This window comes from Tasmannia lanceolata, unplaced genomic scaffold, assembly GCF_043159265.1.
Source record: "Tasmannia lanceolata isolate RefF3 unplaced genomic scaffold, GAP_Taslan_0.1 ptg000016l, whole genome shotgun sequence".
Lineage (NCBI taxonomy): Eukaryota > Viridiplantae > Streptophyta > Magnoliopsida > Canellales > Winteraceae > Tasmannia > Tasmannia lanceolata.
In genome coordinates this window covers 7860744-7932832 of record NW_027518693.1, presented here as the reverse complement: position 1 = coordinate 7932832, position 72089 = coordinate 7860744, and the positions used below count along the sequence as shown (strand labels likewise).

At 38.7% G+C, this 72089-nt stretch overlaps 4 protein-coding genes and 2 pseudogenes across 7 annotated transcripts; 5 read left to right on the top strand and 1 right to left on the bottom strand.

The window, feature by feature from the left end:
• Positions 1–12187: 12187 nt before the first annotated feature.
• On the top strand, positions 12188–33195 carry LOC143848205 (acetyl-CoA carboxylase 1-like). 3 transcript variants are annotated; one of them, XM_077357090.1, is made up of 32 exons: positions 12188–12210; positions 14070–14445; positions 14565–14771; positions 14878–15039; positions 15757–15849; positions 16074–16169; positions 16330–16503; positions 16585–16678; positions 16776–16963; positions 17055–17105; positions 18633–18672; positions 18809–18933; positions 19073–19189; positions 19327–19401; positions 19504–19560; positions 19662–19766; positions 20530–20616; positions 22751–22942; positions 23514–23702; positions 24305–24415; positions 24553–24642; positions 24806–24982; positions 25395–25472; positions 25635–25757; positions 27672–27941; positions 28168–28523; positions 28654–28891; positions 28994–29343; positions 29437–29650; positions 30163–30342; positions 30459–32612; positions 32736–33195. In XM_077357090.1, the coding sequence occupies exons 2-32, from the start codon at positions 14071–14073 to the stop codon at positions 32790–32792; spliced, it is 6825 nt and encodes a 2274-aa protein (XP_077213205.1). In that variant the 5' UTR covers positions 12188–12210; position 14070; the 3' UTR covers positions 32793–33195. The 3 variants fall into 3 exon arrangements, with proteins under 3 accessions (XP_077213205.1, XP_077213204.1, XP_077213206.1); XM_077357089.1 differs by lacking the exon at positions 12188–12210 and adding an exon at positions 12246–12414; XM_077357091.1 differs by lacking the exon at positions 12188–12210 and having other exon boundaries at positions 14218–14398.
• Positions 33196–36403: 3208 nt separating this feature from the next.
• LOC143848953 (chaperone protein dnaJ 20, chloroplastic-like) lies at positions 36404–36778 on the top strand. Its single transcript, XM_077357997.1, has one exon. The coding sequence runs from the start codon at positions 36404–36406 to the stop codon at positions 36776–36778; it is 375 nt and encodes a 124-aa protein (XP_077214112.1).
• Positions 36779–47412: 10634 nt separating this feature from the next.
• On the top strand, positions 47413–47796 carry LOC143848952 (chaperone protein dnaJ 20, chloroplastic pseudogene; annotated as a pseudogene).
• A 1033-nt stretch (positions 47797–48829) lies between these two features.
• Positions 48830–59212, bottom strand: LOC143848117 (tRNA modification GTPase). Of its 2 annotated transcripts, XM_077356944.1 has the most exons (12): positions 59004–59212; positions 58866–58922; positions 58730–58786; positions 58363–58649; positions 57536–57674; positions 55528–55653; positions 53859–54058; positions 53554–53613; positions 52073–52211; positions 51765–51883; positions 49672–49896; positions 48830–49303 (listed from the first exon to the last, which is right to left on the bottom strand). In XM_077356944.1, the coding sequence occupies exons 1-12, from the start codon at positions 59161–59163 to the stop codon at positions 49109–49111; spliced, it is 1764 nt and encodes a 587-aa protein (XP_077213059.1). In that variant the 5' UTR covers positions 59164–59212; the 3' UTR covers positions 48830–49108. The 2 variants fall into 2 exon arrangements, with proteins under 2 accessions (XP_077213059.1, XP_077213060.1); XM_077356945.1 differs by lacking the exon at positions 58730–58786.
• A 3223-nt stretch (positions 59213–62435) lies between these two features.
• Positions 62436–63956, top strand: LOC143848813 (malonyl-coenzyme:anthocyanin 5-O-glucoside-6'''-O-malonyltransferase-like). Its single transcript, XM_077357878.1, has one exon. The coding sequence runs from the start codon at positions 62566–62568 to the stop codon at positions 63793–63795; it is 1230 nt and encodes a 409-aa protein (XP_077213993.1). The 5' UTR covers positions 62436–62565; the 3' UTR covers positions 63796–63956.
• Positions 63957–69428: 5472 nt separating this feature from the next.
• LOC143848831 (phenolic glucoside malonyltransferase 2-like) lies at positions 69429–70639 on the top strand (annotated as a pseudogene).
• Positions 70640–72089: the final 1450 nt, after the last annotated feature.

Below are 72089 nucleotides of genomic sequence, written 5' to 3'. Positions count from 1 at the left end.
ACTGAATGATTTAGAAGGCAAAGATGGGAGATATCATTTATTACAAAGAGTTGTACGCACCTATTGAAGGCGAGGGAGCCAAACCAAAAGATATGAATGATAAGGATTGGAAGATGAGTAGGAAAGACATTAAGCAGATTAGGCAATGGCTAGATGATGTTGATTTTCAACATGTATCTAATGAGACCTTCTCACAAGCACTTTGGAAAAAACTAGAAGAGTTACATAAGAGAGAGACCCGTGATAATGAAAAATCAAGAGAAAGATCGAAACCAAGAAATGACATAAAATGTTGTCATTGTGGTAAAAAGGGCCACATGCAAAGCGAATGTCGCAAATTCAAGAAAGAGATTAATGGAGAAAAGGGTGAAGACAAATGGACTGAGAGAGAAACCACCTTGGTTGCTGTTGAGAATGATGTAAGTATTCTAGCTTCATCTAATGCAAGCTACCACAGAACTACATGTGGTGGCATCAATTGGTTGGTAGACACTGGTGCATCTTGCCATCTTACACCTCATAGAGAATACTTCACTTCATTCCAGGCAGGTGATTTTGGTATTGTGAAGATGGGAAACAAAGCTGTTTCCAAGATTGTGGGGAAAGGTGATATACGCATCGAGACTAATATGGGGCACAAGATGGTGCTCAAGGATGTGAGCTACGTTCCTGAATTATGGCGTAGCTTGATTTCAGTAGGAATGTTAGATGATGCAGGCTTTAAGAATTACTTTGGTAATGGGACATGGGAGCTCACCATAGGGTCTCTTGTTGTTGCAAGAGAAACAAAATGTTGCACTCTCTACGAGACTCGAGTGCAAGTTCTCAAGGATGAGTTGAATGCAAGCGTTGAAGACACTTCATCGAATTTGTGGCCTAAGCGATTTTACCACATGCATGAAAAATGCATGGGCATCTTGGCAAAAATGAAACTCCTCGCAAGCCTCAAAGGTATGCATCTAAGTCCATGTGATCATTGCTTATTTGAAAAACATCATAGAGTTACTTTCTTTAAAAGAGCTACTAAGAAGGATACAGACGTTATAGATTTGGTATATTCTGATGTTTGTAGTATGAATGTGAAATCTCCTGGTGGTGCTTCCTATTTTCTCATATTTATTTTTATTATTTTTGAAAGGTGACGATTTATTCAAGAATCAAGGAAAAACATACATAGGGGAGAGCGGTCCCCGGCATACATGTCTCCATGATAAATCCCGGAACATACATCCTAGATCATGCAATTACAACGTTAGTCCGAGAAAAGTATGCGTTTTTTATCTTTTGAAAGTCATCTTTTGAAAACCAATAACCAAGTCTTTGAGTAATTTCAAAATTTTCATGTTATAGTTGAGAATAGGGAGATTATTAAAGTGTCTTTGTAGTGATAATGAGGGAGAATATATCATGTTTGACTGATATTGTGCCATACATGGGATAATAAGACATGAGAATACAGTTCCTTATACCGACAACACAATGGTGTAGTTAAGAGGATGAATCACACCTTTGTGGAGAGCTAGATACATGCTCTCAACGGCTAACTTGTCTAAACTATTTTTTGGGAGAGACTGTTAAAACATCAGTTTAATAATTATTAATTGATCTCCTTCATTTCCTTTGGACAGTGATATTCCACAAAGGTTAGGGACTGAAAATAAAGTCTCTTATTCCCATTTAAATTATTCAGTTGCAAGGCTTTTGTTCATTTATTTTAGGAACAGAGGTCCAAACTTGGCTGAGGTTCAAACTTGAGGTACACCAGGGTTTGCTGAGAAGATACTCATGTATCTTCTTAGGCTATTGAAATATGAGTTCGGATACAGAGGGATCCAAAAAAACAAGTGGTATCAGAGCCGGGCCATGGTAAACCAGGGAATATCTCAGTAACCCCATTTACACTTGAAGATGGAGAAAATCCTCCTGAGAAGATCTCATAGTTCACACATTGCTTCCAAAGCAAAAGTGAAGACCTCCCTTCATCGTAGACATGCTATGGTCTAGTGTTAGTTTTTTATATTTTGTATCAATGTTTACGAGGCCAATATTGAGGTTTTGATTTCCATTCAAAACTCGATTCGCTCATGGTCTTTGTAAAACTACCATGAATTTTTCAAGTTTTTGTCTGAGTGGGCCAGCCGCATAACTCATGACTCGTGAATACACAAGAAGGGCTGGTCCATGGAAAAAAGGGGGTGAATTTATCACTTCCCTGTTTGTATAATTCTGAAGGGGGGAGATACTATGAGAATCCTTGCCATGAAAAGCTATACCAGGTGATGTTTCTGCAATCAAGGACCTTCATTTTGTGGGTCCTGTCATAGGAGGTGACATGACTAGAATTACTTTCTTGGATGTTCCCACCTGTTTTATTCAATAAGCTTGCAAAATAGATGGTGGGCCACCATATGAACGGTCTAGCTCTTGCTAACAATACGTGCGTGGGCCTAGATGAGCTTCTAATCCTCATAAATTGGTGCCATTTCTTCCTCGATTTCTAATTACATGAACAATTGTCATTGCTTTCAAAGTGCAAATTAGCCGAATCTTTTCAACCCCATCAAAGATCTTTGTTTATTGTCTTGCAGCTCTATCTCCAAAGAAATCAAGGAAATCTCATTCTGCCCCAAAGGAATCTCCAGCTCCTCCTCCTTCGCCGATCTCCCCATCGCCTTCTCCATCAGCTCTTTTGACATCTGGAGGAATCGGAGTAGCCCCGGCGCCATCTCCATTGTCGCATTCTGGTGCTCTAGCACATCCAATTTCATTTGCACCTCTTCTTTCTAGTATTATTGCAGTTGTTTTTACAGCTTACATTTGAGAATCACCCATTTAGATGGACTGTTATAGATTTGTTATCTGCGATTGCTTTGTTATTGGTTTTTTCATACTAGTTCAGAAGTGCTTGGATTACATTTTTGTTGCTCCTGTTTTATAGTCATTTGTTCATGTGGACGAGATCGGATTGGGAATTTAATGGCTATATCTATCAGTTTCTTGATGTTGGTGTTCTTAATGAAGTTTAATTGTTTGGTTGCGACTGGATTACTGATACAGAATAGGAAACACATGGAAAACGGGATTCCGTGTGGAAAATAAAAACGGGAATGATGTGACCGTTGATTTGACCTTTCCAATATGTATTTGTTGCTTTTATGGGGATTTGAGCTCCCTTATTTTGTCTTTTCGTGGACGTGGCTCCAATGAATGATGCCCGTTTTTTTTTTCTCTCAACGTCTAAAGTCGTCATGGCATTGTTGGGGATTCCACACAAAAGCAAAGATCCCGCATCGAAAAAGTGAATGGATGTGGATGGGCTTATAAGGACTTGGGCACCCTCCCCTTAAGCGCTAGCTTTTAAGGTTGAATTCTACCAGGGTCCTAACAAGTGGTATCAGAGTTGGGGCGTGGTAACCCCGGTGTAACCTCGAAGAAGATCATATTAACCCCGGTTTGCCTCAAGATGGAAAAACCTCTCAGGGAAGATATCGTACTTTCTACATTGTTCTCGTGTTGAGCGGTGAGATTGTCCACGTTGCTTCTGAGTGGAGGGGGAGATTGTTGGGGGTTCTAGGCAAAAGCAAAGATCTCACATCAGAAAAGTGAATGAATGTGGATACTAGATGAGATTATAAGGATTGAGGCACCCTCCCCTTAACGGCTAGCTTTGAAGAGTGAGTTCTACCCCGGTCCCAACAGGCATCAATGGTTCACCCCAACAGGCAATGGTTCCCTGTTGCTCTTTGAGTGCAGCTCTTTGGAGATAAAAGGTGTATTTGACCATTGTATATTGGGGACTTTCCAACCCTTATGTGATTGAAGATATGCTTGAACATTGTACTTTGGGGACTTTTAGCCACATATTGGAGTTTCAAAAATTGCCCCGAGGCAGCCGATTTTGATGCGAGCCCTTCACTTAGAGGTGCGGTAGCCTGAAATCACAGCTATCAGATGATCCTAACTGTCTATCTAATCCAAGAGATTCAATGTGTGGGTGAATCCTATCGAGTTCCTCACCATTTTGATTAATTAGGGAAGGCATTTCATTCTTGCTGGAATAAATGGGCCACTCTGATCCGAGTTGCTCAGCAGAATTTCATATTTTAGTGGTCCAAACAGAGACAAAAAGGAAAATTGGTTTTTAGCATTGAGATTTGCCGAAAGAGATTTTTGGGATGCTAGCCTTTTTCATTCTGCCCACTTTCAAAAGCAGCGAACCCATAACTATAATGGTTGGCTTTCTATATGTTAGTAAGAAATAAGAATCATTAGAGAGGCAGATGGGCCAGGTGGGTCTGACAAATCATTGTGGTCTCACGGGAAAATCAGTACTATAGGATGATCCAAACCCTCTGCTATGTAGAGGGACTGCACATTATGGAAAGCTCTATAGATGGGAGGGTTAGGATCATCCTATGGAGATGATCTACGGGACACATCTAAACCATTGATTTTTATACTTTATCCTTTACCTTATGCATGTGAATATGTGATGTCCATTCCGAATGCGAGGAATACCACACCCGGTTGACTCGGGGTGTTCTACAAGATCAATGGTCTTGATTTACACACATCCGCTTGTGGGATCCAATAATTGTCTTTTATCATCGATTGTAAAAGTGACTCTTCTCACGATTATAACATTAGATATTGTACATTTTGCAGCACCTCGTTTTTTCACAAGAGAAGTGCCACCTCATATGAACTAAATAAATAAGACAAATTCAGCTACAATGTGCTCCCCATTGAAAAAGTGGGGCCGCTCAATGGCTTCATCCCATTGGGTCGGTGGAACTCACCCTTAAAAGCTAGTCGTAGAGTGGTAGGTGCCCAAGTCCTTATAAACCCATCCACATCCTTTCACCTTTCTAGAGGTGGGATCTTTTGGTTTTAGCGTGGAACCCCAACAATCTGCCCCTCCACGTGGAAGCAACGTGTGTCCTCCACACGAGAGCAACGTAGGAACTACGAGATCTTTTTTGAGGGATTTTTCTGTCTCAGGCACACTGGAGTTGCCACTTCCTGGCTTTGATACCACTTGTTAGGAGCCGGGTAGAACCCACCCTTGAAAGCAAGTTGTTAAGGGTCAGGGGATGGTGCCCAAGTCCTTGAATGCCCGTCCGCATCCTTTCACTTTTCTGACGTGGGATCTTTTGCTTTTGCGTGGAACCGTACATTTGAAATTGCCCTGACAGTATATTTTGCAAATGATTTTTAGTGATTCTGTAGACACCCCTCTACTAAAAATGAATAAACCATAGAAAGGGAAAAGAGAAGAACAGAAAAGAAAAGAAAAACTTTTGGAGGTCGGTTTCGTACAGTATGGCCCATCCTATGTTGTGTCGTGTGTATGAATGAGTTGATCTGCTTGAATCATTTATTTTAAAACTTGTTGGAGAGGAGAAGAACGTAGCTTGTATAAAGTGAAACAAGAAGATCTCAACATCCATGCAGGTGAAGGACCTTGACCTCTGAAAATGAGAGCTGGCATTTTGGTGGATGAGGGCGTTGCTTATCTTAACTGCACCACCATTATCTTCATGGAGAAAGGCAACCAAAAATCTATAGAAGCATTTCAAGAAACACAATCAATGTGCCTACAACCACCACGTGAGACCAAACGTTATGGGCAAAAAAAAAACAAGTAGAAAAAATTGATTGTTGAAGTGAGGTTTGATGTGGGTAGAGGAAAAAACCAATAAAATATCTAAAAAATGGAAAAAAAATTGGCAATACAGACATGTCATTATGCAATAGCATCTCAAATTCAGTTACTAAGGCCCTGTCCGTTTTAGATTTTGACAATCGATTGTGAGTCTAAAACAGATTATTGTACTCAAAATTAGACTCGAAATCACGTTTGATTTTGATAATCGGTTCTCAAAATCCAAGACAAACAGGGACTCCATTATATAGAGATGATCGAATGGGTCATTATATGTAATTCAACAATTGTTACCAAGTTTTAGAGATGTGTAATTCAACAATTGTTACCAAGTCTATACTCAAATCATCAAATAATTGGTGTAGCATAGACCAAAGAATCCACTTTAGTCCCATGGGAATCCACCTAAGAAAGAAACACGCCAAGTCAGTGAAATCCACCATTGAACTGAATCCACCTAGATAGACTGTTTCTTGATCAATGGAATCCATCATTGAGTCCACATAAGATGCACCTAGGAAGAGAGCAGCACAGCTTTCAATAACTTATATCTATTCATCATATTCATCACACAATCTTTAATTAGACCCCATACAATTAGGCTTGACTGATGGTCCCCCATCATTTTTCCTTGCTTGAAATCACTTGATGTCGTAGAGTACATAAATTGACCTCTGAAGTCTTCAACCGAGCTTCATCCATACAACCATCATCAATAAGAAGGCACTTTTCTTAAATAGGCATCACTCCTTTCATACATAATTGTGCAGCATTTGGACGACACTTCGAGTATGGATTGACCTCTGCGGACACTGCCCCGAAAAAATATGGCAATCTTATCCGTTGTTAGTCATTGATATAGGAAAAATCTCACTTGATCTCCCAAAACATTTGGAGAGTTTTTATTACCGTGTGTAGGACAGGCTTAAGGAACAGATAACAAAACATAGAATCGAAATTCAAATAAATAAAATACGATATATTAAGGATAGATTGTACCAAAGAATCCACTTTGCTCCCTAGCATGGTTTAAAATTTCAGTTTCGGTACTTAGAATTTCCAAAATTTCAGTCCGAAATCCAAAATTTCGTCAAATTTCGGTTTCTGTCTCCACCGTAATATCGGATTTCGGTTGAAATTTAAAACCATGCCCCCTAGGCATTCACTTTCGGGTTTGGCAATCAAAATGCAGGGAAACTAAATGTCAAAAAAAAAGGAAAGAAAATCAAAAGCCCAATTAATAAGGTTGAAAGTTGGGTGGGGTTGTCTTGGGGTTTTTGTTAAAAAATGAAGTCAATTTGACTAAGTGGCAACCTGCAATTTCAATGGCAGAGTGAAACGAAACAAGAAAACAACAGCAAAGTCACCAAGATATTTAAACCCCAGCTTACTCATAAAAATTAAAAATAAGTCACCAAGATACAAAGATTTACGTGGTTCGGTGTAAAGCCTACATCAACCGCAGAGGTGACAAGAAAATCTACTATAAGAACTTGAGATTACAAGAGAGAATTGGTATCTCTCATATACTCACCTAGAAATCCTTGTACACCCTTCTAGCTCACAACCCTCTTCTAAAACCCTAGAATCTGAAATAAGCCCTAAAAACCTCCTATACAAAGTAAGTTAGAATAAGCTTACCCGAATTGGGTCGAACTCACTTAAATAGAGGGTCGGGACAAGCCGCCACTAGGTCGCACACATTTTTCAGACCCGGCTGGGCTGGATTAAAAATACCCAACTCAGCACAATCCAATACAAGAAAATAGACTGACACTACCCTGTAATGTGAAATATATTTTCTACCAAGACTCTGTTTCCTTAGATGTAAAAAGAATGTAAAATAAATTTTACGTGATACAGCCTAAAGTAAAAAATCATTCTAGACAATAATTCTCATACGGAATTCGATGAAGTAAAAAATCATCCGAAGTTTAGACACATACTAACTTTAACTATGCAGACTTTACCCTTGAAAGTCACACACAATAGCTTGGAAGATAACACTCACTATCTTGGAGAGTGAAACTCATGCACTATTCATCGTCTGATTGGTCTGAGTTTTTTTTTTTTTTGGAATAAAAGATGACTATATTAAGAGTATAAATAAGAGATTACACATTCTTGGGGAGAGAAGCCCCAAAGTAAAAAGAGTCCCTTAATGCCCAAGGCAATATGCTAAATCATTGGCACTCCTAAGGACATGAACAAAAGAGAGGAAACTATCGTTAATCATACAATTAATCTCATACAAAAACTTTGCTAATCTCCATGGATCAATGCTTTCGCCTGAACCCAAGAAATAACATTTGAAGAATCCCCTTCTACTTCCAATTTCCCTTCCATTTGATCCCTAAATAAGCTCATGCCAACGTGAAGAGCACTGACCTCTGACCTCTGCTTCAATAGAGTCCTTTGTTCCAACTAACCCATAGAAGAAGTAGATGATGGCACCATTACTGCTCTAAAAGCCCCTCCTATTCCCGCTTTGCCGGGGTTGCCAACGGAGCAACCATCGACGTTGAGCTTGAAAACATTAGGTGGAGGGGATCTCCAAATTGCTATCCTCTTTTCCTTTTGAATGGAACCCACCATGATCATTTTTCAGTTCCTTAAAATGCAATCCATAGGGTAGCCCCAAAAGTCTTTGTTTTGCCTAGCCCAATTTGCCACGCTGAATCTGATCTTCTAAACTATCGTAAGGTACCCTTAAACGATTCACGCACTACCTTGGAAGGGCACACACTATCTTAGTAGAATATACAAGATAACCTGAAATTGGTCATTTGTAGTTTTATGACGTACTTAATATGTTATTTTTTGTCATTTTCAGAGGGATGCTGTCATCTTCAAAAGGGGCTGAATTGAAAGAGGATTTTAGGAAAGTAATTTTCTTATTTCTTCATTTGCATCATCATCCTCCCAGCCATGACACCTCGTAGAGGTCATGTACTAACTCCAAAAAAAAAAAAAAAAAAGGAGAAAGAAACAAACAAAAAGCAGACATCTGGACACTGGGAACTACTTAACCCTCATTGCATAAATTAGACTATCTTTACCATTCAATGACATTCTTTGACCATCCAAGAAAATATTATGCATCAGATCATTGAGATCATTCAACTAATTCAATTTTTTGGGTTATGACCAACAAACATAAAAGAGAGACAACTGGATTGAATTGTTAGGATTGATAAGCTTGTCCACTATACTTTGAATAGAAAATAGGGCAAAGTACAGAGTTCAATTAATGTGGTGCACTATGTAATATTCCCCATATAGGAGATGCTTATTTAAAAGTCAGTTTTACCTATCAATCTATATCGTGGAAGAAATATTTCAACTCAGCAATCCATTTAGTCAATAGCCAAAAAGTTCAACTCTTTGAAAAATATTATCAACAAGTCTAATTACTTCTTATATAACATATATTAGGCACTTAAACCTTTTCTTTTGATAGAAAAATCCTTTCACCGCTCTGAAAGAACTATCGTTTTTTGCCTAAAAATGTGTTTTTCAAATGAAAAGATCATCTTTTAAAGTCTAAATCGGTTAAGTAAAAGGATTCATCTTTTAGAATGGCTTAAAGGGCATGTCTGACAAAAATCTGTATAGTACTTAGCGAGTTTTTGGAAATATTTTTCAAGAATTCTGGCCATTTCATGATTTTCCATGACTAGTTAGGATATATATATTACAAGAGGAATGATAGAGACAAGGGAGCCCATGCATACAGAGCTAAAAAAGGGCTCTTCATTGGATCCACGTCATCAAATGTAACTGATTTTACTTTTTCAACTGATTTTACTTTTTCAACTGGAAATGACGTGGATCCAATGAAGAGCCCTTTTGCAGCTCTTTATGCAAGGGCTCCCTTGTATCTATCATTGCTCATATTACAAATTAATCACTGTTAGGCAAAATCCCTATTTAGAATGGCATAATAAATGGATCTACTAGACACAAAGGTTTGACCTACCCTGAAAATTCAGTGAGGGTGCTATATGCGTGGAACTAGGATTCTCACTTTTAGGCCATGTTTTGGCAACAATGAATTTTTTTTCTTCCATAGATTATTAGTTTATCAAGTGGCGAGAGAGGAGTAGAAGGGTGGGAGATGAAGACTTGAGATCGTACGACTGAGGAGAGGGTAAAAGGTGGCCAAAAAAAAGAAGAACCAAAAAATAAATTATATTTTGATTTTCCATGTTTTTCAGCCATTTCTCACCCTCTAGTCTCTACTCCCACCCTCCCTAGCCCTCTCTTCACTTGATGAACTAAAATTTCATGGCAAGCAAACATGGCCTTAGGGTTGTTCCCATGGGATAGCAATCCGGGGTTTAATTTATCCTTGGATAGGCTTGTTGTCCTCTTTTCATGTCCGCGATACTACGCAGGCAGAATAGCCAATCATAAGAACAGCTTGTCCATGATTTCAGGCAGAATAGCCTATCCCAGAACAACTTATCCATGATTTCTATGCCCAAGAGAGCAGCCCTTCTGATCGCAATAGACGTCTCTTAAAGCATCATTGGTCCAACCGTCCAAGAAGTTAAGGACTTCATTATGCCCAAGCTTATTACAAAAAAAAAACAAATTGCTACAAGGATATGAATAGTTAATTGAGCATAAATTTTCAATTTTTTTGGAACAAAATTAGGGAAGTGATATATTTGCCCTCTTTCTTCCTCGGCCACCCCCTACTTTTTTTACACTACAAGGGGTAGCCTAAGGAAGAAAAGGGGGTGCATATATAATTTCGATTTAAGATATGAAAAAATTACCCATGGAGGACATCAAAATACGAGAATTGCCAACAGGAGACCTTTTGAAAAACTGTTAAAAGAGGCTTGATAACCCCCTTTTGAGAGTTTGATAACCACATTTAGAGGGTTGTTAACCCCCTTTTAGAAACTTGATAACTCCATTTCGTCACTCTCTAACAATTTTTCAAAACTATGCCCCTCGTCGGCAATTCTCGTATTTTGATGTCGCCCGTTGGCAATTTTTCCTTAAGATATTTGGGAGTCGATTTATCACTGCCTTAAAATTATTGTTATCAATAAATAAGGGGAGTGATAAATCGACTCCCAAATATGATAAATCGACTCCCATGTGTCTTTCTCTCTCCTCTGGGTCCATTTGTCAATGCCCATAAATAAATAAAATAAGATTAAGCACTCGAGTAGAGACACAAAAGGTCAAATCATATAAAAATGACACTTTAATGGGGATCTTTTGAGATCTATCGGTATGATTCTACATGTTATCGCTCTAGGATGCTAACTTTATGTGTAATTAGAATTACAAAGCTAACTTTCCATGCTCTTTCTACTCTCTGTCTCTCTCTCATGCCTACTAAGAGTATCCCATTTCTAATTGTCAAAAATTCATTGATATATTCTCCTCCTTTTCTCCCCTGGGCCATCACCCTGTCGTGAAAAGTGTATTCGTACATTAGGGGGATTGGCCCGAGGAAAAAAAAGGGCAGAATATACCACTTTCCTAATTTTTTTTTATGACAGTGGGCCCAAGCGAAAGACAGTTTTGGCTCAAGCAAGTAGTAGACAAAGAGGGAAAGGAGGACGGGAGGAAAGGTTGCTGTTGCCAAGGGGTCCATCATCTGTAATCAAAACTAATCACTTGATTAGGTTGCAGTTGAATGATTAATTAAATGGTCAACAATCTAGTTTGAAAGGAAGAAGGCCAGTTATTGGATGGGTTATATCATCCTATGAGCTAGATTTGGACATGAACCACTAGATAGAAGGTCTAGATCACTAAAATATGTTACCCACATGTGTAATTTAGGGCAGATTAAAATGTTAGTCATTCTATTCATGCCGTGCTTATATTTAAATTAGTTTCTTCCCTTGATCACAAGAGAGACAGAGAAAGAGAGGTATGGAAGGCATGGGTTCACCTAACTCCCACCCACAAACCAAACCCAAGCTATCTAAATCCCCATGATAACAAAATCATAAAATCCCCAACCCATGTGAAAACAGTAAAAAAGGAGAATCAAAGACAACCTTTTTCTATTCACTTCAAAACATTGACCCCACTAAATTTATATTGGGCATGTGTTCCAACTTCCCCGCATAAATTTTAAAAAATGAATTAGAATCATAAATCCTAACAAATGTTACAAATATCTCTTTTTCTCTCTCATCTTGAAAATTGAATTGAATCACCGATGCAGCCATAACGGTGGAATTTGTCAAAAATTTCTCATCTCCTTCAATCCATCTAAGAAAAGAAGGGTTGGTCGACTATACCACCCAACTCACAGTCAAACATGACCCACACGCAACCATCTCAAGAAAATGAAGAGAGAAAAAACAAATCACCCCAAAATGTTATTTTTATGAGATTTGGAGCTTTTTTGGCCATGGCATTTGTTTGTTTCTTCCCTTTAACTTATTGAGATGAGAGAGAGAGAGAGAGAGAGAGAGAGAGAGAGAGAGAGAGACGGAAGGGATTGAATTTTCTGATTATGATGGTAATGAGGGTAGTTGGGAACTACTACAAGAAGAGGTGGGCAGGTATCACGTGGCGCTTTAATTAAAGCCCCTTAGCACCCTGTACCTTCTCTGCATTCTTTGTTCTTCAATTAGACAAATGGGTTTGATTGGATTTCTGTGTCTTCTTCAATATTGAAGCTTCAGAACAGAAAATAAGGATTTTTTTTTATTCTTTGTGCTCTTCTTTGGTTGTACGAATTCTGGGTTTTCTTGCTTGTCTCTAAGGTCAGCTTACGCATTTCTCCATTTTTCCCTTCTTCTTTTTTTTCTGATTTCTTTCTTTTGATTTTGTTTTCTCTTTTTAGTGTTTTCCATTTCTGCTTCTGGGTTGTCTTGTTCTGTGTTCCTGCAATGGAGTTTGGATTTTATTCTTACAGGGATGCTTGCATTTAGAGAGATATGGATGTTTTAGAGATGTAAATTACTGTTCAAGATATCAATATGTTGAATTGATTGATGTTTGGTTAGTCTCTGCACTGATTTTGCTAGTTTTTCTGTTTGGTATGAATTTCAATTTTCATACTTTTAGTCTGTAGTACATATGGATTCTCTTTACAAGCCTAAATGCTTTAGTGGCAAGGTTCATGACCTAATAATGTAACAGTAGCACATATGATTTTTTTCTGAACTTATAATTTTCTAGGTTGGTTGAATTGATCTGGATTACCTAGGAACGCTATTATTATGATAAACTGGCTTTATAAATATTATCACATGCTTTGGCTTTTAGGATCTGGTGGTACCATACCTTTTTGGGAGAATTATATGGCATCATGGATTCTTTGCTGTCTCATTTGCATCTTTTTTCCCAAATTGGTCCCATTTTCCTTTTGTCAAGATCTCACAGGGATCTTGCTTTTTGGACTTCAACATTCAGTTCATCTTCAATAGGTTCTGACTTTGATGTACCAATCGATAATGCTTTGACTATTGCTGAAGCAACCACTAGAAAACCAAAAATGGCTAGATAAGTCTAAAATGCGTGGAAACAGATATTCTCAGAACAGTTATCCACATTGTTTCTCCATGATAGAAAGGTAAAGTGTCCCATGTCACATAATTGATACAAGAAATTGAAAAAACACTTAAAGAAAAAGTTTAGAGAGAGAGAGAGAGAGAGAGAGAGAGAGAGAGAGAGAGAGTGCACCAAGAATTGCACTACAAAAACAGAAGCATAATTAATTGTTTAAAATTTCATTCCACCCCCTCCCCTCCTCTGAATTATTATGAAGAAAAGAATGGGGTATATTATGGACACCAGTGCTAAAATCCTCTGTTGTATCAATATGGGTACGCATGTCGGAATCCAACATGGGTATCGAGTGTCGGATTCGACAAACTTCAAAAAGAAAGATTCGTGGATTCGCCAAAACATTTTAATCAATTCTAAAATTGTAATTATAACAAGTAATATATTAAAAATTGTAATAGATTATGTGAGTATAATGTTTTGTTTTCATATACCAAACTTAATATTAGGATGGATAACACTCAAAACATACAATAATTGTAAAGTTGTGGTACTAGTATTCAGAAAAAAACAAATAATAGAGACCTCGAAGTGTCGCCCATGGGTACTTCGCCCACTCAGAAGGATCCATGTAACATAGCGGAAATCTTGATTGAAGAGATGTAGGTAAGCATGAGAAGCAGAGAAAAGTTATGACGGAGTGGAGGAGCTCACCTAGCAGTGGAGAACCCCATCAGCCAACTAAGAGATTTTACTGTACTGCTAAAAGTGATATGTTCTTACACGTGTTTGCAAAGGGCTTGCCCAAGTTTTAACTATCATGAGATATGGCAAATAATAAAAAAGAAAAAATAATTAATATCGACTTCAATATTTTTAACCTGTTGATTATTTGGTTCTGCCAATGCAGAATGCCTGAAATACAAAGGGGGACAGTTATGGGTGATGTTTTGCGTAACAATGGGATCATGAATGGAAAAGTCCTTCTCAGGCAAGCGACAACTTTGTCTGAAGTTGATGATTTCTGCCGAGCGCTTGGGGGGAAGAAGCCTATCCACAGTATCTTAATAGCAAACAATGGAATGGCAGCTGTGAAATTTATGCGAAGTATCAGAACATGGGCTTATGAAACTTTTGGAACAGAAAAGGCCATTTTGTTGGTTGCCATGGCAACTCCAGAAGATATGAGAATCAATGCAGAACACATTAGAATTGCCGATCAGTTTGTGGAAGTTCCAGGTGGGACCAACAACAATAACTATGCAAATGTGCAACTCATTGTGGAGGCCAGTACTCTATTTGATTTCTAATGTTTTGAGTCTAATTACTTTTATTAAGGATCATACTTAGTAAGCCTTTCCATTATTCTTTATGTGCTCAGATGTAAATTTTGTCTTATTCACAGATGGCAGAGATAACACGTGTTGATGCTGTTTGGCCTGGTTGGGGTCATGCATCTGAAAACCCTGAGCTGCCGGATGCTCTAGATGAGAAGGGAATAATATTTCTTGGGCCTCCGGCTTCATCGATGGGTGCATTGGGAGATAAAATTGGTTCATCTCTGATTGCTCAAGCTGCTGGAGTACCGACCCTTGCATGGAGTGGCTCACATGTAATTCATTTTACTGGTTTGCTTTTATTCTTCACCCTATCAAAGTAATTAGTTTGACAAACTTTACGTATATGAGAGTTTATTCAATATTTGACCATTTATTCAGGTAAAAATTCCTCCAGAAAGTTGCATGGAATCTATCCCAGAGGATATATACCGAGAAGCTTGTGTTTATACAACAGAGGAGGCAGTAGCTAGTTGTCAGGTGGTTGGTTATCCTGCTATGATCAAAGCATCTTGGGGTGGTGGTGGGAAAGGGATAAGAAAGGTTTGTCACCAACTCAGTCACATGTGGTTTTTTTTTCAGTCTGACACCTCTGTTGTTTCTTAGTTAGCATATCAAATGTCAAACTAAATTGGCTTGATGTGAAGTACTTTTCCGATCGAATCTTTGCCCATGAAATGTTGGTTGAGGTGGGTTAAATCCAGCCATGACATATTCATGGCACAAAAATTATAATTTAAGATTTAAAGTGATAGCAAATAGGTAGATAACCCAGTTTCTAGGTTGTGCTACTTATTTCTAATTACTGTTGTCAAAAGAATTTTTACAAAGATATAAAAATGATGTCAGATTAGTTTAGTTGGTGCAGCATTCATTGGGTGGTGAGTATAGAACTGAATCTGCATTTTGAAATCCAAATAATTCAAAACCTTAGTATGCTTTTTTTTATATTACTGAAGACTACGTGGGATATTTCTTTTTTTGAACCGATTAAAGAACCAATTGGAACATAAAATAATATAGAGGTCCCGTTATAGAGTATGCCTAGGACTATTTTTTATGTAGGTCTATTGTCCCTGTTTGAACGGCATGGAATTGTTGGATTATTCTGTTTTGAAGCGAACATGTTGGCTTCCTTAATTTCTATCTGGTGTTATAGCGTTTGTTACTTTTCATGTAAGATGGACTTTGTTTGAATTCATTTGGGATATTGTTTCCAATATTCAATCAAAATTTACAGTACCCTCTTTAACTTTGTAGGTCCATAATGATGATGAAGTAAAAGCATTGTTCAAGCAAGTTCAGGGTGAAGTTCCTGGCTCTCCAATATTTATAATGAAGGTTGCTTCCCAGGTTAGACCTTCCTCAAAAATCCGATCTGTTTAATCAATAATGTGATAACCATCTTTTTAACATTGGCTGTAGCATGTAAATCTGAAACTGAGAAAGGAAAAACAAATTGAATGGGTCTTGTAATGGACATTCGAAAGGAGTAGTTTTCATGGAGAAATTTCTTTTCTATCCCACAGTTTCTATAGTTTAACCAAATTGACAATAACTGCGGTTTATGCTTTCAGAGTCGGCATTTAGAGGTTCAGTTACTCTGTGATCAACACGGAAATGTTGCAGCTTTGCACAGCCGTGATTGCAGTGTTCAGAGGAGACATCAAAAGGTAACTTCCCTTGCCGATTCTGTATTATTATTATTATTTTTTAAAATTTGGATGTTAATCTCCGAACACGCTAAAGTGTAAGTAGAAGTATCCTATAAGTATCAACAGAAAATGTTTTTAATGGCTTTTTTTATAATACAACACCTTTTTTGTCCAATAGATTATTGAGGAGGGTCCAATTACAGTAGCCCCATTAGAAATTGTGAAACAGCTGGAGCAGGCGGCAAGGAGGCTTGCTAAGTGTGTAAATTATATAGGGGCGGCAACTGTTGAGTATCTGTATAGCATGGAATCTGGCGAGTACTATTTCTTAGAGCTCAACCCACGATTACAGGTTTGTGTCACTCTGTGATTTCATATTACATTCTTTTTATAATCTTTTTCGGTTTTTTATTCACAATTGATTTTGTTTTAGGTTGAGCATCCTGTCACCGAGTGGATAGCTGACTTAAATTTGCCAGCAGCTCAAGTTGCAGTTGGGATGGGCATTCCTCTCTGGAAAATTCCTGGTATTACCTAACTTATTTTCCGTGACCATTACATGAATTATGCTCACATGTGTTTTTATGCTGATTACTTTTTTACTGTTGTACCTCTTTTTAAAAGAAATTAGGCGTTTTTATGGAATGGATTTTGGTGGAGGGTATGATGCTTGGAAGAAAACAGCTGTTGCTTCCACCCCATTTGATTTTGATAAGGCGGAGTCTGTCAGGCCAAGAGGCCATTGTGTAGCCGTGCGTGTGACAAGTGAAGACCCAGATGATGGTTTCAAACCTACTGGGGGGAAAGTTCAGGTTAGATCCGTGGGCATGAAAAAATATCTTTTTAATGTTTTTTGATACGCTTTTGTGATGAGATGGATTGAAATTGGTTTATTTCTTGCAGGAGCTAAATTTTAAAAGCAAGCCAAATGTATGGGCATACTTCTCTGTTAAGGTATATCTTCTGGGCAACTACCTGTATTAAATACACTTTTTTAGCGGCATAATGATTTCAGTGTAGTTTTAAATTTGGGTATTGTTTTTTAAATAAAATGTCAGTGTTGTTTATGTGCACTTGAAATAGATTAGCTCATAGAACTTTCCTTATCTTTCTAACACATTTCGTTTTGCTTTTCTACAATAAAAATGTTGTAGCTACCGCTCAAATCCTTCCCAGTTGTTTTATAAATTGTTGTGGCTTAGGTCTTTTGATTTTGGATCTGTGGTTCCATGAACTTCATCTGGTCATATCTTTTTTCTTGTTCCATTGCATTCTTAGTGTCTGAAAACATCACATTGTATTTTTATTTTTTTTTGGGTTTTTTTAAAGCAACCATTCATTTTATTTTAATGGAAGTTTTCCCTAAAATTCTAAATTCTGCCAAATGTTGTGGTCATGGTGTGTTATTGAGAATTTTTCTGTTTAATTCTTAAAGGCTTCTAAACAGAAGAAACTAATTTTCCATGCTCTGAACTATCATCAATTAAATACAAAGAATGCATTTAAGGTTTAAATAAATTATATTCTTGATATGGAGATCATAGCTTAAGATAATTGGTCCAATTGAACTTAATGATGGCGGATGAGACTTGGACTTCTTTGTGGGTAGAAGCTGTAGTGCAAAATTGTTCCTGACAATTGTAAACTTTTTCTTAAGAACAATCAAGTCTCGCATTATTGAAGTATGATTACTTTAGTTTTATTGGGTGATTAGAAATAATTTCTTACATGATGGCTGAACACAACCCCCCCCCCCCTCTTCTTTTCATTTCTGGAAATTGCTTGGGGTAAAAAAGGAAGTATCCACTTTGTAAGGATGTTATGCATAATTGATGAAATAAAGGGGTGCATTTAGTGTTTCCGCTATGTTCAAGTAAATGGAGAGTTATTTTTCTGAGCATCCGACTCATACTTAAATAATTATGCATGAGATATAATGATTTTTTTCTGAAAAGGTATTAAGTAAACAGGGAATTGAGAAGCCAAGGAAAAAGATATCACCACAAAGAAGGAAAATATATCAGAACGCTTGAAAACTTGAAAGAGAGCATGCAGATGTTTGACTAGTCTAGTTAAGGTTTTGTACTTGATTTACTATTTCTTGGTCATAGTGAACCAAACATCTTCCTATGGTATGCAGATATAACTGATTGGTGGTAACCTTGTTATGTACATCTGTCGATCTTTTCATGTTGTTATCTCTGTTTGGATAGTATGCCAAACCAAACATTCATGGCAGAAGTAAAATACTTTTATGTGTCCCTGTCGCCACCCAACAAATTTTGCAGATCTTAATCATAACATGCCTTTCAAAAGATTGAAATTGGTAGTTCTTTATTTTTGTAACCCCATCTATTCCTCACAATTATGTCAATTAATTCATGTTACCACTTAAGTAGGACGTGTCCTTGCATGCTTGTTAATATAAGTTCCTTGAGTTTAAGAGGAGACTTACTGAATGAACATTGATGTAATTTGCAGTCTGGAGGAGGCATTCATGAATTCTCCGATTCTCAGTTCGGTAAGTAGTTGGCAGAAGTTTCTGAATATGCTTAAATTTATGAATCCCTGCCTGACTATATTTATGTACATAAGTGGGACTTTTTGGACTCTCATTCTTTAGTATTGCGTTGCTAAAACTATGATTTCTATCTCAGGACATGTTTTTGCTTTTGGGGAGTCGAGAGCCTTAGCAATAGCTAATATGGTTCTTGGACTAAAAGAGATCCAAATTCGGGGAGAAATTCGTACAAATGTTGATTACACCATAGATCTTTTACATGTAACCTCTTCATTCTTTTGCTATTCCATTCCTTCTACCATTCATGTCTGGATTCTGATTCCCATAGTTTGATTTATGAACAAAATACATTAAGCTCCAACCATGTGCGTTGAATGTAAGATATTGCCTTTCATTTCAGGCTGCAGAGTACAGAGACAACAAAATCCACACAGGTTGGCTGGACAGCAGAATTGCTATGCGAGTTAGAGCCGAGAGGCCTCCGTGGTACCTTTCAGTTGTTGGAGGAGCTCTTTATGTATGCACAGCTAATTTAACTAATAGTTATTTGAGTTTAATATGATTTTATTATATTAACATTTATGGAATGCGTTCAATTCTAGAGACAAAACCTAATTAATGTAATTCCTTTTCTTTCTCTTTTTTGTATCTTAGAAAGCATCAACTAGCAGTGCATCCATTGTTTCTGACTATGTTGGTTATCTTGGAAAGGGGCAAATTCCACCAAAGGTACTTAGTTATATCTTCGCCTTGGTTTGTGTCCATATGTTTGGACATTGTTAGTTTATTCTTATTGATATAATTTAATAAGTGGGCCTCCTTAAATTGCAGCACATATCGCTTGTCAACTCTCAAGTTTCCTTGAACATTGAAGGAAGCAAATACACAGTAAGTATTCGTATACCTTTGACTCCAATGATACATTTTATCAATCTCGAGTTGGTTTAGGAGCTGTTGGATACGTCACTAAGTTCAAGGTTGTAGTTTAGATTGAAATGGTAAGGGGAGGACCGGGCAGCTACAGATTAATGATGAACCAGTCAGATGTTGAAGCAGAAATTCATAGTTTGCGCGATGGGGGGCTACTAATGCAGGCAAGCATTCTGTTTTCCTTCGTTTTTCATTTCATTTTCATTGCTGATCTTATTATTATGTACCGATTATATTAGTCTAAATTGGTTTATTAGTTAGAACACCAGAAGACATTCTTGCAGACAACTATCAATTTATGCTAGTTCTGGACTGCCTAGACATTCTTGCATACAAATTCACCCTTAAGAAAGCTGTAATTTCACCTCTTGGAAAATGTATTACTATTACCATCATTCTCTGGAGGGCATGTTTTGTGGTGGGAAATGGCAATCCTTGGAACAAGGTGCAATAAAAGAGGAAACGATAGTGTACTGAGTTATCCAATTTTTTCTTTCAAAATTTTAGGCACTAATTTTCTGGAGGGCATGTTTTGTGGTGGGAAATGGAAATCCTTGGAACAAGGTGCATTAAAAGAGGAAACGATAGTGTACTGAGTTATCCAAGTTTTTCTTTCAAAATTTTAGGCACTAATTCTCTGGAGGGCATGTTTTGTGGTGGGAAATGGAAACCCTTGGAACAAGGTGCATTAAAAGAGGAAGTGACAGGTTACTTAGTTATCCAAGCTTTTCTTTCAAAATTTTAGGCAGTCAATATCAGTGACCCAGTTCTTGTGGTGATCATTCAAAAAAAAAAAAAAAACAAGCACTTGTGGTGAAATGAATGATTGAAATTAATTCATATATTTTATTCTGTGGCTGAGCATTTTAGTAGTCTTACTAGAATTGTTTCTAACTTAGATCTGATAGTTCACTGTATCTATTACAGTTGGACGGGAACAGTCATGTGATATATGCAGAAGAAGAAGCAGCTGGGACCCGCCTTCTTATTGATGGGAGGACTTGCTTGTTACAGGTGAGATCAAGTATTTCCTTTCCTATATTTCCTTTTAATGATAGATAAGTAATTAAGTATCAACAAAGACTCCTTCATTGGTTATGTTTGTGCTCTATTTAGTTTGGGTTACACATTTACTCTCGATTTTTTTTTTAAATCTCACAATAAACCGCAATACTTAAAGGAATGCAATATTATCGCAAGTATTTAAAAAATAAAACATTATCATTTCTTTGCTTTTGTGCAAGATTTTCATGCCATTATCTTCACGAGATATTATCACGAGTTTGCCACAAAGTATCCAGTTGTCTTCCTTCTCTTGACATCACGTCATCAATGGGGGAGGGAGGAAGGGAAGGAGGGAAAATACATTTAGTAGTTTTTGTGAGAATAAATAAAACATACGTTACACATGGCAAAGCCCTTCATAGTGAAGCCCTGGCTTGGTCGCATGTGGGTGTCTACAAAACCCCTTCTTCTATTGGGTACAAAAACCCTTCTTGGTCACATCCAGCCAATCAGGAGAGAGGGACTTTTTTTTCCTTTTAAAGGCATTACTTGTGATGTTACGTAAAACACACTTACAATTTACAATTTTCAAGGAAATGTATGCAATTCGATAGTTTTTTAGTTATATAACATTTACTAAAGTTATATTTTATTTTCATGTTAAAAAAAGTCATATTATATAGGTTAATAGCATTTAGTATTTACTTCAGTTGTTTTTGAAGTTTTCTTTTATTCTTATATTTTTTTAAATATTGTATTTGACTGATATAAACTGAGAAAAAAAAAATCTTCCAAAATCTACCCCATTCCGAAAAATATCTCAATGCACACACCGACATACATATATTCTTGACTGTGCTTGAGAATAAATTATAGTCACTCTACATTACTGAGAGGTTGTTTATATATAAAAAGTAAATTGTTGCTTCAAATACCGAAACTTCTCATATAATTCCTGTAATACAGGATTAAACACACTAGGAAATTCAAATTGCTTGTGATGCACAACAAGGGAAATTTGTTGTGGAAGGTGCCACTTCGTGATCACCAACCTTATTTTCCTAGACGTATTCCATTGTGTTCGTGCCGTGCTGGGCCATCTAAATGGTATTCTGTATGAAGAATGTTAGAATCTTGTGTATATATGAACAGGAATTTTCTGCCAGTAATAATTATTCCAGCAGCATTAACCCAGAGCAACGTCTTCTCTTATTCTTTTTGAAAGGATATCAGCGGGCTTTGCAATGAAAACCTACTTATCTTAATTTTTTATTGATATTTTGTTTTCCTGGTTTTAGTAGTTAGTATCTTTTCTTTTAAGGGGAGACTTGTGTAATTCCTAATTATATAAAGGGCTCGCACACAGAGTAGCAAATAAAGAATTGACTCCATTCTTATGGATCAAGTTAATGAAGATTTCAAACTAATCCCAATATTCAAAACTACCTGTTATCAAATAAAGACCTAAGATTCCTAATTATAAACTTAATCAATTGGTAGTACCCTTGATAAAAGAAAAGGCAAGCTGTGTATCAATTTCTCTTTGACTCCATTCTTATGGATCAAGTTAATGAAGATTTCAAACTAATCCCAATATTAAAAAATACCTGTTATCCAATAAGGACCTAAGATTCCTAATTATAAACTCAATCAATTGGTAGAACCCTTGATAAAAGAAAAGGCAAGCTGTGTTTCAATTTCTCTTTTCTGAGATCCTGTTATCCAATAATGACTAAAATTCCTAATTATAATGTGAAGCTCCTTATAGGCATTAAATTGCTCATGAATGAACTGAGTTTGTATGATACATAAAAAATTGGTGTTCATTGAGTATGGACACATCATGATTGCATTCCAAACTTGCTGTCAATACTGAAATTTTGGATTAGAACAATGGCTACTGAGCTTTTTGTTTCCCTCTACTTCCATGGAGCTGAATTCTTTTCTTTGGCTAGATGGATCATTGATCTATGATTTAACTAATTGACTTTTCATGCTGATTTTGCGTTGGGTTTTTACTACAGTCCATTCTTAGTTTTTCTTTTAGGGTTTTTCTTATGTATATTTTGTAGGCATGTACTTTTAGTCAGCCCGTGTGTGACCAGAAGTTAGCGACAAGATCCTTATCATTGTTTATTTGCAGAATGATCACGATCCATCCAAGTTAGTGGCAGAGACACCATGCAAGCTGCTTCGTTTTTTAGTTTCGGATGGTAGTCATGTCGACACTGATGCACCATATGCAGAGGTTGAGGTTATGAAGATGTGTATGCCACTTTTGTTACCTGCCTCTGGAGTTATTCATTTCATGATTTCCGAAGGCCAGCCAATGCAGGTAATGTTTCTGGTACAAGGGTGTGGCATCTTGTCAGTTGCAATGTCATTCAACTTGTAGAATTTTATTCAATGAATGTAAAACCTTTATGGTCACACGGTTTTTGTTCTTTACCCCCCTATTTCTATCATGATGGTTGTTATGTCACAAATATCTCAGGTATTTTCAAAATATCACATTTTTATCGCGACATTTTCATTAAACGACAAAAATCCCGAAATAATCCTAAGATTTTAAAAATATAGCGATATTTTCATTTTTATCAGAAAATATCTCGATAATATCCCTATATTTTTTCAATATTTTATTTTGTATTTTTCTTATATACTTATATATTTTTTAAATAATTTTATTATTATAATTTTTCCCGATATAAACCCGAAAAAATAAAAAAATTAATATATCCCGAGATTTTCCCTTCCTGAGAAATCCCTGAGAAGGATATTTATGACACAGGTTTGTGTGGTTCAATCTTGTTTTCTAGGTTCAATTTTTCAGGCGAGCATAATGTAGCTGTAGTAGAATTGGTGCACCCATAACCAGAACTAGGCCAAATTCATGTCTGTTACAGGCAGGTGATCTCATTGCAAGGCTCGACTTGGATGATCCATCAGCCGTAAGGAAAGCTGAACCATTTCATGGGTGCTTTCCGCTCCTGGGGCCTCCCACTGCAGTTTCTGGAAAGGTTCACCAGAGATGCGCTGCGAGTTTACATGCTGCTCGGATGATTCTTGCAGGCTATGATCACAATATTGATGATGTGAGTAATGATGGATGATTTGATTAATGATTTAGGCTTTATTGCACTGTTCCAGTCCTAAATACTGAATTTTGTCTGATGTTATGTACATGTACACATGCAAATTAGTTTAAATCCATATCTTGCCAAATTTAGGTTGTGAAACAGTCTGTGATCTATGTAGTAAAATTGTCGGTCACTTTCTCTCTGGTTATTTTATTGATTAATAATGACGTCAGTTAAAAGGTGATTTGGCTTGTCTTCTGGTTCTCTATGTTTTAGTTTATCCTTCTTTACCAGATGTTAAGTTCTCGATCTATCTATTATGAGTTATTTTTCAGCTGACCAATTATGAGATTAAATCATGAATTTTTATATATAGTTTATACGAACGGTTTGCTAATGTCCTATTTTGACGCTTGAACTGGTTCTCTATGCGAAACATTGGCTTGATGGTCCTCTTTCTTGTATTCCTCTCTTTTAAAATTCAATTTTGGGGTTCTATTTTGACGCTTGAACTGGTTCTCTATGCGAAACATTGGCTTGATGGGTCCTTTTTCTTGTGTTCCTCTCTTTTAAAATTCAATTTTGGGGGTCATAACAGAGTAGCACTTCTCTTGCAGGTGGTTCAAGATTTGCTTAACTGCCTAGATAGTCCTCAACTTCCTTTCCTTCAGTGGCAAGAGTGCATGGCTGTTTTGGCTACCCGCCTCCCAAAAGATCTCAGAAATGAGGTTTGTTTATAACTTATGGTGTTTTAATCTTTTTGGGAGGTGACTATTCTTAGTAGTTTTTTTTTTCATCTTGAGATGATTATTTCTAGTTCAAACATTGAACTGAAGTGATGTGCTTTGATTCATACGAATGCCAGCTGGACATAAAATTTAAGGAGTACGAATTGGTCTCAAACACCCAGAAAAATACTGATTTCCCCGCCAAATTATTGAGGGGGATTCTCGAGGTCAGTGGCATTTTAATTGCAGTGTGAATTCCGTTTTTGCTCCTGTGTGTATAGCTCAGTGGACTTTTAGTTCTCTGTTGCCCATTCTTTCCTTCTCTTTGTTTTATTTCCAATTTTATATAGGGGGAAGATTTGAGTAATCAAGAGAGATATTTCACTGCAGGCACATCTCATATCCTGTCCTTCCAAAGAAAGAGCTACCCAGGAAAGGCTTGTGGAGCCTCTGATGAGTCTCGTGAAATCATATGAGGGAGGAAGAGAAAGCCATGCTTGTGTCATTGTTCGATCACTTTTTGAGGAATATCTATCTGTTGAAGAACCATTTAGTGAAAATATTCAGGTCATTTCTCTTCACAAGAAAACATTATGTTTGTTTTTTTTTCTTTAGACTTTTGCATGAAAAACTGAACCACAGATAAGTACCCAGAAATTCTTACTCTGACAAGAACTAACCCAAGGTAAAACCGACTTGACTTGGGTGAGTCAACGATTGACATGCCAAGTTTTTATTGACTTGGTTGACCTAAAGGAGTTTTCATAGACTCAGTTGGACCAAAACCCATTCGATTGGGTCCAGTCTATGACTTTAAAAGTTTCTAAACATCCAAGTACAAAATCATATTCTTAAACAGTCTATGATTGACTTTAAAAGTTTCTAAACATCCAAGTACAAAATCATATGCTTAAATGAGCAAGGTCGCTTATTATTCTTTCGGAATGTCCCTGTTCTAATTATTTATTATTGTTTATAGGCTGATGTAATTGAACGTCTGCGACTTCAATATAAGAAGGATCTCCTAAAGGTTGTGGACATGGTGCTGTCTCATCAGGTATTCACTGAGGTTTCTATATTGATAAGATGTTTATGCTACGACTGTACTTTTTGATTTCTTTTGCTTGTGTTTACATAGTGTCTATCTTGAAACAGTTGGAATCATTAAAGATATGGAGAGAGTCTTAACTGATTACACGTGTCTTTTTGTTGATTGCAGGGTGTTCGAATTAAAAATAAGTTGATACTACGACTTATGGAAGCATTGGTTTACCCTAACCCAGCTGCCTACAGGGATCAACTGATTCGCTTTTCTGTTCTTAATCATACCATTTACTCCAAGGTCCAGGACTCGACTCAACTATTATAATTAACATTTTTTGGAGTTACTTGGTTTGGTGCTTCAAGCCTTGGAAATGGAGTGAAACAATATGTGTGTGTGTGTGTGTGTGTGTGTGTGTGTTTTCAAACCTCATGAAATCCCACCCGTATTACTAAAGCAATTGTCTCCAATAGAAATGATAAAATGGATAGATGAAACAACAGCACAACTGGAATTAATAGTCCCAGATACACCACAATCTAATGTTCTTACAATCCATCGCAAAAGGCTTTTCGCGGCTGGTTTGTTGCATGTCAGACCAGCCACCTCGTGAATGGAGACAAAAGCTGTCAAAAGCTGTTGTCTTCATTAACGAGGTGGCTGGTCTGATGTGCGACAGACCAGCCGCGAAAACCCTTTTGCGATGGACGCTAGCAATTCCCTATATGTGTGTGTGTGTATATATATATATATATATATATATATATATATATATAGAGAGAGAGAGAGAGAGAGAGAGAGAGAGAGAGAGAGAGAGAGAGGTTCCTACACACTAGCTTAAAATACAGTGGGGCCCACATTGTTTGGGTGATCCAAACCATTCATTTGAAAGGCCCTCACATAGATAGGGTGTCCACAAAAAATCAGATCCATAGGATCATCCTAACCATTCGAACTGTGGAGGCAAAAAATGGACTAATTTGTGAAGGCTTATACACGTCCATTTTACCTCCACAAATCGTAGGGTTGGGATGATCCTATGGATCTGATTTTTTGTGGACACCCTATCTATGTGAGGTCCTTTCAAATGAATGGCTTGGATCACTCAAACAATGTGGGCCCTCACTATATTTTAAGCTAGTGTGTAGATAACTTATCTACACAAGTGTGTAGGAACCGTTTTCTCATATATATATATGGTTTCTGAATTTAAAATTTATCTGGTAAGACAAGTGGTGACTTAGCTTTGCATGCTTTCCTAACCTCTTTGAGCGGTAGGAGGCAGTAAATCTGATTTTAAGTTTTCTTGTGGCAGCTATAGAAACAGTGGCCAATAGAAAAAAATATTTAACTATTCCAAAAAAAAAAAAAAATTTAACTTTTTCTCTTTTTTGGGTTTTATGTAACTTTGGATACGTTTTTCTTGGCAGAAAAAATATTTAACTAGTTCAGGTTTCTTAGTTTAAAAGATAAGCAAAATAATTAAAGAGAAGAAAATTTACAGCACGGGCAGATATACTTCCTACCAACAAAGGGGTACAGATTACATAACCTCGCTCTTCTTGCACCTTCTTTTACAAACTTATCAGCTATATCATTTGTCTCTTTATTAGTATGCTTAGACAAAACATGTAAATCTCTAAAATTGCCATTGATTTTATCTATAATATGATTAAAGCAAGTAGAACAAATCGGCAATTTCCATATTACGAATAAAAAGGTAGAAAAATCATTGGGAAGAAAAGCAAGCAATGTATGGAATAAAAAAGGCATTTCTGGAATTGTGAACTGGATTTTGGAGTTGTAAACAAACGAATTGGGAACTTATTGGGAAATGAGGATAAATTCTTGGAAAACTGTTTGTGCAGGACCCAAACACCCCCCCCTCCCCCCCCCAAAAAAAAAAAGGAAAATCATATTTTGAAACTAGATGCTGGAAATTCCAATGAAATCATGTTATGCCCGAGTTTGGTTTCAATTTTAACTCTTCCTAATAAATATAGGGTTACAACGTTCTAAATGCTGTATTTGGAGCTATCTACTGTACTTGTCTCAGTTTATCTGTGCAAATATTATTTTCCCTGTCTTTATTTTATTTGATCAACCTCTCCATTTAAGTTTTGTAAAGACCTCTGAATATTCATCACTAAATTTCGCTCCTATTTTTCTCAAGAAGTACTAAAACTGGGTGCAATATGAATCTGATTTTTGCAGTTGGCACTAAAAGCAAGCCAACTGCTTGAGCAAACCAAATTGAGTGAACTTCGAACAAGCATTGCTAGAAGTCTGTCAGAGCTAGAGATGTTTACTGAGGAAGGGGAAAATGAATATACTCCCAAGAGAAAAAGTGCAATTGACGAGAGAATGGAGGATCTCGTCGGTGTTTCTTTGGCCGTTGAAGATGCCCTTGTCGGTTTGTTTGATCACAGTGACCACACTCTTCAAAGGCGGGTTGTGGAGACTTATGTTCGTAGGTTGTACCAGGTAAATTTGAACCAAGGTTTGAAATTTCGGTTTTGGCCTCAGCCGAAAACGAAATTCCCACTGAAAATTTTAAATTTTGGATTCGGTTTTAAATTTCGGTTCCTGCCGAAATCCAAAATTTCGGTCAAAAAAATTGGATTTCGTCCCAAATTTAAAACCATGATTTTAACTATATTCTTCTGCCATTACCACATTTCATTGCACATCTAATTCTGTCATTTTACAGCCCTACCTTGTAAAGGGAAGTGTCCGTATGCAGTGGCATCGATCTGGTCTTATTGCTTCATGGGAGTTCTCAGAAGAACATATTGAGAAAAGAAATGGCTCTGAGGACCAATCTTCTGATGAGCTAGTGGTTGAGAAACATTGCGAAAAGAAATGGGGAGTGATGGTTATCATCAAATCTCTTCAATTTTTACCAAATGCAATTAATGCTGGGTTGAAGGAAGCTACTCATTGCTCGAGTTTCAAATCTGATCCGAAGATGATGTCAAATGGCTCTTCAGAACCAGACAACCTTGGTAACATGCTCCATATTGTAGTAGTGGGCATCAACAATCCAATGAGTTTACTCCAGGATAGGTATGTACTTATTACTTATCGTGCATAGATATTATTGGAGAGGCAACAAGCCACTGAATGGTGCATTTTTTCGTAATGTTTCATAGCTGGAAGTCCTCATGCTATGTTTTTTTTTTCATCTCATTTGTAGTGGCGATGAGGATCAGGCTCAGGAAAGAGTGAACAAACTAGCTAAAATACTGAAAGACAAGGAAGTGGGCTCCAGTCTTCGTGGAGCAGGTGTTGGGGTTATCAGTTGTATCATACAGAGAGATGAAGGTCGGCCCCCTATGCGACATCCCTTTCATTGGTCAGCTGAAAAGCTTTATTATGAGGAAGAACCTCTACTGCGCCACTTGGAGCCACCTCTATCTACTTTTCTTGAACTGGTTTGCCATCATATCAGGCCAACTTTGTTTATTTTTTATTTATTTTTGTCATGCTGTATTTATCTGACCTTTTTGTTTTGATTGTCATGTGTTCTAATTCAGGAAAAGCTTAAAGGGTATGAAAATTTACAGTATACACCATCTCGGGATCGGCAATGGCATCTGTACACCGTTGTGGACAAGCCACATATCCAAAGGATGTATCTCCGAACCCTTCTTAGGCAACCCAATACAAGTGAAGGATTTTCATTGGGTCAAGGTCTGGACACGGACACAATCCCATCAGAGCCAGATATGTCATATACTTCTAGAAGCATATTGAAGTCCATAACATCGGCACTGGATGAGTTAGAACTTAATGTGCATAATGCAACATTCAAATCAGAGCACGCTCATATGTATCTTTGCATCTTACGCGAGCAACACTTGGATGATCTTGTATCATATTCCAGGTGAACATTTATTGTCATGCCATTTGATTTCCATTTTTGGAAACAACTTGGTCTGTTTTCCATATTATCTCACTTCCAAAGCACTGATGGCAGGAGTATTGATATGAGTTCCGGCAATGTAGAGACTACAGTTGGCACTGTCTTGGAAGAACTAGCGTGTAGGGTCCACGAATCAGTTGGTGTGCGGATGCACCGGCTAGCTGTTTGTGAGTGGGAAGTGAAGCTTTGGCTCACCTCTGTTGGACTTGCTAGTGGTGCTTGGCGGGTTGTGGTAACAAATGTGACTGGTCACACCTGCACTGTGCATGTAAGTATCTACTCCATTTATGATGTTTAACAGGACCTTTTTGGAGCTTGCCGACTGAGAAAATTACCAATTTACATAGGTTTCATATGAAGAAAGTGGGAATTTCTTCCAAATTTATAACTTTATTTTTGATAAATAAATTAGCTCTCTAGGTTCCAAGGAAACTACAGAAACTTCAGCTTCAATCATGGGTCTTATCCATATTTTCTTTTCTCTAAAGCATAGTTTTAAAACTCTCAAGCGTCATCGTGGACTCCCCCGAGTCAAATTCCTTTTCCCTTAGTCGTGTTCCGCATTTTGCCACCGCGTTCAGTATTTTGTCCTACAGAGTCAACAAAATCTCCTTTTGACTGTCCCAGGTTATGACCACGTCAACCGAGTACTCAGCCGCGTCAACCACGTTCTTGGCCGCATCCACGCCAAGTCGACAAGATTTTTCTTGTCCGCATTTTGATTCACATCCGCGTTTTTATACAGTGCTCTGAAGTAACTTGATCATATTGATATTGCAGATATATAGAGAGGTGGAGGACACCAAAATTCATGAAGTTGTTTATCATTCTACCTTCTCTGTGCCTGCTCCTCTACATGGTGTAACAGTGACCGCACCATATCAATCTTTGGGAGTAAGGGATCGAAAGCGTCTTTTGGCGAGGAAGAGCAACACTACTTACTGCTATGATTTCCCACTGGTGAACGCTCTAATCTTTTAGTTACTACCAAGCGGCTTAGTCTCTTGGATTATTACTGGTTGGTTTAACTAGAAAAGTATTTCCATCTAAAATCATTAGGAATTTTGTGTTTGCAGGCATTCGAAACAGCATTAAGACGGTCGTGGGCATCTCACGGCCCAAATAACAACAAAAGCAAGGGTAAATCTCTTCTGAAAGTCACCGAACTCATGTTTGCTGACAAACAAGGAGCCTGGGGTACTCCTCTGGTTCCTGTGGAGCGTTCCCCTGGTCTAAATGATGTAGGCATGGTAGCCTGGTGTATGGAGATGTCTACTCCCGAGTTACCTGATGGAAGGAACTTTTTAGTAGTAGCAAACGATGTGACATTTAAAGCTGGGTCCTTTGGCCCGAGAGAGGACGCTTTCTTTCTTGAAGTAACCAATCTGGCGTGCAATAAGAAACTGCCTTTGATTTATTTGGCAGTAAACTCTGGTGCCAGAATTGGGGTAGCTGACGAGGTAAAATCTTGCTTTCGAGTCGGATGGTCTGATGAGTCGAGTCCCGAGCGTGGTTTTCAATATGTGTATTTAACACCTGAAGACTATGCTCGTATTGAATCGTCTGTGATTGCGCACGAGTTAAAGACAGAAAGTGGTGAAATTAGATGGGTTATAGACACCATTGTAGGAAAGGAGGATGGGTTGGGTGTTGAGAACTTAACAGGCAGTGGTGCCATTGCCGGTGCTTATTCAAGGGCGTACAAGGAGACCTTCACATTGACATACGTGACAGGTCGAACAGTTGGCATAGGTGCATATCTCGCTCGTCTTGGCATGCGTTGCATTCAACGACTTGATCAGCCTATAATTCTTACAGGTTTCTCGGCACTGAACAAGCTTCTCGGACGAGAGGTATACAGCTCTCATATGCAACTGGGGGGCCCGAAAATCATGGCAACAAATGGCGTTGTTCATCTGACCGTGTCAGATGATCTCGAAGGTGTTTCAGCCATTTTGAAGTGGCTCAGCTTTGTTCCTCCCTACGTAGGTGGGCCCCTTCCTATTTTGAGTTCCTTGGACCCTCCTGAGAGGCCCGTCGAATACTCCCCAGAGAACTCTTGTGATCCACGTGCGGCTATTGCTGGTGTCGTGGATAGTAGTGGCAAATGGTTTGGGGGTATTTTTGATAGAAATAGCTTTGTGGAGACGCTCGAAGGTTGGGCAAGGACAGTGGTAACTGGAAGGGCAAAGCTCGGAGGAATCCCTGCTGGAATTGTTGCGGTCGAAACCCAGACCGTGATGCAAGTCATCCCGGCGGACCCCGGTCAGCTCGATTCTCATGAAAGAGTCGTCCCACAAGCGGGCCAAGTTTGGTTTCCCGATTCTGCTACGAAAACAGCTCAGGCGCTGTTAGATTTCAACAGAGAAGAGCTCCCACTCTTTATTCTGGCTAACTGGAGAGGTTTCTCTGGCGGGCAGCGAGACCTTTTTGAGGGGATCCTTCAAGCTGGATCAACCATTGTTGAAAACCTAAGAACTTACAAACAGCCCGTCTTTGTGTACATACCCATGACGGCCGAGCTCCGTGGTGGGGCATGGGTGGTTATTGACAGCAAAATCAATCCAGACCACATTGAGATGTACGCAGAAAGGACAGCCAAGGGCAACGTGCTCGAACCCGAAGGGATGATTGAAATCAAGTTCAGATCCAAGGACCTACTCGAGTGCATGGGTAGGCTCGACCAAGAGCTAATTACACTGAAGGCAAGGCTTCACGAGGCCGAGGTCAGTGGGGCCAGTGGGACTGTGGAAGCTCTACAAAAGAGTATAAGATCTCGTGAGAAACAACTGCTCCCTGTCTACACTCAGCTTGCCACCCGGTTCGCTGAATTGCATGATACATCTCTTAGGATGGCTGCAAAAAAGGTGATAAAAGAGGTAGTTGACTGGAGGAATTCTCGATCGTTCTTCTACAAAAGATTGCTCCGAAGAGTCGTGGAGGGGTCGTTGGTAAGGACCGTGAGAGATGCTGCTGGTGAGCAGTTGTCGGATAAGGTGGCTATGTCCTTGATCAAGAAATGGTTCCTGGCTTCTCAGCCTAATCAAATGAAGGAAGATATCTGGGAGGATGATGGTGCTTTCTTTGATTGGAAAAATGATCCTAAAAACTATGAGGCACACTTTCAGGAATTACGGGTTCAGAAGGTATTGCTTCAACTATCAAAACTTGGGGAGTCTCCGTCAGATTTGCAAGCTCTGCCTCAAGGTCTGGCCGCTCTTCTTCACAAGGTAAAGCATTAATTTTAACGCTGCCTTTTTGTAAAAAAACTTGAGTATTTTCAGTTTATTAAGAAAACAAAATGAAACTGAATAAGATCAACTGTTGACTGCTATTGTTCGAATCTAATGCAGGTTGACCCATCGAGCCGAACGCAGTTGATTGAGGAGCTTAGACAAGTACTCGGTTGATACCATTGATTGCTCAAGGGAAGTTCTATTGGCCTGTTGTTTTTAGCTTCATAATTTATCACATTTCTTGGAAATCAAATTTCATCAGCTTTCCTTGTCCAGTAATAACGCATCAGTTGTAGAGTATCGGCCGTTGAAACTCAGAAGTAGCATCTGCTAATGATCCAGTAATGCTATTATTTGGAAAATGGAAGTCGCACCCAGCGAGGTACAAGAGGTTCTCATCCTTATTCTCTTGATGTTTCAATTTATGTATTGATTCTGGTAAATGTAAATTTTGGTACATATCTTACGAGCTGTAGAAAATTTCAAATCTGGTCTCTATTTGTTTAAGAGAGATCAGAATGAACAAGTTCTTGTTTCTTATGTAGCAATCAATAAATATTGAGGTTGCTTAGTGGTCTATTTAAACAACATTTCCTTTGGAAGCTGATCGTGTCTGACACGAGATTTGAAGATAGAAAACCCAATTTACATGTCAATCAAGTTTTAAGTAGGGGTGTAAACCGATCCAATTTGGATCGAATCCAACATCCACCTGTGTTGGTCACAATCCGTTGACATCACTTATCGGTCAGATGACCGAGGTGGTCAAGAGGCAGAGTATTATCAAACCAGAGTGATCCAAGATGCAATACTAAAATTCAGAAGCGGCATCCATCCCCACATGGGGGTTTAGGGACTCTTTCTTAATGACCAGTGGTGTTGAGGGCTATAAAGTCCCCATGTTAGCCTTATTAGTAAGTGATGCTTGCTGGTTTCTCCTCATTCTTTTAAATGGCCCTGCTACGCCTATCTGCTATAGAGCAGGCCTGATTCCCCTGTGCAGTTACACCGGGTACAGGGTTACTCCTCTGATCTGGCATGATAATAACTCGAAGTATATAACTTTAACAACCTAACCCCCCTTAAGACGGGGTTTCACACCACTTTGGGAAACTGTGCAAGAGATAATAACCAAAGAGCTATGTGGAAGGAGGTTCTTCATGGTACTTCCCCTTCCCCACCCCCCCCCCCCCCCCCCCCCCCCGGGCAGGCAAGAACACTGGGAGGTAGACAATCAGGATCTCATGTGTGGCAGCTGTTGGAACAAACTCCGAATCCAAATCACTAAGAAGCAACACTCTTTTGCTTGAGAGCAGGAAGCGGGTGAGCTGCCCGGGCAAAAGCAGGGGTCGGACTAGATTCGTCGATCTCACGATTCTCAAGTATCTAAGGATTGATAAAGGAACCATGAAAAATGGTTTCAAGAATTTCCTACTTCCATATCATTATCATTAATGGAAATAAGTTCATGGAATGATTGAATTTGATGATCATGAGACATAAGAGAAATCCATGTTCCTTTTACAATTGAGTCTATTTTGTCCCGAAACATGCCCATACTTCTCATGTAAATTTCTAAAAGGCTTATAAATATATCATATAAACATTACATATTATTACATAATGTATTATAATGCCATATAAATTTAGATATTCCACATGGAAACAAAACATCCAAAGAAAAAGAAAAGTTACCAATCCAAAAAAGAATGATGAAAAACCTTTCCTATAATCTAAAGCAAGGATACTTCATCATATAGGAAAAACAAGGAAGGTGGCTTAGGCCCCTGCATATCACACTTAATAATTGGAAATTCTGAAATGTTGGGAACCACAAATCTGACCTCATTGCAGCTGACCCCACCATAGTTGGTTGATCTTAGAATTTTGATTGGTAAAGCATCTTTAGGAGCCCCCTAAGGTTAAGTTCAGCTGTTGATTTTTTTCACCATTGATCTTACTGATGAGGTGGTGCATGTTTCGTGGGACCAAATCAAGTGGATCACCAATGGTTCTAATAGCACAAGTATGCCATATGGGACCCAATTTTGATCTATCATACCATATTTTAACAATGATCGAGTTTAGGTAATGAACTCATAAATTTAAGCTCTGAATTTTGAGTCTCTATTTTTAGCTCATGAAAAAAACAGTCATAAAACACCTTTTTTCCATGAATTATGTTGGCAGAGCCTTCTTCAAAATGCATGGTGCTTTGCTACCCAATCTCTTACTCTCTCTTTGTAACAATACCGAGTGCCGGAGTGTCTATTGGCAGTGTATGAATCAATCACCGACAGAGGACGATGGAAAATGCGACTGGTCCATCAAAACTAGTCTTGTTAGAAGTAATTAATATTTATATACGTACTTAGAAATTTTTTTTTTTTTTTTCTTGTTGGATTAAATGGGGCCTTATATTGTCCCTCTTGTTTGTCTTCATATTTGTTTTTCCATGAAAATTGCTTCATTTGAGTAGAAATGCTGGGAAATTGAGTGGAGGATCATTTTCCTAGCCTATTAAGACCACTAACATAGGTATCATGAGAAACAAATGGTGGCCTCTTAGATAGCAACCTTTGGAGTATTAAAAAGTCAGTGGTCTAGAGAGTTTGCATAAGACAAATTAAAATCACTTTAAACAAGATTAGAATTAAAATCACGTTTTTCTACTAAAGACACAAGATGGCCGGCAGAGACATTACACACATCCACAAACGCCACATCTGTGCTTGTAGAAAAGTTTAACTATGCATCTTCAAATGGATTATTAATTTATTATTCCAATGCAACCAAATATAATTGGAAGATAAGGAAAGAGACTATGAATGTGAATTTCTTATGTTATGATCATGTGTTTAATAAGAGGAGTACTAACTATAGAAGCACACCATACCAGATGCATGTGGTTTTGCAATATTGGAACAACCACAAAACCTAAAAACTAAGCATTCTATTTGGGTTGTTCTTCATGGGGATAACAAGCTGGGTTTATTTTATCCTTGGATAGGCTTTCTATCCTTCATGTTGACAACAGCCCCACGTATACTATACAGGGTAGCCAATCTCAGGAGCAGCTTATCCAAAGATTTCTATCTCCATAGAGTTCAAACATAAGACCTATTCATGGATAAACGATCATTCAAATCATTGGTGCTCTAGGAATGAGAGAAAAAGAGCAAACACCAAACAAACACGCAGGATAGCCAATTCCACCATAGGCTTATCGATGTGTCTCTATCCCCGTTGTAGGCAGTATTGGGCTGAGATGTAATCCATGATTTGATGATACCAAATGTGTAACGTAATATTTGGGTTTTTCAAAGATAAGGTCATAGTTCTTTAAAGAAAAGCCAAGAATCATTTTGTCAACAGATACGGACGAAAGCAAGAGCAAGTAGAGTAAGGCAGTAATATGCACACGCACATCACGCCTATAGGTAATACGACAATTAATATGCAACAAATCGAGCAAAGTCGGTGCATGCATATTGTTAGTTTGTCTTATTTGATTGACTTTTACTTTTCTACGTATAGGACAAAATATGGGTGTGCCGGCTAATTTTATGTCTAAAGAAGACCCTCCTTCCCTAAAACTTCCCTTTATTAAGACCCTCAACTCATTCAAACTGCCCATGTTTCTAACAAAGCTCTCTCTCTCTCTCTCTCTCTCTCTCATGGATATTTCATTCCATTTGAATCTCAAGTTAAATAGAAAGGTAGTGATATTTCCTAACACAAGACCTTTGAAAAGGCATTGCAAGATCAATACCATTTCATGCAAGATGGGAGCAGGGGAAGGGAAAAATCTCTATGAAATTCTTTCTCTTGAATCAGAAAATGTGGGTATTGATGAGATAAAGAAGGCTTACAGGAGAATGGCTCTTCAATACCACCCTGATGTTTGTCCTCCATCTATGAAGGACGAATTCACGCTGATGTTCGTTGAGCTTCGTAAGGCTTATGAGACATTGTCCGATCCATTGTTGCGACGAAACTACGACCGTAAATTGAGCTCGGGTGACTTAAGTAGCTATGAGAGAATGCAAAAGGATGAAAGAAGATCGAGATTTCCTAAGGATTTATGGGAAAATCAGCTTTGTGAGCTGAAAAGAAGGTCTAAAGTACGTGAGAAATGGAGGAAAAATAGATATATGTAAGATGATAGGCTTTACTTAATATAATTGTCTTTAATTGATTACTGTAAGATGATAGGCTTTACTTAATATAATTGTCTTTAATTGATTACTTCACTAAAAAGTAGTTCCTGATACAGTCATGTGCTCGCGAGAGAGAGAGAGAGAGAGAGAGAGAGAGAGAGAGAGAGAGAGAGAGAGAGAGAGAGAGAGAGAGAGAGAGAGGTGTTTAAAAACTCTTTGACTCGACAAGGAACTCAACCGAGTCGACTCCTTTTTACCTCGGCCGCGTTCCGCATTGCACCATATTCGCATTCCGCGTTTTGCCATAAAGAGTCAATAAACTCTTTTGACTCTTTCGAGTTATGACCACATCAACCGCATTATTGGCCGCGTCCGTGCCGAGTCGACACGGATTTTTCTTGGCCGCAAGCATGGCATTGACAGAGGCATTTTCGGATACTAGTGCAAATAGTTATAAAGAACAGCTGATATTGCACCCATGTTTTTTTAGGCAAAATCCCTCTTTATTTTAGTATAGAGATCGGTTTCTTAGAAAATACGGAGCTGGTTTGACATCACATGTTTGTTTCTATGGTCACCGTTTCCCTGACCAAGCTTCAAAGCTAATGTTATGTGGCTCATCAGTCGGATGTTAACAACGTTAAATTGTGAAAACAAATGTATGTGAAATAGAGAATATCGATCCGGTGAGAAATAGAGAACTTGTTTCAAGACGCGTTACTTTAGTCACTTTCTTAAAGAAATATTCGCTCCCACCAATTGTAGAATTGATGTGCGAGTTTGCCTCCAAGATATAACGGGAAATGGTGGATTTTTTGTCTTTTTACAGACCCTCTGCTGCATTTCTATTTGAATTGCATGCCTGATCAATGATGACTGAAATTTGATTGTTAGATCATGTCAGATCGTGATTGATTCTACTATCCGAATCGACTCCCGATCATGATTGTTGGCTATATTGTAAAACCTCAGTCCATCTCGCAACAGTCCTTTGACCATTGGATCATGACCAATCATCAACATGTGATCCAGATTGCTCCCAATCAAGATTCAATCATGGGTACGCGTCTGGTCATGATCCTGCCGTTCAAATCACAGTCAATCTCGATGGAAGAAAAAAAAGAGGGGAAAAGGGAGTACATTTATGATTTCCCAACCACAGTAATCTCCAATAAAAGTATTCATTTGTTTTTTGCAGCCCGATAATGGAGGTAAAAACCACTAAGAACGTGCAGTTTTTCATTGACTACAATGTGGGGGGAACAAGCCCCTTGTTCTTCAAGTTTTAATTTTGTCAGCTTATTTGTAGGCTACTTTTTATGGATGTGGTGGAAGAGGCCCTTTTCTTTTTTATTTTATCTCTTTTCCTCTACTACTAGTAGGGCTGCAACTCGGGTCGGGCGGGTCGGGTTTTGGAGAACCCAACCCTACCCGAGAAATATCTCGGGTCGGGTCGGGTCGGGTTTTTTTTCGGAAAACCCACGATTCCCAAACCCGGCCCTACCCATGATAAATCTCGGGTCGGTTCGGGTCGGGTCGGGTTTTTTCACGTTGACGCAAATTTTTAAGGAAAATTCTTGTTTGGCAAGGCAACTCAACTCATAGAAGCAGAAATTACACTCACATTACACTTGAATCAAACAATGATGTAATTACACTCACATCACACTTGAATCAAACAATGCTGTAATCAAACAATGTTGTAATTACAATCAAACAATGCTGAATCAAACACTTGAATCAACTCAACTCATAGAAGCAGAAATTACACTCACATACAGTAACAGTGGGTGCGTGGGTTTTCACTTTTAACTTTGGGATAATTACATTTACACCCCCTCTAGTTTCTGACACATCCACTTCCACCCCTATAGTTTAAAACGTGACAAATACACCCCTGTAGTTTCAATTTGTTTAAGGTTTGCCCCCTCAGCTGAAGGTTCGTCCATAGATTGAAGGGTTAGGATGATCCGATGGAGCTGATTTTTAGGGCACACCATATCTATGTCAGGACCCATCAAATGAACGCTTTGGATCATCCAAATAATGTGGGCCCCTACCCGAATCCAAACACTACCAAAAAATCATCCAAATAATGTGGGCCCACATTGTTTGGATGATCCAAAGCGTTCATTTGATGGGTCCTGACATAGTTAGGGTGTGCCCAAAAAATCAGCTCCATCGGATCATCCTAACCCTTCAATCTATGGACGAACCTTCCGCTGAGGGGGCCTACCTTAAACAAATTGAAACTACAAGGGTGTATTTGTCACGTTTTAAACTATAGGGGTGGAAGTGGATGTGTCAGAAACTAGAGGGGGTGTAAATGTAATTATCCCTTTGACTTTTAACTAACAATAGAAAAAAATATACATACTATAACTTATGTAACTCAGGTCGGGTCGGGTCGGGCCCCTTCAAACCCGGCTCGACCCGAGATTCATGCGGGCTTTTGAATGCTGAACCCGGCTCGACCCGAAACCCATGAAACCTGAACCCGACCCAGGCTATTTTCGGGTCAGGTCGATGCGGGTCGGGTTTTACCCGGCTCGAGTTGCAGCCCTAACTACTAGGCAAGAGGAACCTTAAATCAGAGCATATTCTTTCCTTGGGTTGAAGAGGAGGTTTGGCGGTGAAGTTTGCATGGATTCACAATTGTTATATAAATATTCAATCACTTCAAAAGAGAGTTGCTACCAATGTATGATGAATATTCGGATGATGGATATTTCATCATTGCTAAAAGTTCAAATAATAAGTCATTGGAGTTTGATGGTGACAAAGTGATCAATGGAGACCACTTGAATCGATGGTTGATATGCACTATGTAAACATGAATGAAGAACCAATAGAAATTGTATCTAATAGTACATTAGATGGACTAATGGAGATTAGAACGATGGGTGAATGGAAAAATATTACATCAATTTTTTTATCAGCTTATCTTAATCCATTTTTATTAGATCCTACATTGAAGCGTACGATGGATAGTCATAAATTCAAGCATGCTCAAGACCAAGAAAGATTATCTTTTCATCTTGGGTACTATGTAGCAAAGTTTTACCCTCGAGAGTTTCAGTTGATGAACGTTCTTCGATACTTCAAAAATTCAAAAATAAGTTTTTTTAACCAGGGCAAAATAATGACGGCAAAAACCACTTAGAACTTGCATTTTGTCATTGACTACAACGCAGGGAACGAGCCCATTGTTCTTCAAGTTTTATTTTTTCATCTTATTCGTAGACTTTTTAAGCATCAAATCTTGTTCGTTTGGTTTGGTTTTGGTATCATTAGAAATGTTTTCAATTACCTATCTAACTAGCCCAAGATCACGTGATTTAGATGTGATTTGAGGAAATTGTGAATGGTTTATGGACGTAGTCTATGTATATTACTGGATTTTTATTTTAGAGTTATTTTTTTGTCAATTTTTTAACTTTTATTTAGATTACTGAGATTAGTTGTTTAGGCTTCATGTTAGTTTTTAGGGTTACTTTTTCTTATAAATAGATGCTTTGTAAAAAACCTTTTTTGAATGATTGAATGAAAATGGGCCTTTAGGCTTTTGAATTCTTTGAGAAATTTTAGATTGGTAGGATGGGCCCTTGCAAGAGTATTTTTCCGTTTCACTTTGAAAAACTTGACTTCGACAGGATTGAAGTAAACATCATCCTCTATGACAGTAATCTAAACATCACCGGCTAGGAACAAAAACTTCTATCAATCATACAATGGTAATGTAGCAATAACCATGCAAATATACCAAGACATTTAAGCTAAAGAGAAAAGGTAAAAGAATGGAAACAAGGGATAAAAAAGGAACTTATGAGCATGAATTGAGAAACCATTTACAATAATAGCATTCAAATTTCATTCTCTCCTTTTCTTCTTTCTTTGCTCTCTTTTCTTATTCTCTTTCTCTTTTTGTTGCTTCCTTTTCTTTTCCTCTCTTAGCTCTCTCTTCATCTCTTTTTCCTTCTCTTCTTTCTTCTTCCTCTCCTCTTTTTCTTTCCGTTCCTTCTCTTCCCTTTTCTTCTCCTCTTTTTTCACTCTTTCCATCTCCTCGCTTTTCTTCCCCTCCTTTTTCTTTTTCTGTTTCTCTCTTTCCTTTTGTCTTGCCTTCTCCTTGTCCTCCTTCAAAATCCTTGTGGGTTTTTTCCTCAAAGTGAAACACATTGCTTACAAAACTCTGCAATATTTCCTTTGGAAAGAAAGATCATATAAAGGGTTTGTATTTGTACTTTATGGGTTGGTCTTGTAGGCATGATGGTTATTAATATTGCCGTCCGATGCCTGCATGTGACATCAGAATAAGAACAAAGTAAAGGATAGATATAGTCTGTCATCAATAATGCAAGTTCCACAATTTTTATTTACAACAATATTGTCATTTTGTAAAGGCCAATGACCTTGATCAAGTTCAGAAGCTGATCAGAAGTGGGCCGCCCCACTTTGAATCTTAGAATGCGGTCAATTGAAGACAAGCACAAAAGCCAGATCTATTTTGCTCAAAATGATAAACTGTGTTTAACTCAACTCAACTAAGCCTTTGTTCCAAACTATACCCAGAAATTCAGTGTAACATATCCCAAGCATCTGGTTGGTTCACATGCCGGCTAAACTGGACTGTCAAGTTATTGGGTCATCTCCTGGATGACCCATTCACCAAATTTTGCTTTCTAACCATCTGATCAATGCATGATTCTTGTGTACTCTGCTTATAGTTTTATTAGCCATGGAATATCAGACTCTTAATCTTACCGTTGGCCGAAAATGAAGCAATGCTAATTCTGGACTAAAGGCCCATCCAACTGGTTGCCCATTGATTTGACGGTCTTGATCGATGTACATGTGCCTATAGGACGCCAGAGATTATTCAATATTATTCAAACCTTACGATCAAGTTTTGGGACCCACAATAGAATATATATGTATAATCAAGACCATTGATCTTGTAGACCATCCAAGGCAACCCACATGGTCTTAGCCCCAAGACACTCAAAAATCTCATCGTTAAGACAAAAGCCGACAAAACCCAACGGTTTAAGTGGGGCCCAAAAAGCGGCTTCTAGGAAAGTGAGCACATAGAGTGTTTAGGGTTTGCTAATACTGGTTTGCTAATAAATTATATCATTCAAGTGATGAAGTTCTTGCAGTCTCCGCCATTTAATTTATTGAAATAATCAAATAGTAGGAAAAAGGGACACTTGAAAAGGACAAACTACTGTCTTTCTATATCAACTCTTACAAGGAGAATGAAGATGATTGAGCTTCTCTAACCATAGAAGAAAATGTGTCTTAACTTGGGAAAGAATGCCAAGAAGAAGAAGAAGAATGATGATGGAACCACTCCTAGAGAGGAGGATGACATGAATTTGTTAGTGAAGGAGAAAGGAAAAAAGACCACTGGGGAGATGATTACATTGCCAACCACTCCAGTAACTGTCCAAATATCTCTTTAGTTCTCCCTCTGTTTTGATTGATGCTTGAAGCATTACACCCTATGTATCTAGTTTGGAATACCTAGTTTGTTGCCTCCAGCCCTTATATATAGAGATACACTAGTGTTGTTGACTGGTTAATAGACTTTAGCCCATGTAGGCCCAATACACCGGTCTATTATCTTATTGGGCTTATATTACAACATAATAGGGTTATACTATATACCCAACATCAACTTGGGGTATCTTTCTATCATCCCATCTTCTCTTATGAGGCAGAAGAGATCCCCAAAACCCTTTCTGCATGACAAGATAAGACTAGATGTTCATACCTTCAATCGGTTGAATAGTGAACCCATTTGCAATTGTAACTAGTATATGGTTTGCCACATTTCTCAATGTACGATACATTTTTATTTAATCTATATGTTAATTAAAAAATTTCTTATTGTGGAATGCGGCGATTGGGACTGGGAGAGCTCTGCCATTAATGGGTTCATGAGATTCTGAAATCAATGTAATTTCAGGTTGACCAATAACCTCATCTGTTATAATTTCGGGATTTCCTAGGGACCAATGCAGAAGGCATGGCATTTCGTGGATGGGCTATTGCACGTGAAAGCAGCCACCTCATGTGAATTAAATGAATAAGACGAAATCTGAGCAAGTGGCTGCGCTCACATGCAACAGCCCATCCGCGAAATGCCTTCTTCGATGATCCCTATCAAATCCCCCTTTTTTTTTTAATTATATAACCCAATTCTTTTGGAAAACACTCCAAGAGGAAGCGTTCTGTGTTCCATATCCTTGAGTGATATTTTTTTATTGGCTATCCTTGAGTGATTATCTGCCATGAATATGGCTTCGGAGCACGTGAAAGTATGCCCTATTAAATATATGTTACATGGTTGTTTGGATGAACAACCAAATTGCAATCTGGACACTTTCAGGCCCTAAACTGCAAACACTAAAAGGCTCATACTGTTATTATGGGTGTACATCCAAATGTACCCAAGTTAGCGAGTATTGTTGAGCCATACGAAACTGTTGAGATTTTCGCAAAATAAAAGTAAAAATAAAGGAGAATAATTGTGGACACAACAAGGGCGCAGTTCGGTAATGGTGCCTGCATACGCAGAGTGATTTACCCTCCTACTATGAGAGAAGACACACGCAAGAATTGGAAGAGACGTTCAAAAACACTTAAAATTGTAACCCGAATCTACTCTCTCATGATGAAAACCTACTCTCTTACCCTACTGTTTTTAGGTTTAGAAAAATACATCTTTTACTCTCTCCCTCTCCGAGACTGTCCTCAGTACTAGTTAAACTAGGAGAGGGTTATCTCCATCTAGAAGCCAGATACTGATGATATGTGCATATTATTATTATGCTATGGGTAGTTGCAATGTAGTTATTACATAGTTGTAAGTACGTGTTTTAGGGTTATGGGTGTTAGTTATTGCTTATATGTTATATAAGTCGCTTATATGTGTGCTTGAATTTAACAAGTATCTTAATGAAAATGGGAGAATTTTACCGCAAAGAAAGAAACATTGTTTTAGGAGAGTCATGGTATCTCTCGAATTGAACTGTGAGGAGGTCCAGTTGCCTCGAATCAACCTTTCTCTCCTTCTTTTTTATCTTTTCTTTGTTTATATGTGTTACGGCCACTTAGCCATATACAAACCAATCAATCTCTTCCTTAACTTCGTTTGCAAACCCTTTGAAAACCCACTATCTCACCGCCTCACTATCCTCTCCATCATCTCCTTATCAAAAAGGTTCTCTTTAAAGATAATCTTTCACGTTATCCCCTCTTCCCCTTGCAAAGACTCCTTAACCCAAGCCTCTTGGTTCTCCGCTACCTGAAACAAATCTGGAAATACCTCTTTTAATGGACCCTCTCCACACCATGTGTCAAGCCAAAACTTAATTCTATCCCCCAAATATGGTCTAAACCTAACCCCTTCGTTGAATTTGATCTTTTGGCTAAGGATATGCCTCCGTACACTAACTCATTCATGCCTGAGTGTCATTTGACTCCCATTTCCCTAGAAGTGCTCTATATTTCTCCACTATGACCTTTACCCACGTTTTGTGACTTTCTTCCCTAAACGCATCCATAACAACTTACCTAGGAGTGTCTTATTAACCTATTTTAGTCTTCTTATCCCAAGCCCTTCTGCTTTTATTAATTTGCAAACCTCCTTCCAACGCCAAAAGAAAAATGCATCTTCTTCTTGTCATCTGCTCCTCCCCAAAAGAATATCCTTTGAATTTGCACTATCCTGTTAACTATACTTATTGGCCATTTTAACACTGATAGTTGGTAAATTGGGGTATTTGAAAGTACTGCCTTTATTAGTGTCATTCTTCCCATAAGGAAACCAAATTCCACTTCCAAGTATTCAATCTTTTTTCCACCCTTTCTACCATATAGTTCCATTGATTTTTTGAAGGCGTGTCCCCTCCCACTGGGAGGTCGAGATACGATATTGGAAAGTGGTCCACTGTGCACCTCAATAGTCTCGCCAATCCCTCTAGCTCCTCTAGAGAGATGTGTGTGCCCAAATATGAGACTTGCAAAAGTTTGACCTTTTACCTGTCACCAGTTCATAACATCTTAGGATGGCCTTAAGCTTAAGTACCTTCTATGTGTTAGTCGAACAAGGGATCCAGGCGCAGGAGAAGAGGCCTTGGAAACATGAGAAACAAAAAAAATTTCCCTTGTTCTTCATCCCATAATCCCTAGATTACTAGATTATCGATGGTGATCAAATAAAATACCAGAGATCAAGAAAACATTATCGATATGGTTACCCAATTAGTAACCTCTACTTGATACACTCCCCTCTTAGCTTCTGCATTTCTCAAACACAAAGACCCCGAAATTGGAAGTAGTGGCTCCCTCTAATTGCATGAACACCGGAGGATTTAGAGAATAACTATTCTTCTATCTTAGACTCTAAGTCTCAGGAATTTGGGAACAAGAGTCTATGGCTTAACTTCTCTTGCAACCCCCTTCAAAACCCACTATCTCACCCTCTGTTTTTATGTTTAGTAACCCACATCTTTAATTCTCTCAATTGTCCTCACGCCTTATTAAACAGGGAAACTGGTTCCCTCATAAACAGTTGGGAAATTATACATAGATCAATGAGAAATAAGAGCTTGCAATTAAGCTCTCACACAGGTGCACACATTGAAATATCTTAACATTTTGACCTCCAAGGTTGACCCCTTATTGGGTGCCATATCTTTCATTATGGTGCTTCTACTTGAAGTAACTTGTCTCAAACTTTTATAGGTTTACACCTTGGACTATAATAAGGTAGTCGACCACAATTTTTCATTGATTCTTTGTGCATTGTGAGCTCTGGTATGATAACTCATATGAATTTTAAATTACATCTTCTACAACAGTTACAAAATTACACTGGATCTGATCAGGTGTCCATGGGTGATGGCAAGACTTTACCTATTAATAAATTGCACTGAATGTGATCAGGTTTCTGTCAATTTAGATTTACTTATCTTTGGGAGCTTCTCATTTCTCTATTTTTTCTTATTTTTCACAGGGTGATAATTTGGCTCTCTAAATCTCATTTTATATGCCTAATAATGTATGTGCAAAATTATGATTCAAAAAAAAAATTGTGTAAAATAAACAGTGGTGCCAATATCAAAACAGGGGGATTGCCAGTATCAATTGTCTTTCCTTGTTGGAAGCTATTCCTACTAAAACACCTCAAATTGTGTCCTGTCAATCTCCACTATACAAACATACACAGCTCTCTATTTCCACATGGTTTTCATCGCCAATTGGTAGACCTCATAGCTATCGATTCATAACAGGACCCACAAAATGGACCGTCTGGATCATCAGTTCCTTGTGGCCGATGGAGATGGTGACAGGCAGGACTCAGTCTAAGGCTCCCTGGTGGGACCAAAAAAACGTTCTTAAGCTGGGTTTGACCAGCTGGCCATACTAACATTGTTATTAACATTCAAACGCGAAAACTTAAACATATGTTTTATCCTTTATTCAACTCATGTATTCTAATCAATTTTAAGGGAGATAAGAATGAAGAAATTATAGAGAGGGAGAGAGTTGCCTAAACCAAAATCGAAAAAAAAATAAAGAAGTTATTTGTGGTTTTAAGTACCAATAATACCCCATAAGAGTTAAACAAAATGAACATATTTTTGTATATTGGCACACTCTCAAGTTGGATCTAAGACATTCCATCAGATTTTGTGGCTACTATAATAAGTGATCGGGTCCGTTGATCTGGACAGGTACTATGAGCCCAGTCCATTGATATCAGTCCTGCCATGATCAGATAATCCTTGACAAAAGGCACCCTTTTGGGTCAATCGAGCTGTTGATTTTTGCACCCATTTATGTAAGAGATAGGATCTCCATTCAGTACGAGGCTTAGATTAATGATATCACCGGTTGGGATTCGTCAAATCAACGGTTCAGATCACTCAAGGACTGTACAATTAAACCATGCCTGTCCAAATTAATTTTGATTTAGATCAAAATAAAAGAAAGACACTTTTATCAAAAAAGCTAAATCAGGGGTCTCATCTCTGATTTTAGCTTTATATTATTTTACTATGCCTCCTTAGACTTTTCCCACCTTCTCTTCTTCTCGATTCTTACCAGACTCCAGAGAGAAAACGCGTTGAACGTGTATTTTAAACTTTGTTTCCTACGTCCCCTAATCCTAGCAAGTTTGTTTTGGTCATCTTCTCTCCTACACAAATATTTCCTTCCTATACCTTCCCCTATTTATATCTTACATAAATCAAAACCCATATTCAATGCTCAAATCTCAAACCACCCTTTTCTCTTTATCTGTTTATCATCCCATCCCATCCCACCTCAAACCAAACTCATTTTCATCTATATTTTCTCTCTTGATTAACATTTCCTTCTTACACGTCCCCCTGTTTATATCAATCAAAACCCAAGATTTCTAAACACTCATATTCAAGTTCGAACTCAAAATTTTCTCATCATCACCCCATTATTTCTCATTTCAACTTTATATTTCTAAAACCATGGATACTTGCCTAAGGTCTAGCTTTAACGGGATTACACTAGTTCAACTCTCTCCTCCTCACCACTTTCAAAGGCACTCCAAAATCAACTCCATTTCATGTAGGGCTAGAAAGGTAACAATGGGAAGAGGGATGAACTTGTACAAAGTTCTCTCTCTTGAATCAGAGAATGTGGGTATCGCTGAGATAAAGAATGCTTATAGGAGCATGGCTCTTCAATACCACCCTGATGTATGTCCTCCTTCTAGGAAGGAAGAATTCACGCAGAAGTTCATCGAGGTTCACCAGGCTTACAAGACCCTCTCAGACCCGATGTCACGTAAAACGTATGATCATGAATTGGGTTTGAGCGAAATGGAGATAACAAATGATAATGGTGTGAAGGTTGGATTGTCAAGAGAGGCGTGGGAAAACCAGCTCTTCAAGCTTAAGAGGCGGTCCGATGATCGAATGAGACGGAGAGACAGCAGTTGGAGTGGTAGGATGAGGGCTCAAACTGTATAGCCATGGAGTCCTGAAAAACCGATTATTTGCTTGTTTATTTTTCCATTTTGTTGGTCATTTCGTGCATGGATTATTGAGATTCTTTTGCTTGTTTATTATTTCTTTCTTTTCCTTGTCCTATTCTACTTTAGATTTTCTGTGTTTAAAAAAACATCAAATAAGACTAGTAATCCGAATTGAAAGGGAAGTATTTTTGTTGAAATGGTAAAACTATATATAATAGAGAAGAAAACCCCAAGACCAAGCAGAACCACACCGGGGAGGGCGTAAAGATAATCACCCTCTACTATCAATCGATCGAACAGACTATCATCAATGATCTTCATGCCCTGAAACACTGCACTGACCTATGCCTCATTAGAGTCCTTGACCCCAGTAGGTCCTGAGAATGCCCATTTGGTCTCCCTCCTTGCCTATGGCAGAAAGTTTAGTAGTAAAAAAGTAGGTATCATAAACTCTCACCTCCACTCGCTCAAGCATGTATCACCCGTCGGATCTCATGTCACTTTACCCATGAACAAAATGGGTCTGCTGAAAGAAACATTAGCACATTATTAAAACTGATCTGACCAGATAGCCAATGCTTCAGCTCCTTTTAAACTACTGAAGACATGCCTCCAAAACTATTGTATTTTTTACCAACAGGATGCCTAACACCCTCTTGCAAAATTAGCCAATGTAAGAGCAGCCACACAGGCTCACTTTTCAGCAGATTTTGTCTTCATCCACGAGGTAGCTGCTGTCACATGCAACAGCCCATCTGCAAAATGCCTTCTGCCATGGACGCTAGCAAATCCCATATTTATCAAATGTCATTCTCTGTAGTTTTCTATTCTCTGAAGCAACAGAAGCACAGAACTGCTCCAGAGAATCGTTGCCAAACCAAACACAGGCTATGTAGAAAGTGTACCCAATGTAGTGTTGTATCATCATCAATGACCGCCTCCAATTTCACCTTTTTCATCAATGGACATCACACATACCCTTTAGAACGATTGCTGTTGCTTCATTCGAATCCTACAAACTGATCAAATCAGAGAAAGGGAATACAAAATACCCATTTTTTTCATTCTTATAAACACTATAGAATTTCCATTAGACACAAATTCTCCAACAAACACCATCAAAATCCAAAGGTGGAGAATGTGTTCAATTCAGCCTCCACTTCTCCCTCCAATTCCTCAGCCTAAAAATATCTTAATCAGCACTAGAAAATAAAATGAATACATTAATGCAGGTAGTCTAATCATTCTAATTTGTTGAAAAATATACCGTTAACAACTAAAAACAAAGGCCTTTTACATCCCCCCGATCATTTGCCAATACAAAACTTGGCAAAGATGTTCGATAAGACTTCTTCGGAGACATCAACCCCGCTTATCTGCCCAAGAGCCAATGCAGCCTCCCTCAACTCAATTGTCCAAAAATCCAAAGGCAATTCCTCCTCTATCGACGCCTTCAACCTCGATAGGGCTTCCTTTGTACGAAGAAGTTGCTCGCATTGTCTCTGATCAAAGCATGAATATAAAAATTATGTTGACTTGTAAACGTGGTTCAAATAATTCAAATACTTATGTGGCCACTGTTTCTGTATAGGGGACGGGTCGTCCCCTTTTGTACTATTTGATTTTAGCAATTTAAAGTTACCTTCCTCAAAAAAAAATAATTCAAATACTTATGTCAAGCAGACGCATCAGTGCAAATATAAAAAACAAATGCCAATACAGTGTACAGCCCAACACTACGCATTGTTTAAAACATGCATACTAGGAACTGACCCAAGTCAGTAACTCGCAACTGGGACTTGTAGTAACGAATAGAGGAAAATGAAGGGAAAGGAAGAAAAATGAAAATCCTGGCATAAGAAGATGATACCTGATTGACAGTCCACCTGCGTCCTCCCACAGGGATCTGGTCAAGGCCCATTATTTCTAGTATTGCGGCTTCCAGTTCCAGTATTCCTTGCCCAGTGACCGCACATGTAAGAACATGTTTAGTGAAAGTGATACCATTTGTTTCAGGAAGTTCTATGGAAGCAGATAGAACACAATCGATTTTGTTGATTACAAGGATCACAGGCGTGACAGCACCTGTGGATATCTGCATTTTGAAAAATAACCAAAATTAGATAAGTATATCAGTTAAGAAATCAGAATAGTCTGAGTGTAAATTGCAATTTACAATGCGTTGAGTCTGGATTAATCTCAAGAAACTAGAAATCGCAAAAAGGAACAGAAAGCAAGCAAAACACTCCAGAGCACAGCAAGTACATGCATCGCTAAGCCAGGGATACTACCAGTGAAATATTATTGAAATTTATCCCTTTATTCCATATTCATGATTGATGAAGAAATAAAAACAGAGAATTGATCCCACACTGCCAATTTCTGCTGAAAAGATATTCTAAAATAGAAATTCACTGGTCCCATGCTGGAAGGGAGAACTTATTTTAGAAACAGTTCTGAATTTATTAATAGAGCTCAAGCAAACAAATAATGCCCCATATACATAACAGATCTGGAAATCCCCCTTTTATCCAGCAGCTCGCCATTTCACTGGCACTGTGGTGTGATAGGCATAAACACATCTTTGATCACATTGGCAACATTAGACAGCTTAAATGGACCAGGAGATTTGGGCTGCACCCACGAAAGAATGTAGGACGAATCACCTTCAACCCGATTAGGGACACCATTATTATGATGGATCAGGTATGAAGACTCGTAAAAAGGAGCATGGGCCTCCGCTACGGTAATCTTTTGACCTGATCGGGTCAGAAAACAAAAGCAGCACGTCACCGAAGTGGAGAAGCATGGGCCAATCAGGTGAATTAACTCAAATCTCTACTAAGTTTGATTATTCTAGAGTTTACATGGCATCAGAGTGGGACGCTCAAATCATCGTCCCGTTCTTTTCTCAATCACTCTCATTATTCTTCTCAGTTTCATCTTGTGTTTTTCTCCTTGCAAAACCTCTTTAAAAATCTTCACTTTTATGGGCTTTCTCATCTCAACGGATTCCCAATTCCCAATCCCCCCCCACACACACACACACCCCCAAAAAAAGGGGAAAAAACCCCTCCATTCTTTTGGCCAGTTTTCTCCTTATCGTCCTCCCCTCCGGTGCTTGAACACGCAGCAGACAAGTTTCCAAATCATCTCATGCAACCTTATGTACTTTGCTAGATAGAACAGGCAAAAACAAGTGTTGGCAACATAAGTCACCAAAGGAACTACAGAACCACCAACTTTCACTGAGGCAATCACCAGCAAAAGGAGGATAAAAGCCATGCAAGAAGAAATTGGGGCTCCTTACATAAACAATATCTGAATGATAGTAGAGGAAGCAGCAAATAGAAATGTGGTAGGCTGCAAATTGATATACAAACTGAACAGAAAGCAAATGAAGCCATTGATGGGGACAAGGCCAAATACATGGTCAAAGGAAGTAACCAGAGGCAAGGGCTTGACTATGATGAGACGTTAAATTCAATAGTCAAGCCATTGTGAGGTTCATTTTGGCTGGGTCTTGCAAATATACAAGTGGACACTCAGATAGATAATAGATGTGAAGAATGCCTTTCTTCAAGGTTCACTCAAAGAGGTCTACATGGAACAACAGGGACAATAGAACAAAATGAAATAACTAATTGTATATCAAGCACACTCAGTGAAGCATAGTCTTGGTCCTGATACTTGCAAATGATATCATCATAAGAGGGAGTGGAAATATGATATTCAGATACTCAAAAATAGCTTGAAGGGCACATAAAAGTTTGCGTGAACAAACAAGCAATACCCATGGGTAACTTCAGGTTCATTAAAAGGGCATATAAAAGTCGAGCATTGGCAGAAACAAACGCATGCATTTTTCTTCTTGAGCTGTGTGTCCACGATGGGGTAGATGAGAAATAGTAGTAGTCGAAAGAAACCAGACCTGTGCATAAAAAAGAGGTAGGTTAAACGAACCTGGTTAATTTGAATCCGCTCTAGAAGTTTGGTATCATCAGTAGTCCACCCATCAGAAGCACTTACTGCCATAATAATTACGTCAGCGCCCATGGCAGCTGCTTCTGATCTCTGTACACCTGTGAATCAGATAGGCTGTTTGAGTAGAGCTAAACGTAAATCACAAGAATTTTCATAAGCTGTACCAAAAAAACATGATGATGCAAGCATTCAACAGTAAAAACACACAACCCAGCTAAATTGCTAGCTATCATATTATTAAGAGCATAAGTTTTGGTCATCAGATACATAAGGAAAAGAAGACTCACCAATCTTCTCGACAACATCATCAGTTTCTCTAATACCAGCAGTATCAAGAAGAGTCACGGGAATTCCATGAACCGTTACACTAGCTTCGACCACATCCCTCGTGGTTCCAGCAATTTCTGTAACTATTGCTCTATCACTCTGCATGCTAGAAAAAGATAGTATCCAATTAGAAGTCACCTGCTGACAGATAAACAATTTGGTAGCAATGTTGTTCTTTTAACTGAAATGTATCAAAGTGACCTGAGAACTTTTTAAGTTTTTGATACCTTGTTTCCTGGTATTTCATTAAAGGGGACTGATATCCGCACTACCATATCTTTATAATGCCACTGCTCACTTTGTTATACAATTTTTTAATTAGCTTTTCACGGATGTTATAATACTCAACATGACCCATAATCCCATGAGGATGAAAAGCATGCGAATTGGACCGTTGGAAGCCTTCAATTGCATCTGTTCCTTGGAAGTAACAATTCTATCCAGATTTCCGTAACTAAATATCCAGCCATGTCAGTAGTTACTTTACCAGTACATACACAGAGAGAAACAATTGCTTCAAACTAGAATAAGTTTCTATACTCAGAATATAGGGCCACAATCCATGTTACATGGATTCTTCTAAATGTGTGAATAATCCATGTCGGACACATCTCGGATTCCAATACTTCAAGATTCTCTGAGACATTTCTAGATCCCTTTTATCTGTTTTTTATGCATACCACTACCACAACTTTACAATTACCTCATGTTTTTAGTTTTAACCATAGTTACCTAGGTGGGAAACGAAACATGAAACGGAAACGGCAAACGCATGAAAAAAATACAAGGGAAACGAGAAACGAGAAACGAGAAACAATAGAAAATTGTACGAGAAACGTCTTAGGAAATGATGATTTTCTTAAGTTCCACACATATTTCCTACACGTTTCATATGCACTTTCTACGAGTGTTGCATACGTTTATCACGCGTTTACACATTATTTACATAAGTTTTCCATATGTTTCCCATGTGTTTCAAAAACATTTCTCCAATTTTGTATCATATTTTGGAAACGTTTCCGAAATGTGTTTCCCTCATTTTAGGGGAAACGAGTTTCCCAACCGCGAAAAATGTGTTTTATGGGAAACGGGTTTCCCACCCGCCCAAGTAGTTTCCGGCAACTATGGTTTTAACCTTCCTACCAGTAAGTTTCGTAAATAGAAATAAAATATCATATCTACTTAACCGATCAAATTTTTCAATTTATTTATTTTTAAAACCATATTATTATGTAAGAAAACAAAATTGAAAATTGATTAATATATTTTGGAGAATCCATGACTCTTTCTTTTTGAGGTTTGCCGAATCCAACACTTGATACCCGTGTCGTAGTGCCGAATCCAACACGTAGTACCGATGCAACATAGGCCACAATGTATGAAAAACTTAGAATTACAAAAAAATTCAAACAAAATTCCAGAACCAACTCAGGCTACCTACTTTGCTCCATGCATTAAGGAGGCTAGATTTCCCCACGTTTGGTCGGCCAACAATTGCTATCTGCAAAATTTTGAATAAAATGCCCTCAGAAAAAGTACCTAGACACCAAAGAAATGATGGGAGCGAAAGGTCAACCTTTTGACTGAAATTTTCATTTTATTTCCTTTAGGAACAAAAATTGAGCAGAAGTGAAATTTACAAGCAGAAGATTAACATTAGAAGATAAGTAATAAAAACAAACACCATAACCCTAGAGACAAGCGCATTGGTACGAGTATGTTAGACATTATTGTTGGAGAAAATACCTGTAATCCGGATTGCAGAAGCTTATCATAATTGGCAGTATCAAGAGCCTGTTGCACATCTTGCCACATAGCTTGTATTTTATCCATCACCATATGTAAGTCCAGATGCGGCATTTCATCATCAAAATCCAAACGAGCTTCAATTTCTGCAAGCAACTCGATGCACTGCTCTCTCACTGATTTGACTAAAGCAGAAAAGCCTCCCTATCACAGAATATGTTAGCATACCCATTCATCAGCCTGTCTACAGAGAATTACATAATAAAATTTACTAAAAAAATAAATTATAATAAAATATTCTAACAATGAAAAGAAAATCACTAAGAGAACATTTGTTAGTTGCATAGTTTACCAGAAGCTTCCTAGTTGGGCGGGAAGCTTGCTTCCACGGAAGCTTGCTTCCACGGAAGCTCATAATGGAAGCTAAATTCTTTTTGCTTCACAAATTTAGGGGAAGTGCACTTCCTCACAGGTTCCTACACTTCCTATGCAGATGAATATATTTTCCTAAAAGAATGGTTTCTCCTTTTGACAACTTACAAGGTGTACTTAAAATTAGAAAATTAATCTTAACTGATGTGGATCTTTTAATAAAAACTTAATACTAAATCTGCATAAATAAAATATGTTAAACTATAAATTCCTAAACTTTGTAATTCTAATCAGCCGTGAAATCCTCTTACTTGCAACCTAACCTACATTAGCCCTTCCTCCCTAACCTACTATAACCCTAACTATTTCTATACGCTTCTTCCCTTCCGCTTCTTATATGCTTCATGTCGACTTCCAATGACGCTTTTCACATGTTTTCACTTTACTTTCTTTAGAGCTTTCGTTTCCTGCATTTTTTCCTTTTTAGACCCCTCACTTCTCAATTATGCTTCCCAAATTGCCTATCATACTCGCTTCCAACTCTAGCAACTATGGGTAGTTGTGTTACATTGGTAGATATGGATCCTGGTACTTGGACAGGCAAGTGTCAGCCTCAACAAAATAGGATGGAAATGTAAAAACAAAAATACTATAAATTTTTGAAATTTATTTCTTAAGTTGGTGAAGATTACATATCATTTAATGCAAAGCAACCCGTGATGAACAATTCAATAAGATGCACCTATATGACACACAGGGCTGCCCTCTCATGAGAGCACATAATCATTATGGACTCTTCATCCACTGGGACCACATAGAGATGTCATACCCTCAAAATTGCACTTATGAAGGATCCTAACTATCCAATAGATGGAATTTTCTGTGGGCACTTTCTCAATTATTTATAACTGCCCATTTGCTAGCCACCAATCATGTGGTCATGATCATCAACAAGTACAAACTATAGGCTTGGGCATCTTCACTATGGGTCACATTGGATGACCTATCCATATCATGCGAAAATCACTAGTCAAAAGTATTGAACAATAGATTATTAAGATTCTATTTGCAATTAGTATATAGGTTTGGATTGGGTATGGTATGGACATGGTGTAGCGCCAAATATGTATCGGACATACGTATAACAACCATTATTAACTGCCCAGTAACATAGGCTTGTTGCCTAATGAAGCCTTCAAAAGCAAAATCCAAGGGTAACAATTACATATGAAGATTGGCTACTGCCGAAAAAAGTATGCTTAGCATGCACACAAGCTTTGTATTTGAGAACAAGTACATGCCTGGATCCCTGCCAAAGCAGCGTCTGCAGCTGCGACAGACTTAGCTGAAATAAGCTTTCCAACATTTTCTGCTTGAGAGAGGTCTAAGCGTCCATTTAGGAAGGCACGAAGAGTGAACTCGCCTAAGAAATGATGTGAGAATCATTGTGTCAGGAGATATAAACTATTACACTTACCAAAGTGAATATTATTCCAGCAAAGATCACATAAACAAAACATGTAATTAAGTTTCTTATCGTAAACGCCACTGGAAGACGATAAATAAATAAGCATTAGAAACACACCATTACTAAAATCTTCTCAAATTGGAAAGAGTCCATGTAATGAGGGTACTCTTAACTTCTCAAATCAGAAACACACCAATAGTAAAATCCTCTCCTTGCACCACTTATCTTTCAGAAATTTTACTCGTAGTAGGATTAGAAAGAGTCCATGTAATGAGGATACTCTTAACTTCTCTGGAAGAATCAGATATCGGGTATAGAAAGGTGGAGTCAAATTCTGAAAAGATAAGTGGTTTAAGGAGAAGTCTCTCATGGAGCTGTTTACTAGCCTATTAGCGGTGGCTGTTGATAAAGAAGCGATGGTTTGTGAATCCTTTAAGCCATGGTTTGTGAATCATTTGATCGAGTTGATGACGGGGTGACTTAGAAAGTGAGGTTTTGTCAGAATTCTTTGACAGGGAGTTAGACAAGGTTTCTGTGTTTCTAGAGGAGCTGGAGACCATCTACATCAAGAGGAAAGGCAGAGACAAAAGAATTTGGATCTAAAACCCAACTAGGGATTTCACTATTAAATCTTTTTACCATCATCTCCTTCCGGTTGCATTGTCCTCAATAGTTAGCAGAGTTTGGAGAATTCCATCTCCTCCTAGGGTGTGCATTTTGGCTGGATAGCAATTTTAAACAAGATCACGATGGTCAATCACCTCCGTAATCGTAAGCTGCTAAATAGTGGACCACCATGTGCTTAGAGGCAGGGGAGACCGTTGATCACCCGCTCATTCACTACAGGATTGCTAGAGCTTTGGCATCGCATTCTTGATCGCTTTGGCATGTCTTGGGTCTTCCCAAATCATTTCAAGGATTTTGTTGAGAGTTGGTTGGGAGCTTCATGGCCTGAAAAAGGAAAGTTTCTGTGGAGATTGTCATTGCTTGCTACTAAATGGACTCTTTGGAAAGAAAGAAAGAATTGCCTATCTGAAAGTGTTTCCAAAGGCACTTCCATTTTAGTGAAGGCGAAGTATTTGACTTGCAGGTAGCCAGATTCTTCATTGTTTAAGAGACGTTTCTAGCCATACATTGAATCAATTTTGGAACGAAATTTTCATGAGCAAAGGGAAGATGGATATCTCAGTCCCTAAGTAAACCCCATTTGATCAGGGCAAAGTGAAGCTTAACTTTGATGGATCGAATATAGGCAATCCAGGCCGATCTGAAGTGGGAGGCATCCTTAGGAATGAGCAAGAGGTCACCAAGAAGGCATTCTCAGGGCTAATCGGGATCAAGGACTCTAATGAGGCGGAGGTAATGGTTATTCTTCAAGGGATAAAATTAATTGACAATATAGACTTGGATCAATTGATCGTGGAAAGAGATTTCTTGAAGGTAATTAGATGAATAGACCTCAGAAACCCTCACCTCGGGAGGTTCGTGGATGTCATTGAAGAAATCCAGGAGGGCCTGGAGGGCCATGAGATTGAATCTCAGCATGCAAAGAGATTGTCTAATAGCGACGTTGACCGGCTAGCGCAAGCGGGGTTGGGGAGAACTCAATTGAAGCGGTATGATATACGCCCTCCTTCATTCCTCATCTGGTGGAGGTTGTCATTTTAATTTCTCTTGTAATTTGACCACCTTGGTCTTTGGGGTTCTCCCCATTCTTAATAAAATTAATCACCATTCAAAAAACACAGAAGAAACAAAAAATGGCCCATTCTTAATAAAATTAATCAGCATCCAGAAAAACAGAAGAATAAAAAAAATGTTAGTAGGTAGAACAAACCGGGTTCTGCAAGCCTTGCCCCTGCCTCTAAACAAGCTCTCAAAACTCTATGTAGACAGACATCACTACCATGGGATTGGAGTTCTACCACATCCTCTCTGGTGTAGGATCTCGGCGCCAACATAGGTATGGCTAAAACCTAACAAAAACAAAATACCCAAAAAACTAAAGCATAGGGTCAGCTAACAACGAACAAAGAAGTAATAAAGCAAAAGAATTAATCATGTAACTAAGCAAAAAAATACTACGCCATACCAAAGAATAGTTCAAAAAAAGAAAACTTGTAAGTTATGGGTTGACTTTTCTTCTTTAAATCAGAATGAAATAGCAACCAAACGAAATGCCTCACTTTTCAACTGTGTTTTTTAAGCATCAACATTATGCTATATATAAATACAAATATATATATAGGGAAATAATATCAGCACAACCATGTTTTAATAATTGCACTGACCCATCGTCTTTTCTTATTTAAAGAGCTATGAAAGATTATTACAGTTCCCAAAAAGCTCTCACAAGCCAATTAGAAAAGTAAAGACACGCTGAGTTAGTGCAATTGTTAAAACATGGTTGTGCTGATATCATTTCCCTATATGTAATGGAGTAATCACTGTATTATGTGTTGTGTTGTAAATCGATTAGGAGACAAAATTAGTTACTACACCCTGTTTCAAGGTCTTTACATGCATTCACATACTCTTATATTGCTATCATACTCTGCTTCTCTCCTTTTAACAATCAAAACACTTGAAATTTCTAAGTCAATGGAAAGCTTTTCTAACCAAACACACGTAAAAAATCATAACTCAAAATAAGTTCGAAAATACCTCATCGACAACATTGCCTTCAAGGTCAGAAACCACACCATATTCTACATAGTGACTTTTGGGCTTCCACAAAAACGAACTAGTGTTCTTCTTCTTCTTCTTGGCAGGCCTAAAGACGCGGCCAGCGATCTCCACAGCCGACGGCCCTGATAGCCGAACAATCCCGACCGCCCCTGATCGACCTCCCAAGGAAGTGACAATGGCAGCAATTGTACTGGAACCTTCAACCAATTCACAATTAGGGTTCGAACCCAATCGCTCATCTTTCAGAGGAATTAGGGTTTTGTCTGTAAAGAAAAAAATAATAATGAGATTGAGAAGAAAAGAATTTGTTGGGGTTTAGGGTTTAAGGGGGGAATTGGGTTACCTTCTAGGGCCAATGGCGAACCCAATCGCTCATCTTTCAGAGGAATTAGGGTTTTGTCTGTTAAGGAAAAAAATAAAGAGATTGAGAAGAAAAGAATTTGCTTGGGGTTTAGGGTTTAAGGGGGGAATTGGGTTACCTTCTTGGGCGAACGGCGAATCCAAACGCTCATCTTTCAGAGGAATTAGGGTTTTGTCTGTTAAAAAAAATTATAATGAGATCAAGGAGAAGAGAAGTTGTTAGGGTTTAGGGTTTAAGTGGGGGAATTGATGTTTACCTTGTTGGGAAAGATTGGACTTTAGAGTTAGAGTTTTGGGTTTTGGAGTATGAGAATAAAAGGGGGAGATTTTTCTAGGGTTTGAGAGGTGGTGAAGGGTAAAGGTTTTGGTTTTTGAATAGAAGGTAAAGAGATGATGGAGGCGATGGAAGATCGCCATTTTTTTGAAGAAATGAGAGGACTGAAATGGCTAGCTTTTTTTACCGTTCGCGGGAACTTGTTTTTATTCTATCGAGAGCCTTATATTTGCCCCCTTCATTTTGATATTGGCAACCCCATCTCTTATTTGAAAGGAGTACCAAAGGCTGAAATTTTGTAATGGATAAGAAGAAATATTATTTTAGTTGTTTTTGTTGGATTTAGGCCGAAAATTTGAAATTTCGGTCTCCGAAACCGAAATTTGAAACCATATACTGAAACTTCCATGTAGGGTGTCAAACGGATCCACATTAGATGCGATCCATCTGTTGAAAGTGTTCTTCGGATTTCATCACATGTCTCAGTCAGGATCTATTGTAAATTTGATCAACGGAGTGTCCTAATAGGCCTGCTTATATTTTACATGGTTAGAATTCTTAGAAAAGGTCGAGCGGGGGTGAGCCGAAATGGCGGCACAGTAGTAGGCTAGAGACTCAAGGTCAATGGTTAGAGAAGGAAGAGAAGAGGGTGACTTAATACAGGAGAGAGATTCATGAAAAAAAAACAATAGAAATATGAATCTTTTGAGAAAAAAAATGCAGAACTTATTTTTACTAAATACCTCTAAATTAACACTTCAAATTATAAAAAAAAATTAATAAATAAGGATTTGCTTTGCTAGGGACCATTGCAGAAAGGCATTTTACGGCTGGCAACAGCATGTGAGGGCACCCACCTCAGATTAATTAAATGAATTAGACAAAATCTATTGTAAAGTGAGCCTGTGTGGCTGCTCTCGCATGCAATAGCCAGGAAGGTCCCTAGCAAATTAATCCCATATATATTATGAAAGAAGGTTCGTACGCTCCTTTCCAAAAGATGCTTACTGCTGATCAGATCCGGATAGAACAACTTAATCGTGTGATCCAGGCCTTTAATCCTTCAAGCCTTGTTTAGGGCTTCGTTGATTGTTGTACTCCCATCTTATAAGATAAAGTCTTGATTTCGCAAACGGCCATTTACAACCATGATTTTTTTTTCCATGAGTGTGTGAGAGAATTGGCTAAAAAACCAGTAAAAAATCGGTCGTAACTTTTTTGTTTCCTGGTTTTTCGGTTTTTTCTTACACTCTCTTCATTATTTCCCCCTCTTGTTTATCCATCTCCCATCCTCCCTCACCATTGGGTAAGAAAAAAAATACATGCGTGCCCTACATGTCTTCATTTGTTCGTCACTATTGATACCAACAATGAATTTGTGTAAACATATATATGTGGTTCTTCAATGATTCATGCACATCAAAAACAAGAAAAAAAATCGAAAAATGGAACTCCAGGTTGGTAAGACGCCTACAATGACGAAAATAACCCTGTTTAAGGGTTTAGTGTGTGTTTGGCGTACCGTTTGAAACACCGTTTTGAACCCTCAAAACGGCGTTTTGCAAATGGAGGGGAGAGGTCCGTTTGCAAAACGCCGTTTTGAATAGAGTTTTTGTGTTGTGTGTTTTTATGTGTTTGCCCTCACCAAAATCCATTTTTACACCTTTTTTTTTCCCTAACTCCTGCCCCCTCTCTCTCTCTCTGCAACTTCCCTAAAACAAATGCCATTTTTTGTCATTTTACAATAAAACTCCGTTTTGGGGCATTTGCAACCAAACCACACAATACCTCCGTTTGCCGTTTAAAACACCATTCTAATCTGGCCAACCAAACATGAAAACGCTGTCCGACAAAACACCGTTTTGAACCAAAATGCCATTTCAAATGGTAAACACACCCTTAGTTTCGTTAACAAAACCGGGTTCCCTCTTCCTAGCAGCCCTCTAAGAAAAAATATGCATGGGCAAAAGTTCAAGTGGGCTGCCGTGAGCAAAATCTAACATGACCGGACGATTCTAACCCTCCGAATTGTAGAAGCTTTCTTGAAACACAAAACGTACTTGCTATGTAATTTCGCATCAGGCAGGGTTAGAATTGTCCAATGGGGAATGTATTATTTTCCTACAACTAACAATATTGTAGTAGAAAAAACTCTACATTTGCCACTTATTTTTAGTGGCTGTCGTCTTGCACTCTTGCACACTTTTTTTTATTTGAATGCCAATGAATTAATAAAGGGGGAGGAAGCTGTGTCTTTCTCTCTCTCACTCAGTGGAAAAGTTCATCTATTTATTACTTCTTCCTCTCTCTCCATGGCTACGCCCCACAAGATGCAAGTGCTCGAGGAGACTGGAGTCTCTCCGCCACCTGGCTCAGTCGCCGACACCTCCCTCACCCTCACCTTCTTCGACATCCTATGGCTGCAATTAACCCCAATCCAACTAGTCTTGTTTTACCAACACCCACTCCCCACAACTCACTTCCTACAAACCACGCTTCCCAACCTTAAAAACTCTCACTCCCTCTCTCTCCAACTCTTGGAAATCTCACTCTTTCCCCATTAATAGGCAACCAGGAGATCTGTTACATAGACGGTGACTCAGTCTCTTTAACCGTGGCCGAGTCAGATTCCAATTTCTACAAACCACCCCCGAGATGTAACAGAATTCCATCCTCTAGTCCCTCCTCTTCGATCCCCGTCCGACGCCGAAAAAAACCCCGTACTTGCCTTGCAAGTCACCATATTTCCCAACGCCGGCATCTCCATTGGAATAACGATACACCACGCAGCTGCGCATGGGCGCAGCATGACCCACTTCAAGAAATCCTGGGCGTCCATCTGTGTTAATTTTCTAATAATTTCACTAAACTTGGATACTTTACAAAGAGAGTCAATGGTGCTTATATAGAGCACTTACATGATGAACACAGAAAGAAGATCATGGTAAACATGGAAAGAGATAATACTAGAATATTCTAATTTAATCTAGTTACTAATTTAATCTAGGTGCCTAATCTAGAAAGGTTCCTCCTTTGACCAACTTGCCTAATCTACCACAATGATTATCCAACGGTGTAATTTCAACACAATCCAATGATGAGATCCCCCATATTCTAACATGGACGTAGTTTTCTTCCTATTATTTTCTTACAACTAACATTATTCTAGTTATGTCCGTTTTGTTTAAATAGTATAAAAAATTCTACATCTGCTGCTAATTTTAATGGCCGTCATCTTCCACTCTTTAATAAATTAATGAAAGGAAAGACAGAAAGGTCCCGACAATGGAGATGCTCAGGCCAATAAAAACAACAAGAAGAAAGCAACATAAAACAACAGAAAAGTTCATCTGCTTAATTATTATCTCTCTCTCTCTCTCTCTCTCTCTCTCTCTCTCTCTCTCTCTCTCTCTCCATGGCTACGCCCCCACACGGTGCAAGTGCTCGAGAAGACTCGAGTCTCTCCGCCACCTGGCTCAGTCGCCGACACCTCCCTCACCCTCACCTTCTTCGACATCATATGGCTACAATCAACCCCCGTCCAAATGGTTTTCTTTTACGAACACCCACTACCCACAACTCACTTCCTACAAACCACCCTTCCCAACCTTAAAAACTCCCTCTCCCTCTCTCTCCAACTTTTCTACCCTCTCGCCGGAAATCTCACTCTCTCCCTACAAACATCCAACCACGAGATCCATTACATAGACGGTGACTCGGTCTCTTTAACCGTGGCTGAGTCATACTCCGATTTCTACAAACTCACTACAAACCACCCCCGAGATGTAACAGAATTCCATCCTCTCGTCCCTCCACTTCAAACCACCCCAGCCACAGAAAAAAATCCACTAGTCGCCTTGCAAGTCACTGTATTTCCCAATGCGGGCATATCTATAGGAATGTCGATACACCACGCAGCGGCCGATGGGCGCAGCATGGCCCACTTCAGGAAATCCTGGGCGTCCATTTGTCGATCCGGCGGAGATCTCTCGGTTATTACCGAGCCCCCCATCATGGACAGGACTTTGGCGGCACGTTTAAAACAGATCGAGAGAAATTACTTTAAAGAGATGGAAAAAATTAAAGTCAAACATAGACTGGAAGAGTTCGTGGTAAAGAAGACCGAAGACCAAGAGATGGTTCGAGCCACATTTGTGCTGACTCGAACAGATATCGAGAGGCTCAGACAGTGGGTCTTGGCCCGAGTCGAACCGAGTCAGAAACCATCCCATTACTCAGCGTTCGTGCTGACGTTGGCATACATGTGGATTTGCTTGGCCAAACTTAGAAAGGTTGTAGGGGACAAAACAGTCCATGTTGCATTTCCAGTTGATTGTAGGACCCGCCTGGACCCACCGCTACCCTCTGCGTTTTTTGGGAACTGTATCGGCGGGTGTCATGCCGAGTTAAAGGCGAGTGAACTCGGTGGAGAGAACGGGTTAGTCGTTGGGTCGGACGCGATTCAGAAAGCGATGTGGGGAATGAAGGAGGAAGTTTTGAAAGACGCGGAGCTTTGGATTTCAAAATTTTTATCTTTTTCGGGCGATTTTGTCTTAACGGTGGCCGATTCGCCGAGATTTCACAACTACGAGACGGATTTCGGATGGGGTGAGCCCATGAAAATTGAGGTGATATCGATAGAGGGAATGTGTGCTATGTCGCTTACAGAGACCAGAGATGAAGAAGGTGGGCTGGAGGTTGGGCTGGCTTTACCAAAACAAGAACAGGTTGATTTGGCTTCTATATTTGAGGAGGGCCACAAAATTTTTACTTAGAGTGCACTGGAACCCAATTAAAAATCTTCCTATCCGTTTTGATATCCACACCCATATTGCATGTTTTCGTATTGTAAGGATCGCTGTTTCACGTGGTTGGTAAATGTAAGAACGATCTCTCGTTTAGTTTTTTACTAATAAATAGAGACACCCCTTTTCTGTGGTTACGTGAAATGTTTACTTCTAAAAATGGATTACATTATCAAGGTCTTATGATAGATACCGAATGGAAAAAGGAAAATTATGAGCATGTACGAATACAAGTAGGCCCACTTATTCTATAATCGAAACCCTTCGTAAAGTGGTATGAAAGCCTTCTGCAAGGCTTGTTAGTACTCACCGCAGGAAAAAAGGTTTTTACCAGCGGTCTAGGTAAAGGATCCATTGTCTGCCGGTTAAACATACATGTGTCGTCACAAATTTCACGAATTCAATACCACAAAATTTGGACAAATTATAAAGAAGGGAAATGATATATCCGCCCCTTTTGATTAGTTGGGACACCCATCAACAGTGTACGTGTGGCAATCTGCACCATTGAATCCTTCTGACATGAAGTTTGAAATAATCAATAGGGGCGGGTACATCACTTCCCTATAAACAAAAAATGTAATTAACCGCCAATAAAGACCAACAATTTTCTTGTAGTGTATATTTAAGGAGAAAGTGATTTGCTAGGGACCATCGCAGGCATTTCACGGCTGGGACCTCTCTCTCTCTCTCTCTCTCTCTCTCTCTCTCTATATATATATATATATATATATATATATATATATATATATATATATATATATTTGAGAAAAGTGTAGCTACACATACGTGTAGCTAACTTAGCTACACCGACGGCTTAAAATACAGTGGGCCCCACATTGTTTGGGTGATGAAAACCATTCATTTGATGGGCCCTCACATAGATAGGGTGTGCCCAAAAAATCAGCTCCATAGGATTATCCCAACCCTACGATTTGTGGAGGCAAAAATGGACGTGTAAAAACCTTCACAAATCTGTCCATTTTTGCCTCCACAGTTTGAAGGGTTGGGATCATCCAAAGGAGCTGATTTTTTGGGCACACCCTATCAATGTGAGGGCCTATCAAATGAATGGTTTGGATCGCCCAAACAATGTGGGCCCATTGTATTTAAGCCGTAAGTGTAGCTAAGTTAGCTACACGTATGTGTAGCTTCACTTAACTCTATATATATATATATATGAGGAAAATGATTGTACGCTCGAGTGTACCTAACCTTAGGTACGCTCGAGTGCCAAATCACATGGGTCCCACATTTTTTTTGGTCATCTAAACCATTCATTTGCAAGGCCCCATCATAGATAGGGTGCATACCAAAAATCAGCTCCATAGGATCATCCTAACCCATCCATTTGTGGAGGTTAAAATGGACAGACATTGTTTGTCCACAAATCTGCCCATTTTGCCCTCCAGTTTTGGAGGGGTTAGGATGATTCAATGGTGCTGATTTTTGGTACACACCCTATCTATGATGGGGCCTTGCAAATGAATGGTTTAGATGACCAAAAAAAATGTGCGACCCATGTGATTTGGCACTCAAGCGTACCTAAGGTTAGGTACACTCGAGCGTACAATCCTTTTCCTCTCTCTCTCTCTCTCTCTCTCTCTCTCTCTCTATATATATATATATATATATATATATATATATATATATATATATATATAGAGAGGAAAATGATTGTGAGCTTGAAGCTCATATAGCTTATATGAGCTTGAGGGCCCAAACACATGGGTCCCACATTTTTTGTGGTGATCCAAACCATTCATTTGCAAGGCCCCATCATAGATAGAGTGTGTAACAAAAACTAGCTCCATTGGATCATCCTAACCCCTCCAAAAGCGGAGGGAAAAAATGGGCAAATTTGTGGCAAACAGTGTCTGTCCATTTTGCCCTCCACTTTTGGATGGGTTAGGATGATCCTATGGAGCTGATTTTTTGTACACACCCTATCTATGTAAGGGCCTTTCAAATGAATGATTTGGATCATCCTAACAATGTGAGCCCACATGTGTTTGGGCCCTCAAGCTCATATAAGCTATATGAGCTTCAAGCTCACAATCATTTTCCTCATATATATATATATATATATATATATAGAGAGAGAGAGAGAGAGAGAGAGAGAATGGTTCCTACACATATGTGTAGATAACTTATCTACACACTAGCTTAAAATACAGTGGGGGCCACATTATTTGGGTAATCCAAACCATTCATTTTTAAGGCCCTCACATAGATAGGGTGTCCACAAAAAATCAGATCCATAGGATCATCCTAACCATTCGAACTATGGAGGCAAAAAATGGACTAATTTGTGAAGGTTTAAAGACATCCATTTTACCTCCACAAATCGTAGGGTTGGGATGATCCTATGAATCTGATTTTTTGTAGACACCCTATCTATGTGAGGGCCTTTAAAATGGATGGCTTGGATCACCCAAACAATGTGGGCCCCCACTGTATTTTAAGCTAGTGTGTAGAGAACTCTCTACACATGTGTAGGAACCGTTTTCTCATATGTATATATATATATATATATATATATATATATATATATATATATATATATATATATATATATATATATATATATATATATTATGAAAGACGGATTTGTAGGCTCCTTTCTAAAAGGTGCTTACTGCTGATCAGGTTAGAACAAGTTAATCGTGTGATCCAGGCCCTTAATACTTCAAGTCTTGTTTAGGGTTTAGTTAATTTTTGTACTCTCATCTTATAAGAAAAAGTCTTGATTCCACATACGGCCATGCCTTGCAAGTTGCAACCATGAATTTCTTTTCATGAAGAGTGTGCGAGTAGTGGCTAAAAACTAGGAAAAAATCAGTCATATTTTGGGTGAAATTTTTTGTTTTCTGGTTTTTTGGTCTTTTCTTATACTCCTCATTCATTCCCTCTCCTGTCTATCAGTCTCCCATCCTCCCTCACCAATGGGTAAGCTAATACTCCAAGAGAAAAAAAAATAAAAATACATGTGGTAGTCAAACGTGCCCTACATGCATGTCTTCATATGTTCATCACTATTGATACCGACAATGAACTTGTCTAACCACTTATATATGTGGTTCTTCAATGGTGCATGCACGTCACAAACAAGAATACAATTCCAAAAATGGAACTCCAGGTTGGTAAGACGCCTACAATGACGAAAATAACCATGTTTAAGGGTTTAATTAGTTTCGTTAACAAGACCGAGTTCCCTCTTCCTAGCAGCTCTCCAAGAAAAATATGCATGGGCAAAACCGTAAAAGTTCAAGTGGGTTGCCGTGGGCAAAATCTAACATAACTGGACGATTCTAACACTCTGATTTGTAGAGGCTTTCTTGAAACACAAACCGTACTGGCTACGTATTTTTCGCATCTGGCAGGGTTAGAGCTGTCTAATGGGGAATGGATTTTGCTCCATAATGAGCTCTTAAGGTAGTTTTCTTCCTATTATTTTCCTACAATTAACATTATTGTATTAGAAAAAACTCTACATCTGCCACATATTTCTAGTGGCTGTCTTGCACTCTTTTTTTTTAGGGAAGTATTCCCCCCTCTGACAGATAAAATGCCCCCTTTAACGTTATCCGTTAAGTTTTAAAGGCCAAGCCGCCAAGGAATTTATCCTCAAGCAATGAACCTTCTCACAAAAACCGTTAAAGGGGGCGATTTTATCCATTTAAGGGGGGAGGAGGGCGGGGGAGTATCATTTCCCTTTTTTTTATTTGAATGCCAATGAATTAAAAAAATGAAAGGAAGGCAGGACAGAGAGGCCCAGACAAGTGAGATGATCAAGGCAATAAAAACAATAAGAAGAAGAAAGCAACATAAAACACCAACCTAGTAAGGGGGAGGAATCTCTCTCTCTCTCTCTCTCTCTCTCTCTCTCTCTCTCTCTCTCATTAGAAAAAGTTCATCTATATATTATTATCTCTCTCTCTCTCTCTCTCTCTCTCTCTCTCTATTACGTGCTTAATTGACCGTAACAGAATTAAACAAAAAAAAATAGAAAGGAGGGAGAAAGGGGTTGATTCGAGGCAACCGGACCTCATAATGACTCAATTCGAGAGGAACCATGACCCTCCAAAACAAAGTTGCCTTTGCTGTTTTAAAATTCATCTTCTTCCTCATTTCATTATAATACAGCTACTTAAATGCTAACATAAAGTAGTTACACATCACCCATCCACTTCCCCACTTACAGCATACACCATCAACAACTAACACCCACTACCTTAAACACATACACCATAACTGACACCCATAACTGTAAAAACATATTCCCACAACTAGATAATAATTAGATTATAATTAACTACCCATATGCACCATTATTATATGCACATAACATTCCTTCCACCTTAGAATCGACCTTGTCCTCAAGGTCGAATTACTGTAGAAAAGATGGTATTCCATCAGGGTCCCAAATCTTGTTGGGCACACTTCGATTGAGAAACCAAGTCAACTTTAGATCTCCATATTCTTCAAAAGTAACGACCGTGATCTTTTGAACCTCGCTTTCAAAATTTATTGCTCTCAAAGTTGGAAGGGAATATAATTTTTCATCCTCGTTGCCACTGATTTTCACAATTTTCTCTACGTGAGAATCAACTTTCTCAAGATTTAACTTTTCTCGGTCTTTACGTATTTCTTTGATCTCTTTGATGATGATTTTTTCCAAGCCTTCCGTGATTTGCAAGTGCTCCTCCATCATTTTAAAAAACTTCACTTTGATTTGTCGGAAATCATCGCGTAGGGATTCCAAAAGCTCTAATGGTGTAGTCATGGCGCAAGATCTACCTCGCTCTGATACCAATTTGTTACGTGCCTAATTGGCCGTAACAGAATTAAACAAAAAGAAAATAGAAAAGGGGGAGAAAGGGGTTGATTCGAGGCAACCCGACCTCCTAATGGCTCAATTCGAGAGGAATCATGACCCTCCAAAACAAAGTTGCCTTTGCTGTTTTAAAATTCATTTTCTTCCTCATTTCATTATAATATGACTACTTAAACGCTAACACAAAGTAGTTACACTTCACCGATCAACTTCCCCACTTACAACACACACCATCAACAACTAACACCCACTACCCTAAACACATACACTATAACTAACACCCATAACTATAAAAACACATTCCCACAACTAGATAATAATTAGATTATAACTTCCTATATGCACCATTATTATATGCACATAACACACTCTCTCTCTCTCTCTCTCTCTCTCTCTCTCTCTCGTCATGGCTTCACCCCACACGGTGTAAGTGCTCAAGCAGACTCAAGTCTCTCCACCACCAGGCTCGGTTGCCGACACCTCCGTCACGCTCACCTTCTTCGACATCCTATGGCTGCAATTAACCCCAGTCAAAATAGTCTTCTTTTACGAACACCCACTCCCCACAACTAACTTCCTACAAACCACCCTTCCCAACCTTAAAAACTCCCTCTCCAACTCTTCTACCCTCTCGCCGGAAATCTCACTCTCTCCCCACAAACAGGCTACCACGAGACTCGTTACATAAACGACGACTCAGTCTCTTTAACCCTGGCAAAGTCAGATTCTGATTTCTACAAACTCACTACAAACCACCCCCGAGATCTCTCGGTTATTACATCTCCCCCTATCATCGATAGAACTGTGGCTAAACGTTTCGAACAGATCCAGAGAAATTACTTCATAGAGATGGAAAAAATTAACGTCAAGGATAGAGTGAAAGAGTTCGAGATAAAGAAGACTCATGATCAGGAGGTGGTTCGAGCCACGTTCGTGCTGGCTCGGTCAGATATCGAGAGGCTTAGGCAGTGGGTCTTGGCCCGAGTCGAAAAACCCTACCGTTACTCGTCGTTCGTGCTAACTTATGCGTATGTGTGGGTTTGCATAGTCAAACTTCGAAAGTTGGTCGGGAAAAAAAAGTCCATGTTGTATTTGCTGTTGATTGTAGGACCCATCTAGACCCACCGCTACCCTCTGCGTATTTTGGGAATTGTCTAGGCGCGTGTTTCGCCGAGTCAAAGGCGAGTGAACTCGGTGGAGAGAACGGGTTGGTGGTAGGGTCGGAAGCGATTCGGAAAGCGATAAAAGGAATGGACGAGGAGGTTTTGAAAGATGCTGAGCTTTGGATTCCGAAAACATTATCTTTATCGGGCGAGTTGGCCCTATCAGTGGCCGGTTCGCCCAGATTTCGTGACTACGAGACAGATTTCGGATGGGGTGGGCCAAGGAAAATTGAGGTGATATCGATAGAGGGATCGAGTGCCATGTCACTAGCCGAGACGACGGACGAGGAAGGTGGGCTGGAGATTGGGCTGGCTTTACCAAAACAAGAACAGATTGATTTTGCTTCAATCTTTGAGGAGGGCCTCAAAGTTCTTACTTAGGGGCCATTTGGATGCGCAGATTTTAGAATTCTGGATTTCCTCAAAAATCGTAGGAGTGAGACGAGATAAGGAAACCAGCTGTCGTTTACTGATTTCTCGCCCTTCTTTCCCCAGCAAGAGAGTAGGAGATCATGCCATATTTCTAGGTTTTAAGAATCTAAGGATGGGGGAGAGATTTCTAAAACTTGGATTTCTTATTTAAAATCGATTCTAAAAGGAAGCAAAGCAGACAGTTATTTAAGGAAATCCAGGATTCAAAAATCTGCGTATCCAAACAGCCCCTTGGGTTGCACTTACATATCCTCCGTTTTGATATCCACGCCCCTATTGCACGTTTTCATTTTCTATGGACCGGTGTTTCACATGTTTGGTATATGTAAGAACGACCTCTCGTATCATTTGCTAATATAAAGACGTACCCTTTTAGTGGTTACGTGAAATGGGTCTTATTGTATTGAAAGGAGGGATTTAATATCCTTCTTTCTGTGGTTCACCTTTTAGACATCAAGAGCAGTATTAATTCCTTATGACTATTATTTGGGACACGAGAACTTAAGAAAACACTTCCCATTAAGTTTTCAAAACGAAAAGGGTTTTGTTAACGAGTTCGAGCCACGTTCGGGGGCACTCCTTAACAAAACCCAAACGAAAATAGTGTTGATTTCACCGTACGTGGCGTAAAGCCTTACAACTATACGGTGGACGTACCACCCTTGATATTTGATCCAATAGCAGCTGATATTTGATCCAACAACAGCTTCTCAAAAAGTGAGCTGCTGTTGGATCAAATATTAAGGGTATACGTCGACAGTATAGTTGTAAGCAGTGTTTAACAACACCGATGTGACGCAGAACACAGCCGAAGAAAATCTTTGTCGACTCGGCGTGGACACGGCCAATAATGCGGTTGACGCGGTCAATCAGTCTTAAATTTTAAATGAATAAAATACAAAAATCCAAACCAAGTAGGGCACACCAAATGAATGGTAAAGATCATCACCATGTGGGAATAAGCTATGATATTCACATTACCATTGTTTAATAATGAGACAGACTCACCTTGTCTTTTATTATTTAACCAGCTGTCAAAAGCTATTATAGTTTCCAAGAAGCCTCAACAGCCCATTGATTATAATAAGACAAGGTGCGTTTGTGTTAAACACAAGCATCCTTTAAAAAATAATGAAAAAAGAGGTTATATCCTTGGGACACCATTTTCGAGTTTGTGTTAAACACAAGCATCCTTTAAAAAATAATGAAAAAAGAGGTTATATCCTTGGGACACCATTTTCTTTTACTGGGGACCTCATGGGTTTGACATCATTGCAGCAAGGTTTTAAATTTGGGTTTCGGAATGCGTTTCGGTCCTCACCAAAACCGAAATTTCAAGAGAAATTTCGAAATCTTTCTAAATCCGTCGAAATAGGAAAAGTAATATTTTATCCCGTCCGAAATTACAGAAATTTCGATAATTTATTAAAGAAGGGATAAAATTTAGATTTTTTAGCGATATTCCTTAAATTTCGGTCGAAATTATGTAACGTTTCGACTTATCCCAATTTCGGTTTCGGTCTCTACCAAAACCCAAAATTTCGATTTTGGATTTCCGTCAAAATTTAAAACCTTGCATTGCAGCAGCGAGGTGTTGGAAATGGCCAAAACTCAGCAGGGACTCGGCGAGTCCGAGACTCCAAAACGCAGCAACTTCAAATCCGCGTCGACTCGGCCAAGGTCCGGGCCGAGTCGCAGAGTATTAAATTTGTAAGGCCTTACACCATATAAAAACTCTGATTTCACATACATGTCTTCATTTGCCTAGAAATTTTCTATCACCAGTTGATAACGATCTACATTCACCTTATACTTAATGATCATATGTGCTC

Coding starts and splice junctions, on each gene's coding strand:
- LOC143848205 (XM_077357090.1), top strand. CDS start 14,071: ATGCCTGAAATACAAAGGGGGACAGTTATGGGTGATGTTTTGCGTAAC. Junction 24,416..24,552: donor CAAAAGATCTCAGAAATGAG/GTTTGTTTATAA, acceptor TACGAATGCCAG/CTGGACATAAAATTTAAGGA. Junction 28,524..28,653: donor ATGAGTTTACTCCAGGATAG/GTATGTACTTAT, acceptor TCTCATTTGTAG/TGGCGATGAGGATCAGGCTC.
- LOC143848953 (XM_077357997.1), top strand. CDS start 36,404: ATGGGAGCAGGGGAAGGGAAAAATCTCTATGAAATTCTTTCTCTTGAA.
- LOC143848117 (XM_077356944.1), bottom strand. CDS start 59,163: ATGGCGATCTTCCATCGCCTCCATCATCTCTTTACCTTCTATTCAAAA. Junction 58,923..59,003: donor GTCCAATCTTTCCCAACAAG/GTAAACATCAAT, acceptor TTTTTTTAACAG/ACAAAACCCTAATTCCTCTG. Junction 54,059..55,527: donor TTTGGCAGGGATCCAGGCAT/GTACTTGTTCTC, acceptor TGTGATAGGGAG/GCTTTTCTGCTTTAGTCAAA.
- LOC143848813 (XM_077357878.1), top strand. CDS start 62,566: ATGGTTTTCTTTTACGAACACCCACTACCCACAACTCACTTCCTACAA.